At 38.8% G+C, this 53,713-nt stretch overlaps 1 protein-coding gene and 1 non-coding gene across 2 annotated transcripts; both read right to left on the bottom strand.

Moving 5' to 3' along the window:
• Positions 1 to 7,945: 7,945 nt before the first annotated feature.
• Positions 7,946 to 51,378, bottom strand: MRPL48 (mitochondrial ribosomal protein L48). Its single transcript, XM_054576256.1, has 8 exons — positions 51,224 to 51,378; positions 43,191 to 43,240; positions 40,161 to 40,198; positions 30,199 to 30,287; positions 19,280 to 19,449; positions 11,486 to 11,588; positions 9,480 to 9,569; positions 7,946 to 8,248 (listed from the first exon to the last, which is right to left on the bottom strand). Exons 1-8 carry the CDS (start codon positions 51,242 to 51,244, stop codon positions 8,174 to 8,176), a joined length of 636 nt encoding a protein of 211 aa, XP_054432231.1. The 5' UTR covers positions 51,245 to 51,378; the 3' UTR covers positions 7,946 to 8,173.
• On the bottom strand, positions 38,542 to 38,648 carry LOC129072836 (U6 spliceosomal RNA). Its single transcript, XR_008529384.1, has one exon. It is a non-coding gene; the product is annotated as a U6 spliceosomal RNA (small nuclear RNA).
• Positions 51,379 to 53,713: the final 2,335 nt, after the last annotated feature.

The following is a 53,713-nucleotide window of genomic DNA, read 5'->3' as shown; positions in this document are numbered from 1 at the left end:
AAATTGGAGGTATAGTAGGCCCTAACACCACCTTTGTGTTGGTATTTGGGGTGGAGAGAAAGAGAAAAGAAGAGATAGGAGGAATAAAGATATGAGGAATCTTAGTTGAAAGAAAAATAAAATCTAGTTCAGCCTTTAAGCTGAAGGGGCTGACTGAGTATATGAGCACATGTGTAAAGCTGAACCTGTGAGCTCAGTGCTGTGGGTCCTCAGAGTAGTGTGGACTGGAGCTTTCAGCAAGAATCTTAAAGAGAAGGGATTTAATTGAGTTGAACCTTTATTTTTAGAGAGAGGGGAAGGGGAGGATAAAGAGGGAGAGACATCAAGTGGTTGCTCTCGCACACGCCTCAACTGGGGAGTGGCTTGCAACCCAGGCATGTGCCATTATCAGGAATCAAACCAGGGATCTTTCACTTAGAGATGATGCTCTACCAACTGAGCCATGCCAGTCAAGGCTTGAGTTGAACTTTTAAAGACAAAGTAGATATTACCTGTCTATAACATATGTAACAGGAAGGATTACCGTTTGCAGCAAATAAAAAGTACCTAGAATTCAGTTAGAAAAAAAACAGCCCAATTGAAAAGTGAACAAAGTTAAATATACCCCCGAAACAGGAAAATGTAAATATATTCTGCACTGATAGTAAGATAAATGCAGATTTAAAAAACAGGTTAATCAGCTGATCCTCTTGACAAAAATCAAAGTATTTATAATGACCAATATTGGCAGGGATAGAGAGAAACAGACATCCACACTGTTGAAAGGTTCTAAGTAAAGCTTTTGGAGGGCAACTTGGTGGGATCTATAAATATTTTAAATATTTAAACGGCAATTCCTCTAGTAGGAATCCTCTTAAATATAGGGTCCAGCACAAATAACACCCCTTTTTTAATACAAAATCTTTTATTAAAAAATCGTGTGTAATTCTGTAACAATATCACACTCAAACATGCTATATGACATTTTAGGTAAAATGTTCAGGTTAAAACTATAAATTACTACATCCACATTATTACCCTACCAACCACACTCAAGTGTTATTTCTGCAAGACCCTGTATTTTTTTACAGGATGAATATACTATTATGTTCATTGTAGCACTGTTTATAATATTGAATAAATGGTCACAGTGTGATCATCATTCCATCAATAAGGGGAGGTTCTAGCAGAGAGAATGGGTGAAATGAGCTCCAAACCAGCCATGTGGAGGTAGCAAGTTTTGGAGGGTTCCAGCTCTAACGGAGCTAATGCTGGGTGGGGAACAGGGTGTATTTGGGCAAATCTTGCTCTATTGCCACTCAAGCCTCTTTCCTCAAGTAAATGGAGATGAATCCGACTTAATAGGAATACTAAAGGAATTACATTAGGTAATATATAATAAAAAATTGTTAGCATTTATTGAACTATTAGGTAGTATTTATGGAGCATATGACCCAGGCTGTCTGGTTCCAGAGTCTGTTCTCTCATCCCTGTGATATGCTTTCAAATCCCACAATGCCACTTACTAGTTGGGTGATTACTAGTTGGGCAAATTACTTAACATCTCAGGCTCTGTTTTTTCTTTTGTAAAAATGCAGTTATAATGCCTTTCATATTAGCCTCACAACTAATAAAAAAATGTAGACTTTCCTCATAGGGTTGTAGAATGAGTTTGTATTGTTACAGTAGGCCTTTGAATAATTTCTTTCAATGTCATTTTATAATGATGAGAAGTGAGGTAGGAACTTAACTCTATATATCAATTAGCTTATATAGTAAAATTGGTTTCATTATGCATAGTTTTGCTTAAAGCCAGAGAACCTATTGATGATGTTAAGTGAGGAGTTACCGTAAAGAGCTTAGAAACTGTATCTGGCACTTAGTAAGTAGTCACTAAGTGCTGGCTATTATTGTCATTGTTCTTGTGTACTAGTCACTATCCTGAGTTACATCATTTAGTCTCTCACAACACTCCATTATTCACCTTTACAGTGGAGGAAATAGAGGTCAGACTGAGGATTAAGACTCCCAGGTGTGTCTTGTTCTAAAGCCTTTGCTGTCCTCTCTCACAAGCATGTGGTGCCTAGTACGATGCACAATACAGTAAGTAACCATATTTACTATTTAAATAGTATTTTTTTTTTTTAGTGATTTACAAAAAGGAAATTAACTAGTGTAGGTTGCCTACAGTGTTTTAGATTTTATATTTTTGCCTACAGCTCACAGCTATGCAGCTGGAATTTAAGGTGGCCCATGCCTGTTCCTATATAATCTATACCTACCTCTGCAGAGAGGCATGGTGTCAGGCATACTTGGCTGGCTGTTCCCCTTTGGCTATGCGTAGAGCAGACTCATGATTTGACTCTTCTTCACAAGGTCCTTAGCTAGGGACTTGGCCTGTGTTCAGTGCAAAGGTGCACTGTAATGTGTTTTACTAGATGAGTAATAAAATACCGCTCATACTCTCCCTCAGGTAAAGTTGCCAGACTAGGTCCTGGACTGCTGACTTTAGAAATCCAAAGAGAGTTGGAGCAAATCCAGGTTGAAACCTTATCCTTTCCTGCTGTACTGAATGCCAGGGCCCCCTGCTCTGCACCAGCAGGGACTTCTGGCAGGTAGAGGAAATGGGAAGAATTCTTTCTTCTGAAAAGCTTTCATTCTTCAGAGCTTGGGTATTTTGTCTAAATGATGAGCTGATTCCCTAAACGTGAAATGTCAGAGAATGAAAGTTATTCTGGGGGTTTATAAAAACTAAATGAATCATTTCAGATTCTCCAGGGAGATCAGACATTTGAAGATAAAAATGGCATGAAGAGATCAAAGTACATATGAAACAAGCACAAGGCACACTGGCCACCTCCATCTTCAGTGCCTTTCCAGCAGGTCTAGTTTTAGACGTGCCCAGTGCATGCTCAGAGAGGTCTCCTTCCGTAAGTACGCTTTACATCCTAGAAACAGTGAGAACCAGGGATCTCAGCATTGCTACAGTGTCTAAATGGCCAAAATATCCAGATTTAATTTCTTTCCCTCCAACTAAAACATACTCTTTCAGAATCCACAGCTGGCAATTTCCAGCTCTATGGTGGGGAAATAGCCACCCTCAGCCAGAGGAAAGGGACTAACACATGAGGCTGAGGAATCTACTGGCTGTAACTAGTAAAACTCACCATTTGACCCCAGGTCCTTCTTGAAAATTACTGATGTACATAAAAATCTATTTCAGAAAAAGTTTCAGTAATGGGCAGTGAACAAGAAATTCAGTGACCTGGAGCTATCCCTGGCTGTCACTGGTTAACTGCGTGACATTGGACAAGTCTCTTTCCTTCCTAGACCAGTTAGCTCATCTGTAAAATGAAGACCAAAACAGATTATCCCAAAGGTTATGTATTGATAGTGCCAAAACCAGCTATCCTGATTCCTAATCCATTGACTTTCCCTCTCTTCTCTCCTGCCTATTCCCCTTGTCTTTACAGCAGTACTAGGTGTAGTTTATCCTTGACTGAGATATTTAAAACAAAGTATGCTGAAGGAGTGAACTACTGATACATGCAACAACACAGATAAAACTAGGGTAAATTAATGCAGTTATACACAAAAGGGTACATACTGTATGATACTTACATATAGTACAGGCAAAACTAATTTGGAAAGTGAAATCAGTGGTTGCTTCTGGGGAAAACTAAAAGAATGTAAGGGAACTTTCTGGGGTGACAAATATATTTTGACAGAAGTATATAGGTTTCATGGGTGGCTGCATTCTCAAGACTGATCAAATATACACTTAAAACCTGTTTCACTATATATAACTATACCTCAGCGAGGGAGAAAAATCTTTCAAAAAAGTATTGTGAAGAAGTTTAGAAGGGAAGATAATCTAACATTTTCTGAGCACTTGCTAACCTATTATATGCATTATCTCCATCTTAAACTTCTAAAAGTGAATTATCCCCACTTACATATTAGAAAACTGGTTTAATGAGATTAAAATAACTCACCTGAGTCCTCAAAACTAATAAATGTAGAAACTTAGGAATAGCTCAGGTTTGTCAGCCTATTTAAAGTAGTTTGTCTCAGGGAGGGAGACTTCAATCTAGAGCCAGGAGACTTGCATCCCATTTGATTTCACTGCCACTGGATCCTAGGAAATTCCATTTCCCCCAGGGCCTCACTGTAGAAGGTCAAGTGAAGCTCGTAATTGTTTTGTAACTGAGGTTCTAGCAATTGAAATCTCTCCCACCCCTCTCACCAGGACAAAGCATTATGCGCAATTTCCACTTGTCTCAGGGCAGATTAATCATGAGAAACAAAGCTCAGTCACCCTGGTGAGAAATCAACTAGGTCAGTGACACAAGAGCTTCAAGGTGACAGAACCCAGCTGCCTCCTGTTTAAGAGATAAGCTTGACTCATCCCCGGTGATATAATAGAAAGGGATGGACTGGGAATTGAGATCTGAAGCCTGCTCCCAGTTCTGCCAATAAAGTGCCTTGTGAACTTGGGTAAAGCACTGCCCTTCCTGGGCTCCTAAACTGCACTTGCTAAAAGAGAGGGTTAGGTTGTCTGGGTCCCACGGACCTTCAGCTTTAATGTCAGTTTATGAAATCCTGCATTCTGTTTTCACAAATTGATAACAAGGGAAAGCAAACAACTGGAAAAGACTGCGGTATCCCAGGTTCCAAGGGGGTCCCTGTGACATTGCCCACATAATACGGAGATGGTGTGTATGTGAGTGTTCATCTATCCACTTTTTTATCTTCAGAAAAGTACATGCAATACTAAGAATTCTCTGCAGACCACATGATATTGTATATAGAGAACCCTAAAGATTCCATAAAAAAACTACTAGAACTGATAAATGAACTCAGTAAAGTAGCAGGATACAAAATAAATACCCAGAAATCAGTTGCATTTTAATATACCAATAATGAACATCAGAAAGGAAAACTTAAGAAAAACAACTCCATTTACAGTTGCATCAAAAAACAAAACCTATGAATAAACTTAACCAAGGATGTAAAAGACCTATACTTGGAAAATTATAAGATGTCAAAGAAATCAAAGGACATACAAATAATTGGAGGCAAATACTGTGTTCATGTTCATGGATGGGAAGACCAAACATCGTTAAAATGTCCATACTACCCAAAGCAATCTAGATTCAATGCAATTCTATCAAGATACCAATGGCATAGTTCACAGAACTAGAAGAAATATTCCAAAAATTTATATGGAACCACAAAAGATCCTGAGTAGCCACAGCAATCTTGAGAAAGAACCAAGTTGGAGGAATCATGCTACCTGATACCAAACTATATTACAAGGACATAGTAATCAAAACAGCATGGTACTGGCATAAAAACAGACATAGATCAATGGAACAGAATAGAGAGCCCAGAAATAAACCCATGCCTTTGTGGTCAATTAATATTTGACAAAGGAGGTAACCATACAGTGGGGTAAAGATAGTCTATTCAATAAATAATGGTGGTAAAATTGGACAGATATGTGCAAAAAAATGAAACTAGACTAACTTCTTATACCATAAACGAGAATAAACTCAAAATGGATGAAAGCCTAAAATGTAAGACATGAAACTGTAAAAATCCTGTAAGAAAACATAGGCAGTAAAATCTCGGACATTTCTCATAGCAATATTTTTCCTGTTACATCTCCTCAGGCAAAAGAAACAAAGAAAAAAAAATAAACAAATGGACTACATCAAACTAAAAAGGTTTTGCACAGCAAAGGAAACCATCAACAAAATGAAAAGACAACCCATTGAATGGGAGAACATATTTGTCAATGATACATCTGATAAGAGGTTAATATCCAAAATACATAAAGAACTTACACAACTCAACACCAAAAGAAATAATCCAATCTCCCATTTGCCTCTGCCTGGCAGGGAACAAAAAGAACTTGCATGTTGGTGAAAGAAGCAGCTGGGTGGGAACAATGAAATCCAGAGTAAAAACCAAGCTGTTCCAAGGTGTCCTGCACATTGTAAAATGCAGTTTAATTGGAGTGCCATTGTTTTTGTTCAAATGATTTTAATTATTGGAATGCACAATTTTTAAAATGTGCAAATAAAAGCTTTAAAGCCTAAAAAAAAAAAAATGGGCAAAGGACCTGAGGAGACCCTTCTCTAAAGAGGACATACAAATGGCCAATAGACATATGAAAAGATGCTCAAAGTCACTAATCATCAGAGAAATGCAAATAAAAACCACAATGAGATATCATCTCACACCTGTCAGAATGGCTGTCATCAATAAATCAAACAAGTGTTGGCGATGACGTGGAGAAAAGGGAACTCTTGTGCACTCTTGGTGGGAATGCAGACTGATGCAACCACTGTGGAAAGCAGTATGGAGATTCCTCAAAAAATTAAAAATGGAACTGCCTTATGACTCAGTGATTCTATTTCTGGGAATATATCCAGAGAAACCCAAAACACTAATTTGAAAGAAAATATGTACTTCTATGTTCACTGCATTGTTATTTAGAATAGCCAAGATTTGGAAGCAGCCCAAGTGCCCATTAGTAGATGAGTGGATAAAAAAGCTGTGGTACATTTACACAATGGAATACTACTTCGCTGTAAAAAAGAAGGAAATCTTACCTTTTTCTACAGCATAGATGGACCAGGAGAGTATTATGCTAAGTGAAATAAGCCAGTCAGAGAAAGACAAATACCACATGATTTCACTTATATGTGGAATCTAATGAACAAAATAAACTAACAGAACAGAAGAAGATTCATAGGTGCAGAGAACAGACAGCTGTCAGAGGGGAGGGTGGTTGAAGGGCTGGGTGAAATAGTTGAAGGAATTAAGGGACAAAAAAACCCTCATAGACACAGACAACAGTATAGTGATTACCAGAGGGAAGGGGGAGTGGGAGCAGGTAGAAGAGAGTAAAGGAGAGGATAAATGGTGATGAAAGGAGACCACTTTGGTGAACACACAATACAATATACAGATGATGTATTATAGAATTATACACTTGAAACCTATATAATTTTATTAACCAAATATCACCCCAATACATTCAATAAATATTTTTTAAAAATACTAAAATGCTCTGAGCTCTCACAGACTTGTAGGAGTATTTCAGAGAAGCAGTGAGCTACAGAGGAGAAAGTTCTGGCACTATTAGCTGTGTGACCCTAGGAAGTCACTTCATCTTTCTGAAACTCAGTTTTTCCATCTCTTGAATTGGGATAATACCACCTAATTGATTTGGGATAATAAAAAGGATAATCTGTATGTAGTACACAGCATTTACAAAGGCTATATAAATGTGAGATATACTCACACACAAGATACTCACATGCACTCACATACAGATACACATCCACCTCATATAAACCCTAAAAAATTGGTAGAGTTTTAGATCTAATGTAGTACCTAACGTGGGGTCTAGCTCAATAAAGGATAGCTGTTATGTACAAAAGTATGAATGCATTAATGCTCAGAATATAAAAAACATCAGGGGTCATTTAGCATGATCATCATCTAGAGACTTGTAAGGAGCAAATTCTGGGCCCTCATTCAGAATTACTAAATCAGAAAATCTGGAGGAAGAGTCTAGCAATTTGTGTTTTAAAAAGCTCTCCAGGTGATCCTGATGCATGCTTAATTTTGAGTACCAATGACTTAGATAAGGGTTTAACTGTTTTTGTAAAGGGCCACATAATAAATGTTTTAGTTTTACAGTCTCTGTTACAACTACTCAGCTCTGCCATTGTAGTGCGAAAGCAGCCATAAATGATATGTAAATGAATAAACATGGCTCTGTTCCAATAAACGTTTATTACAAAAACAGGCAATGAGGTTTTGGAACTAGATAGAGGTGTTGGTTGCATAACATTGTGAATGTATTAAATACCACCGAATTATTCACTTCAAAATGGTTAGTTTTGTGGTATGTGAATTTTGCCTCAATAATTATTTAAAAAAAAAACACTTATTATCAACAGATTTTTATTAGATGGAGGATACCTAAGGTTGGCTCAAAGGAAAGTGGTGACAATTGGCGAGCACTCTTCAACCAAGGAGAAGGGGAATTTCTGGTTGTGGACATTCATACTTATATCTAAGAGTCAAGGTCTCCTGCTTAACTTTGACCACCCAGAAAGCCATTCCCCTTGGTACTCAATACCACCAGTGCTGGCATGAAAGAGTCTGCAATGAGCTAGTTCAGCTTGGCTAACAGTTCTTCCAGTTCTGGCCGAGCTTTGAACCTTCCTTTGAAGTCTTCTTCAGAGTGCTGGGGAGAAGAAAAATAAGTGGGAATTACTGCAGAGCTATCAGTTATTCAAATAGGCACAACATCAAAAAGGATCCACCAGCTGCTGGGTAGAGAACAAATCAAATTCAACTAACTTTTATTGAGCATCTACTATGTACCAGACTTGTATTAGATACCAAGTATTAAAAGCTGAATTGGACTTCCTCTCTGCCTTAAACAAATGTGTGGTCTGGTGAGAGAAGACAGACTTATAAAGAACTAATGTCAAAATTCTGTTAAGTATCAGCTCTGATTGGTGTGGCTCAGCTGGTTGGGCAGCATCCTTCAAAGTGAAGGATCACCAGTTCAATTTCCAGTCAGGGCACATGCCTGGGTTGTGTGTTCAGTACCCGATCTGGGAGCATACTAGGGGCAACCAATCGATGCTTCTTTATCAACGTTTCCCTCCTCTTTCTCCCTCCCTTCCTCTCTAAAAATAAATAAAAATTTTTGAAAAAAGATCTATAAGTATCATAATAGAGGCACTTTTTTTTGTTTGTTTTTAAAAAGGAGAATGCCAAAATTCTCCATTTACAATAGGAAATAACAGACATAGGGACTGGAATATTTCAAGTCAGCACGACCAGTACACTTCCTCCCTATATACAAATCTATAATAATAAGCAGAGGCTTAACAACTATGGACTCAGAACAAGGGCACTGCATGCAGCAAATGGAGTAAATCTAAAGTAACCTGATGTATCTGTGTCACAATAAGAATCATCTTGGCAACAAAACTCAAATACGTAGTATTTAAGCTCTAGTTCCGAATGTATTCCAAGTTTCCCATGCCAAACTTCCTTCTTACTGTATTCTTTATTAAATATATTCAGTCAGAGTACAGTCAAGCCTCAAAGATCCAAGAAACTTTTCTCTAAAGCACATTTCCCTATTTGTGTTCTGATTAGTTATACTGTATGTGATCTTAAATCATGCTCTTGTTATACTACTGCTTAAGGGAGAGAATTTTGAGGTGTGATGGGCTCACTCCTAACATCAAGATGCTGTGATGGATTTCAACTAGTGGTCCATAAAGCATCATTTCTGAAGAGCCAGAATAATGATCACAGTAATTCCAGCCTGCACACCTTTCCTGATTATTATCTGGGCTAAATTATCCACACTTCTTTGTTGTTTCTAAAGCCAGGCAGTCTAGATATTTTGAACACAGGTGGGCCACCAAGGGGCCCCTTCTCAAACTAGCACCTACCTCCTTCACTGACAATTTGACTCCTTCAGGAAGATTGCTTTGGATTATTTCCAAGAAAATCTCTGCAAATGTAGCACTCAAACCACTTATCTGCAAAAGAAAAGAAAGTGCTCTAAGAGAGCTGTTGAAAATTAGGTGATTGGGAGACATGGCCTGGGCTCAAATGTCAGCTCCAGCAAAGCTAGACTGACCCTTGGGTGAAGGATTATCCAGAGCTGGTTCTGGAGCCCAGTCTCTACAGGATTTCTCTTGCTCTCTGCCAAGGTGTCTGCTTGTCAAGATGGTCACGGCCTATATCTGCTCCTGTAGGCAATGGATGTCATAACTGGACCAAAGAGTTTATCAAATCCAAGATGGCTTTCTGATTCAACTCAAGTTAACTCACATAGCCCATGACCTGATTGCTGCCTGACCTTGTGCTGAGAATCCAGAGATGAATCAGACATGAGGTAGGAGGGTATAAAAGGGCTGCAGAAACCCACTAGAGAAATATCTACCTAAATTAATCACGGAGGTCAAAGAAAGCTTCCAAAAGAGGTAACATCTGGGTGGAGTCTTGAAGAAAAACAGGAGAAAAATGGGAGAATTCAACAGCTGTGGGAGTTTTCAAGGCAGAGGAAGCAATATTCAGCAGAATGTGGAGGCATAGCACAATACTAAGGCTAGTTCCAGGTGTAGCTGGAATGAATGGGGCATGAAGAAAAAGCAGGAGAATCATGAAGGCAGTTACGTGCTAATCTAGAGTTCAGACTTGATCCTATGGGCCTCAGTGGCAAGTTAGACCTGTCATAAGATGTATCTTAAATAAGATGTATTCCTGATAATGTTTAAAGAACCAAAGATTTTAAGTATTTTAATTATTTTTAAAATTAACATAGTTTTAAGGTGTTACTACCTTAACATTCATTACCTTGCTGATATGTTTCTTGAGTGGATCAGAAAGTGGCGTTCATTCGAATATTATTTGGCAATAAAAAGGAATGAAGTACTAATACATGCTACAACATGGATGAACCTTGAAAACATTATGCTAAGTGAAAGAAGTTAGACACAAAAGGCCATATATTGATCGTATAATTCTGTTCAAATGAAATGTCAACAAGAGGTAAAACTATAGAGGCAGAAAGTAGATTAGTGGTTTCTAGGAGTCAGGGGAATGGGGAAAGAGGAGCAACTGCAAATGGATGCAGAGTCTCTTTCAGGTGTGATGAAAATGTTCTAATATTGACTGTGGTGATGGTTGCATAACTCTGAATATACTAAAACCCATTTAAGTGTACATTTCAAGTGGGTAAATTGTATTGCATGGGAATAAAACTCCCAATAAAGCTGTTATAAAAAAAGGGAGGTGATGTTAACTGTGAATTTTTAATAGCTCTGAGCACTCTCACGGTGGTGTGGTTGCACCCATCTGTCTCTGCAGTGCAAAGACAGAGAACCATGACTAGAGCTTTTAAAGGGAAGCCACTTAAGCAGGAAAATGACATGATCACAGTGGTATGAGGGTAAAGCAAAGTTGATGGATCTAAAAGATTTTTGGGAGTGGAAACTTTAGAATTTGGAGAATGTATGGATATCAGAGAGCGAAGAAAGATCAAGCATTAGGGTCAAATGTGGGGAGGAGTCTAGAAAAAAAAAGGAACAGTAGTTTCTCTAAAATTAGTTTTGTAAGTACTGAGTGTAGGGCACCTATGGAAAATACCAGTAGAGAAGTCCAGTAGACAACTCAATATTAGGTTTGAAGCTCAACCAAGAGATCAGGAATGGAGATCTAGATGTTAGCAGTACATAATGTCAGTTACTGAGGCTGGGTGAATGAATGAGATTGCATAGAGGGAAGGTATTACACAAGGAGAGATGGAGGGATCAAGAACTGAAACCTGGAGAACATCATCATTAAAGGGACAGGCAAGAGGAAGAGATGGGCATGGTATAAGAAGGGAAAACAGACAGAGAGAAGAACCAGGAGAGAAAAATACATTTCGAGTTTCTCCCAGAGTACCTACCTGAACCACTCGTTCATGGGTGGTAAGAACTGCATCCAGGAACATTTTGCTGCCTTGGTCCTGCAGCCGTAACACTTCCATGGTTTTGGTGGGCATCGCATAACTGTGGGAAGTAAGAGTCAGCTATGGGGAGGGTTCCCTAAAGCCAGCAACACCACTTCAGTCAGGATAGTCCCTGAGGAGAGCCACTACTGCATATACAGCTCCTGGAATCTAGGGCTGTTACCTGCCGCCAGGGTAAAGTGATCAGATCATCTTAGCTTAAGTTTAACTTAAACTTAAGTTTAAACTCTAAATTTAAACTCCTTAAGTTTAAAGTCTCTAAACTCCCTGAGGGGAGAAATGATGTCTAACACTTTTCTGCACCCCCAATCTTGCCTAATGTAACAATCTGAATAAAACCTGGTGATTAGTAAGTATTTGCTGCTACTAAAGAATAGCCAATTCTAAAAGAATCAGGCTCATCACTAGATATGATTTGGAGGCTAACTTTAGGTATTTCACCTCTTCTAGAAAAATAAGTCCTGAAACCCAATTGCTTTAGAGAAGGATTTCTCAACCTCAGCACTACTGACATCTTAGACCAGCTAATTCTTCGTTGTGGGGTTAAATATAGTTTTATTTAACTATACTTATCCCTACACATCCCTAACCTCTACCCACCAAATTCCAGCAGTAACCCCAAGTGGTGACAATCAAAATGATCTCCAGACATTGTTAAATGTGCCCTGGTTGAGAACCAATGTTGTAGAATCAATGCTCACTAAAATCAGCTTCAGCAGATCTACGTCCTACAATGGAAAGAACACTAGACTTGGGTCAAATCTTGGCTTTGCCACTCATTAGCAATATTTACTACAGCAAGTCGCTGCTCCCTCTGAGAAGAGGATTATAATCTAGGCCTATGTCAATAGACTATTGCGAGGATTAGGTCTGATGGATGAAATAGCACTTATGGCTACACAGAAATATAGTAGTAGTGTTCATCTTATCAGAAAGTTGATCAAACTGAAGATAAATGGAATAATAATAACCACATAATTCCTGAATTTTCATGCCACAAAAAGCTTCACTGATTAATAGCAGGGAGCATGCCCTCTACAGATGAACTGCTACTAAAGGAAGTTTGGTGTAATGGAAAATGGATTAGAGACGTGACAGTCACCCTTGGACTTAAATGTTGGCTCTGCCGCTTACTGCCTATTTGACCTTAGACAAATCATCTTTCTGAGTCTCAGACTCTTCAGCTATAATATGAGGATAATAATATCTAGTCTTAGACTCTTCGGCTATAAAATGAGGATAATAATAATAAAAGGGTTGTTGCAGTGATTACATGAGATTACACAGTAATTTGCCTGGCATACTTTGCCTACAAATGCCAGTTCCCTTGCTCTTATGAACAGTGAGTAAATGCTAGGTATTGCAAACTCTTTCAGGTAGCCTCCTTAAATAGCATTCCCCACTTTTAAGCACAATCTCTGATCCCCTCTTCCAATTCAAATTTGATAGTAGCTTCCCTGTATTTAAAAAAATGACAGATCCATAGCCTTGTTATGGGAAATCAAGTAAAATAACTATGTAAAAGCTTTCAGGAAAGTAAATAGCACTCTAAAATGCTATTTTTCCATTTTGACATTCTGTAGGTAAGATTGATCAATTAAAAGGAGTTGTCCACTCCTGCTACTGAGCATATGTTTTATTCTTTAATACTTACTTTATCAATATTTCATTAATTTGTTCATTCATTCATTCATTCATTCGATAAACATTTACTGAGAGTCTATTCTGTCCTAGGCACTCTGGTGGGCAATATGTAGCCTATGCTTTAAGAGTGTTTTGGAGAAACAGGTAAGTAGATGAACATCTTCACTACAGTAAGACAAAGACAATAATAGTTATGTACAAAATATTATAGGGAGAAGAGCAGTTCAGGGAAGGCTTCATAGGTGAAGTAGTGCTTTATCAAGATATAAAGAATGAATAGATGTGTTTGCCAAAAAAAGTGTAGCAGTTATTACAAAGGCAAGGAGACATGAGAGGTTCTCAAAGAGAACCAACAGAAAAACCAGACATAGTTTGATAAGGAAATACTGGGAACTCTGGTCATTTCAAAATAGAATAGGCCTTTGAATAGTAAGAGTATAGGTAATTTTCCATTAGTATCTATACTTTTCCGTCGTTTCCAAATTTTCTACAATAAACATTACTTGGATGATCACAGTAAAGACAGATGGGAAGAAATGAAATAATTGAATTTCAGAGTCAATCTAACATGACAAAATAATGCCACCTTTTGGGAGTACTGCCTGAGACAGGACAGAAGGGAGCCGGCTGGGGAGCTAGGGAACCTAGAATCTGTGGACTCTACTACGTGTAAGTTATACCTCCATTTTAACAATGTAAGTGAACCTAAAAAAAAAAAGGAAAGGGTAGCCTTACAGAGAGTGATGCTGTGTGATGCTGTTGCTCTCCACAGAGCACAGGGGCTAGATCAGCTTCAGGCTTGGAAGCTGCTCCCAGATGAGTAAGATTTCCATCTCTCCAGGGAACTGCTCAGCAAGGGAGGCAGGCACATTAAGGGACCTGCATGAGAGGCCCCTTCCTCTTCTCTCCTAGGTGAGTTGCAGCAACAGTAAAGCAGACCATTTATAGAACAAAAGCCTGCTCACTGCTCTCCTGCCCAATTCCATCTCAAGGTCAAAGCCCTAACCCCCCACAACTGGAGAAAAAATGGATCACAGTGAAATGAAAATCAGAAGAAAAAAATTACTTCATCTCTGAAAAGCTGGGTAGTGAGAATGTCTAACAATACGATAGTTTGAAAACCTCAATCAATGCAGAGAAATGAGTTGCTGAAAATAAAGATCTCTTTATACTTTGTGCTATTTGGAGCAAAGAGCCAGCAAAAAAACAGCACATCATTCATTCTGCTGTTCTAGGAATCATGTCCATGGCTACTGGATCTCAGTGCAAGTCAACAAATATTTATTCATTGCCAACTATACATCAGGTACTAGGCAAGGTCTTAGAATTAGACTGCTGATGGAGACAGAAACAATCCTTGCCTTAAAGACCTTAGAGTCTAATGAAGAAGAAGAATAAAAGTCAAGTATCTACAAGGATAAGAAATGACTGCTATGAAAAGGAAGTTATGTAACCTTTACTTCTACTAAATATATAACATAGGACCCAATTTAATGAGGTTCTCTGAAGAAGTGACATTCAAAATAAAACCTAAGGAAAAAATAGGAGTTAGTTAGGTGAAGGGGAAAGAGCATTATAAGTGCTAGAGAGCATATGCAAAGGTCCTTGGGTGGGAAATGACAAAAACAAAGCCAGTGTAATTGGAAGGAGAGGGAGAAGAAAGTAGGAGTTACGGCAAGAGAAGAAAGCCCAGGACATGGGGTACCTAGTAAGCCATATGAAGACTTTTCATTTGATCCTAAAGGAATGGGGAGCCATGGAAGGAATTTAAACATGGGTGACATGATCTTATTTCCATTCTAGAGAGAGCACACTGAAAGCTGTGTGGAGATCTATTTAGGAGGAAATGAAAATTTGAAGGAAAAAAAAAAAGTGGGTTCAAATCCAGACCTTGCCATTTATTAGGTGTATGACTATAGGCAAGCTTTAATAATAATAATAATGGCAGCCAGGAGTTGCTGGAAACTGTTTTAAGCACTTTAAATATATTAACTCCCTTAATTTTTACTATAGCCTTTTTAGGTAGGTACTTTAATTAACCCCATTTTACAGATGAAGAAACTAGACACAAGGAGGTTAAATAAACTGCCCAATGTCACACAATAAGAATGCAGCAGAGCACAAGTAAAACCTAGGTGGTCTGGCTCCAGAGTTGAGCTTTGATTCACTATGTGCCAAGTGCTTGTTTGAATTAAGTAACAATATACAAAAGACTATATTTAGCATAGTGGCTGAATGACAGTAGGTGCTGAACAAATGCTACTGCTTTCCTGCCTTTGCTCAAATGCAGCCAAAGCTTTTCACAGTTGGATTTTAAAAAGACCATCTTTTAAAAAGTCCTTCTGAAAATTTAAAACACTATGGCAGAGAATTGATTCACTGTAGGTAAGATAACATTCTGTAAATGACATTTAATGCTTCTTTGCTACCATAATCCCTACAGGCTGAAAAAAAAATCTCTTCATTAATTTTTAATTATTATTTAGGGTGTTGCAATGTTCCAGTCTCTGCTAGGTGCTATCATATACTATTGTTTAATTTTCAGTACTCAAAGAAATAAGAAAAGTATCATCCCATTTATACAGAAGAGGAAACTGAGGTTCAGAATTTCCCAAGGTCTTATTGCCAATAACTGGTAGAACTAGAATTTATATCAGGCAGTTTGATTCCAGAACTCGTACTATGTTACTCGAAGTGTGGTTCATAGACAAGCTGCTGATGAGCAAACTATTATCAGTCCAGGAGAAGATAAGGAGCATGCAACAGTCACTAAACACAATACTGAATTCAGCCAACAATTTTTTTCAATAGCAAGACTTTTTTCATGAAGGAAGCAAAGCATGAACACACATTTTGGCATAAACTTCTTTGTGGAGTGGTACTTTGAGAGGCATTACTCAAAATTATTATACTACTCTACTTTCTTGAACTCACATTGTACTTTATGTTTCACTTACCACCTTCTACCTTACGTTAAAATTATCTCTGTGTGCTTGTGAGCACACACACATACTCCCTGAAATCAGAGATATTCACCTTAGTATCTTCCAGTTAGAAAGTCTAGTACAATGCTTATCACATACCAAGAAGAGGCTCAATCAATAGTTGTTTTTTAATTTTTGCTTTTCTTTTTTAAGAGTTTATTTATTTTTAAAGGAGGGAAGGCATGACTACAAAGGCAGGAGGGAACTTCTTGGGATGATGGAAATGTTCTGTATCTTGATCATGATGGTATTTACTCTCTAATGTGTGTATCAAAACTCAGAAATTGTTCACTAAAAGGGTGAATTTTTACTGAATATAAACTATATCTCAGTTAGCCTGACTTTATATTACTACTGTAAATGGAAAACCAGTATCAGCTGTCATAAATAGAAAGTTAAAAATAAATACAATTAAAATAAAATGTTATAAAATTCTAGCTAGATTCTAGTGCTAGCCAAAGACTCTGAGCCAGAGGTCCCCTCTCTGTTATAAAGATTAGGAAGTGCTCAAGTGGTATTAAAGACATATCAGAACTACGCTAAGAATTTCTCCTTACATATCAGATTGAGAATTAAAAAGGGATGAAATTTCTCATGATGTGATCTAATGTTATATAAGGCAAACCACAGGGCATCTCACACTTTATGAAACACTGATATAAGATATGTAAAGTGCCTAGTCTGGAGCAGCAAGTCAGTAAATATTAATTCTTCTCCCCTACAGTTTCTCAACAAATCCAAAGAGTAAATGAAAAGTAGAACAGGCAAAGGATATCAAAATAAGTAGGGATATATTTCACCTTAATGGATCAGAGGACTTAAAACAGATAAAATGTCAATTCTCCTCAAACTGATCTACAGATTCAACACAATCCCAGCAGAATTCTATCAGGCTCCTTTCTGTATAAATCAACAAACTAATTCTAAATTTTTATGAAAAACCAAAGCACCTAGAATAGCCAAAATAATTCTGAAAAAGAACAAAGTTGTAGTTTCAGTAATCAGGCTACAGTAATCAAGATAGCATAGTACTAGTATAAGAAAGATACATAGATTAATGTAATGGAATAGTGTATAGAAATAAATCTATACATATGCAGGTAATTGACTTTCAGAAGGTGCTAAGACAATTCAGTGGAAGAAGAAAATCTTAACATATGGTGCTCAAGCAATTGGTTAAGTACATTTTAAAAAAAGAACTTGGAGCCCTGACCAGTGTGGCCCAGTTGGTTGGGCGTCATCCTGCAAAGTGAAAGGTCACCAGTTTGATTTCTGATTGGGGCACATTGCAGGTTTGGTCCCCAGTCTGGGCACTTACAAGAGGCACCTGATTAATGTTTCTCTCTCACATCGATGTTTCTCTCCCTCTCTTTCTCCCTCCCTTCCCCTCTTTCTAAGATTAATATGCATGTCCTCAAGTGAGGATAAAAAATAACTCAAAATGGATCATAGATGTATAAGTAAAACTTAAAATTATAGAACTTCTAGAAGAAAGAAGAAAACATCTTTGTGATCTTGGCTTAGGCAAAGATTTCTTAGATACGACACCAAAAGCATGATCAATAAAAGAAAAAAACTGATAAATTAAACTTCATCAAACTTAAACTTTGGCTCTCCAAAAGACTCAGATAAGATGACAAGAGCCCTGGCTTGTGGCTCAGTGGGTTGGGGCACTGTCCTGTAAACTGAAAGACTGAGGGTTGATTCCCAGTCAGGGCACATGCCTGGGTTGTGGCTTCGGTCCTGGTCAGGGCATGTGCGAGAGGGAAGCGATCGTTGTTTCTCTCTCATATCGATGTTTCTCTCCTTTTCCTTCTCCTTCTCTCTCTCTCTCCCACTTACCCTCTCTCTCTAAAATCAATTAGCATGTCCTTGGGTGTGGATAAAGAAAAATTTTTTTTAAAAGATGACAAGATAAGTCATAGGGAGGAAATATTTGCAAAACATATATTGAAAAAGAACTTGTATAGATTGTAAAAACGTTCACTATTCAAGTAATAAAAAAAAACCCACCCAATTTTTAAAATAGACAAGAAATTTGGACATGCCATCAGAGAAGATATACAGAAGGTAAATAAGCACATAAAAGATGCTCAACATTATTCATTTATCAGGAAAGTGAAAATAAAAACAACTATGAGATACCACTATGTATGCATTAGAATACCTTTTAAAAAAACTGACAATACCACCATAGCTGGTGGGGCTCAGTGGATTGAGTGCTGGCCTGCATACCAAAGGGTCACTGGTTCGATCCCCAGTTAGAGCACATGCCTGCGTTGTGGGCCAAGTCCCCAGTAGGGGGCGTGTGAGAGGCAACCATGCATTGATGTTTCTCTCCTCTCCCTCTCTTTCCCTGTCTCTAAAAGTAAATAAATAAAATCTTTTTTTTATTCTGGTCAGCACAATGCCAAGTGCTGACCAGAATAAGGAATATTTGGAACTCTCATATGTTGCTGGTGGGAATACAAAATGGTGCACCCAATTTTGGAAACAGTTTGTTGGTCTCTTATAAAGTTAAACATACATTCACTATACAATTAAAAAATTGTAGTCTTAGGTAATTATCCAGGAGAAAAAAAGACATATGACCCACAAAACCTATATGAGAATGATTATGGCAGCTTTGTTCATAATTATCAATAAACTGGAAACAATGCAAATGTACATCAACTCATGAATGAATGGATAAACCAATTAAAATCCACCACTTAATGGAATACTGCTCAGTAATAAAATACTTACAAAAGCATGGATGAATCTTAAACACATTATGCCAACTGAAAGAGGCCAGATGAACAGCTACATACTGTATGATTCTACTTCCATGATGTTCTGGAGCACTTAAAACACTAGGGGCAGAAGATCAATTGGTGGTTGCTGGGGACTTGCAGGGAAAAGGGGAGGAGGTTGACAACACCTGGGCATCGGGAAACTTTTGGGGGTTAATAGAACTGTTTTATATTTCGATTGTGGCAAACTTTATACCTAAAAAAGGTAAATTTTACTACATGTAAATTATATCTCAAAACCTCATTTAACAACAAAAAGCAGAGTGTGCTACCCATAAGAAGAATATTTCATGCAAAAGCATCCTTCATACCTTTCCTCCACTTTGATGGAGAGATTGTTGCAGAGGTTGTGAACATACTGGGCATAATTCTCTGCCAGTGCCATGTCATACGCAGTCAGGTGAATGTTCAAAACCCCATACTCGTAATCTGTGCCCAAATTAATGGGTCTCACTTCCACCTTTCCCCTCTTCTTCTTATGCTGAACAGAAAACAAAGAGAAAGATAAATCAACTGTTATATAAGAAATTCTAATCATACTATATGATATTTTAAAAAATAAATCTTTCATATAAATTTGTTTACCAATTTTCTGTTAGGTTACCATAGCTACGAAATGAAGTTCTCCTGGAAAAGAATGGGCAGCTTCCCTTGCCAGTCTGGGCAGTGACATCAGCCAATGAAAGGAAATGGAATATTGCTGGCATTGCTTTAAGATGAATACAAGTGACTGTCATCTAAGATTAACTTGTTTTAAGGCTCACCTCCCATATCTGGCCCTTAGTTTCCCAATTTTTAAATTGATGGGCTTATGCTAGGTAACAGATTTCTTAATCTAGAACCCATAGAGGAATTTCAAGGAATCTGTCAACCCGAAAATTGATGTGCAAAATTTTACACATGTGCACATTTTTTGAGAGAAACTTCACTTTCATCAGAATCTTAAAGAAATTAGTTGCAAGGAACCTCGGCATTAATTCTCTTTTAGTCCTCTGACCTTTAAAATTGTGTGATTGTTTATACAGTCTTCCATTTAAGAACTGAGAGGTAGGAAATTTTTTCTACTTTTCCCTTTCATGTAAGGTATTGCTTCATGCATATCAACTTGTGCAAGCTGCTGTTAAAAAGTTAAAATGAGGCCTGGGAAAATAGATCAGGATCAAGAAAATTCCTCAACTAGAAATAATCAAATTTAAATGTCCATGAAGAGTGGGACTTGTTAAATAAATCATGGAACATCCATACAATAGTACATTATGGAGCTGTAAGAAGGAATAAGGACCTTTTTTATGTACTGATATGGAAAGGCCTTTAAAATAAATTAGATGATAAAAGTAAACTGTAGAATAATGTGTTCACAATATTGTCATACATAAAAAAGGGTAGAGCTGTGTGTATGTGTGTATATTACATACGTATTTATTTACAAAAAATAATCTCTAGAAGCATGCACAAAAATACTTAAGTCATTAGCTGCCAGTGAGGATCCTGAATGGCTGGGACATAGAGGTGGAAAGGAGAGTTTTAATTATTTCCCTTCTTTTTTTTTTTTTTTTTTTTTTTTTTTTTTAGTTTTTATAATGTGAATCTTTTATGAATTCAAAATTAGAATCTTAAAATCTATGTTTTTTTTTAAAAGGGGGGCCTCTTTGTTTTTTAATTTTATTTATTTATTTTTAGAGACAGAGGAAGGAAGGGAGAAAAAGAGGGAGAGAAATATCGATTGGTTGCCTCTTGCCTGCCCCCAACGGGGGGCCTGGCCTGCAACCCAGGCATGTGCCCTGACCAGGAATCCAACCTGTTACTTCTCCATTTGCAGGCTGGCACTCAATTCACTGAGCCATACCAGCCAGGGCTTAAAATCTGTTTTAAAATGTAAAAATAGTAAAAATTTTATTGCAGTATAATATTCACACTGAAAAATGCATTAAGTACACAGCTCAATGAATATCTGTTTAATCAGTATCTTGAACAAGAAATAAACCAGTACCAAGACTCAAAAAAAAAAGTCTCCTGCCCTCCAAACTGGTAACTTGTATGATGACTTCTAAAACTATAGGGTTCTTTTGCTTGTTTGTTTTTTTTTTGAAATTCACAAAAATTAAATGAAACACTATGTTCTCTTTTGTGTCTGGCTTCTTTCATTTATTATGTTTGTAAGATTCATTGTGTGTTAGGTAAAACCACAGTTCTTTCCTAGTCTATTGTATGAATATGCTACTATTTATTTATACTTTTTACTGTTGGTGGAAATTTGGGTTGTTACCAGTATGGGGCCATTATGAATAATAGCATTGTTACCAATGTTCATGTATGTATTTCTCAGTGAACATATGTATGTATTCCAATTTAGACTCCCACCAGAGTGAAGGAGAGTTCTAATTGTTCTACTTTCTTGCTAATACTTATGAAACTTAGTATAGTCAGGTTTTTGAGTTTGTTTTAGCTATTCTGGTTGGTATGAAGTGGTACTGAATTAGAGTTTTAAACTTGCATTTCCTTTAAGTTTATTGAGCCTGAGGACTTTGCCATATGTTCATCAGTCATTTGGAAGCTCTCTTTTGTAATCTATTTAACTGTTTTGAGCATTTTTTAGATTGGGTCATTTGCCTTTCTCATCAGTTTGAAGAGGTTCTTTCTATATTCTTCTTTTCTTTAATCCTTGCCCGAGGACGTTTTTTCATTGTTTTGAGAGAGAAAGGAAGGGAGAGAATCATCAATTGGTTGCTTCTTGTACATGCCCAGACTGGGGACAGCATGCGTCCAGACCAGGGATCGAACCAGAAACCTAGGTATGTGCCCTGACTGGGAATTGAATCTGCAATTTGGTGATTGCAGGACACTTCAACCAACTGAGCCACACTAGCCAGGGACTATTTTCTTAATATGATCCTTTGTTAAATATACATACTGTAAATATCTTCTCCCTCTCAGTAGCTTCCCTTTATACTTTTTAATGGTGCATTTTGATGAACAATTCTTTTAGTGTAATTCAATTTACTTATTCTTTTATGGTTATAGTTACTTTTTTAAAAACCTCTCCTGAGGATATATTTATTGATTTTAGAGAGAGAGGAAAGGGGAAGGGGAGACAGAGAGAGAGAGAGAAAGAGATCATTTGGTTGACTCCTCAATGTACCCTGACTAGGAATCTAACCTGCAACCTTTTGGTGTACAGGACAGATCCATAGCTCATTTTTTAAAAAAGATTTTATTTATTTATTTATAGAGGGAGGGGAAAGGAGGGAGAGAAACATCAATGTGTGAGAGATACATCTATTGGTTGCTTCTTGAATGCCTCCAACAGGGGACCTGGCCCACAATCCAGTCATATGCCGGGGTCGATGATTGAACCGGCGACCTTTCGTTTTGCAGGCCGGCACTCAATCCACTGAGCCACGACAGCCAGGGCACTACTATAGTCTATTTTTTAAGTAATTTTTGTGTATGGTTAGAAGTAGGAGTCAAGATCCCCACATGATCACCAGTCCAGTTGATCCAGCACCATTGCAATGTCACCTTTATCATTTAAGTGTCCATAGATACGCGCATCTGTTCCTGTACTTTTTATTCTGTTCCATTGGGCTATTTGACTATCCTTGAGCTAAAGCCACACAGTCCTAATTATCGGAGATTTAGAATAAGTCTAGATATTTGGTAGAAATAGATTTTTTACAAGAAAGGGGGAAAAATCAACCTCTATTTACATGTCTTAAGTCATCCCTATCTAACAGCCAACAGCCTAGTGGCTACCACAGCAGAATGGTTCTTGGCAGAGCACCCGGAATGGTTCTCTTACATCACTTCTCTCCAGATCAGTCTTAAGAGCAGGGACCCAGTGTGGGGAAGCAGGGGGAGGACTAAGAAACAGTCCTTTCACAAGGCCAGTAGTGTTCACGACAGGCCTGATCTTACAAGGGTGTTCCAAAGAAAACACTCTGTGTAAAGTGGTTAATACAATCTGTAGCACATATTTAAGCATTTGATAAATATCAAATTTTAATACTATTTTCATTTTTATATTCCTCACATCTAGCACAGGGCCTGGCAGAGAAAACATGCAAGGAATCACTATTTTAGAATTTTGGAACAGGACAGCATTTAGAGATGATTTGTCCTAGTTCTTCATCTTTGCAGGGTAAGCATATGAAGCCCCGAGAGATTAAGTCCCCCAAAGTCACACAAACCAGACAGCACAGATGCTAGGACCTAAAATCCAGACCTCCTGACCCCCACAATGCAGGGATTTTTCTACTGCAGCCTCTGCATTCCTGAAGTTCTTAACAGTGGTGTCCACGCCAGGGTCCTACAGTTTGCTGTGAATGAGACACCATCCTCTAGAGACCAACCATCCAGGGTCAGGGGCTCGGCTCTCCTTCCTCAGAGCCCACACACCCGTGGCCAAATGCAGCAATACAGATTTTTCACCATGACAGTCAGCACTGCAGTCAGAGCTGTGAAGAATGCTAACGCCAGAATGCAATGGGGAGAGGCTAAAATTTTCCAGCAGAGAGAGGAGGAGCTTCTATGAAGCCTTTCCTTAACCAGAGAAAATGCCAGGGCTTTTCAAAGGTGTTGCTTTAGAGGAACAAAAAAAGAAAGCTGACTCCAGTATCCCTCTTGGTATCTCGCTTACTTTCCCTTGTTGGCCTAGATATGCCTGGAGTGATCCACACCCACCATCAGGAGCCCATTGTGATATTATATTTCAGTTCTGAACCAGGGCACAGAAAAACCAGCAAGAGCTTGACTGCACAGATGATCATCCCCTAGTTCCTATAATTTCATCTGCATAATCTTTCTCACATCCTCGCCTTCTTTTCCATTATGACTGCCTGAATTCAGGCATTTGTGACTGCCGTGGAGAGTTATTAAAGATACCTGTGCAGGGATGTACATGACTAGAACTGGATCCACCATGACTACACAGGAGGGAGAGCCAGGTGTGAAGAGAAGGGAGGGTGGGAGAAGGGTGGCAGGCAAGATGGGACTTACGTCAGCCATCAAACTCTGACACTCCTGTGAGTGACCTGCATTCACTGTGGGGTTGCCATTCTTAGATCCCTGTAGGAATGCATTATGATCCCCAAAATGGATCATGGAATAAATTACTAAGCCATTCTTGTACAAAAATGTCCACATGATTACCCTATTTTACAGGCAAAAAACTGGGATCCTCTGAAGGCATGTTACTTGCCCAGGGTTACTGGGAAACTTTGCTGGGAAAGAACAGATAAAGAAAGGAGTCATATTAGAATCACAGGCTGCTATAGTTGGAAGGGATCTTAGAGATAATTTAGTCTTTCTTTGCTTCCCTCCCTAATTTTACACATGGGAGAAGTTGAGGCCCAGAAAAGGGAAATGACTTGTTTAAGGTTACAATAGTAAGGGAGGAAATGGCAAAGCTAACTACATCTAGCAGCCGAGGCTCTCTCCTCTAGCTTCTGCTAATAGTATCACTACAGGTCATATTTTCCAGAATGGGAAAGTTGGGGAGGAATTGTACCATCCTAATCCTCAAATGAGAAGGCTGATATGCCTAAAACATATTTAGCTTCCAGAAATTCTAGCGATGGAAATTCTAGGATTTACACTTGGGGTCTTGAATGATTTGGTGATGGTACTCTGAACAGCCCATAATGAGCCGTAAGGTACATAGAAATCAAGTGATTATGTTTGTAACTCAATGTGGCACACTCAAGAGACATACACCAGACAGAAGACCTGGCCCTGGCTGGGGTGGCAGAGGCAAAGCCTCATGCTGCATAAAGAGCATTAGACTGAGATGGAAGCCAAAACAAATCTGGGCTCACATCCTCTCTGTTAGGTCAGTGCATAACATTGAGTATTCTCTCTAAGTGTCAGTCTGTTCATCTTTAACACCTAAGGTTCTTGTAAAGCTCAAAATAGTGAATTTATATGAAATGGAAATAGAATAGACGTGAGATGGAACCTGACCATCCTCAGTTAAAATACTGGTTCTGGAAATTACTAGGCATTTAGGCAAGTCATTTAATCTCTCTGAGTTTTATATCCTCAAATGAGGTCTTTAATGACCCTAGGATATCTGAGGATTAAATAAAATATACCATTTGGGGTTTTTTTTTTTTAAAGATTTTTATTTATTTACTTTTAGAGAGAGGAGAAGGGAGAAAGAAAGAAAGGGAGAGAAACACCAATGTGTGAAAGATACACTGATTGATTGCCTCTCATATGCCCCAACTGGGGACCTGGCCCACATGCAACCCAGGCATATGCCCTGACCGGGAATCAAACTGGAGACCTTTCAGTTCACAGGCCAACGCTCAGTCCACTGAGCCACATCAGCCGGGGAAAAAAGATACCATTTGTAACTGAAATGTTTTTTAAAGCCTGACATATATCAATAGTAGTTATAGCATCTAGTATATAGTAGTTAATAAGCGGTATCTTTTTAAAAAGTTGAGTAATGTACACAGATAGGACATTATGATTACTATAAATTAGAGGTAAGCATGCTCCTGGTATCCTATCGGTATGCTTTACAGAATGAATCACTTATGAAACACCTCCTGTGTGCAAAATGCTGATTCAACCATTCTAAGGAGAGACACCAAAGAAGTAGAAAACACAGTCCCAGGCCTCAAAGAGTTTACAGTTCAGAGAGAGAAAGACATGCATGAAAGAACAGATCCTCTCAATTTAATCATAAAGAGCAGTCCACTTCCCATGTCAAGTTCAACACAAAATACCTTGCTGCACCATGCCCTAAGGGGATTATGGCCCTGAGGAGAACCCAAGAACAACCACCTCAGGTGGGTACTGCTGAAAGAGCAGAGAGTGGAGACACACGAGAGTCTATAGTGGTTACTCAATAAATGGTATCTTTAAAAAGGTTGATCCATACCTGCCTGCTTCTCGGGTTTCATGTCCCCTCATCCTCTCAGGTCCATTGGAAACACCAGGATTAACAACAAATCGCTGAAAGTTTCCTAACTCCACCTCCAGGATCAGTGTCTTCCCACCTTTGCCCAGAATGTCCCCTCCCTCCAAAGTGTTTGACTCTTTATCCCACACCCTTAATGTGAGTAAATCTTGCTCAATTTTTAAAACTCAGCTCAAGATCTCCTAGAAAGCCTTCCCTGATTCCTCAGGCTAAGTGAGACACTACTCTTCCGTGCTCCCACAACAGCCCCCTAATACACTTCTGTCACTTACCACATATATGCATTTATTCAACAAATATTCACTGAGCACTAGTGATGAGACAGACCACAGTTAGCATTAGGGATATGACAGTAAATAATACAGCCATAGTCTCTTCTCACTGAAGTTTGCAATCTGAGCACTATCTTTCCTAACCCACTGTACACTTTTTGGGAAAAAAAAGGCTGTGTCCTATTCGCTTGAGAACCATCTGTGTTCAGCACAGTGCCTGGCACATAGGAGATGCTCAATGGCAGTTTTTCTTTTCAATGAGTTATAAGAGGTATACTCGGGGGAATACATGGATGCTAGTTTCAAACAACTCTTCCTAAACGAGTCCTATAATCCATATCTAGCCCTATAGTCACTGGACTGGCAAAACCAATCTTTCTGTCCCAGGAAGCTAGGACTGTCACCATAAAGTGATTCTGAGCTGCTGATTTTTTCAGGAATGATGCCCCAGTCTCCTGACAGAGCTAAGCGTGCTACAACAAAATACACAGGTATCAGAAATGGCAGATGTCAACAGTAAAAACAGCATTACATTTCCAAGAGTAAAGGTATCTTGAGTCCTAGGGGCCATTCTACAAAAAGGAAGTAAATTACCGATGTTACAAAAGATATGCTTTACTCTCTTGTCCCAGGGCCTAGAAGACAAAATATAACAACTACAAATTGCGAGCAATCTATGTTGCCTCTGTTTCATCTTCCTACATCTTCCTCTTGGCAATTCTCTGATTCTTGGGCTGCTATTACCCCAAGATTGGAGGCAGGACAACAACTGAGGGCAAGTAAATAAGTAAAAAGTCTTGGGGGAAATAACCTAGCACTACACAAATATGAAGGACTACATTATTTTTATTTCTGTCAAATAAAAATAATTCCAAACACTCCAAGGTCTTTTAAATTTAACAGAATAACACTGGGCCTTTGAGAGAATAGTGACACATTGATATATAGCACTAGGTGTGCATATGTGCTCTGAAACGTGATCCCTCACTGCCACTGGGACTTATAGATGAGACAAAAAAAGAAACGTATCCTCCCATAAAGAGGAAGGAGCATGTGCAAAGGCACAGAGACATAAGGCAGCATGGGTGTGTGAGGAATGTGTCTGAAGCACAGGGCACACAAAGAGAAATCACTGAACAGGAGGTTGGGTCCATGCTATGAGAGACCCAGAATCCCATGATTTGCTGCCATCCCCCATGTTGCCACCCAAGAGGAAGCTTCATTTTCATCTCCCCTATCATTTACTCCTCAGAGAAGTAACAAGGACAATGGCACAGGATGGAGGGACGGGAACCAACCACATGATTCAAGAAAGGAAGAGGTAAAACCAGTATTGCCAGGGAAAGCTGAGACAAGTAGGCGCTCATTTTCCTCTCCAAGGTTCAGGAGTCTCAAGACTGAGTGTGGGACCTTTGGAAGGAGGAGTGGAGAGAAATGAGACCAACAGAAATGGGACAAAAGCTGGGAACTTTGTGCATGAGAATTAATTCTCATCTCAGGAATTTGGGGCTCAGAACAATAGAAGGCCCAGCCTGAGACCCACAGAGGAAAAAATGAGACTCTGGCTACTTAATGTTTTTTCTAGGTTCTAGGCTTAAGGAGAGAAAGGGAACCACAAGATGCCTTCTAGCTTTTTCGGTCCAGCTCCCCAGTGGGGGAAAGGAGACAGGAATTCGAGACAGAGCCTCTGCAAGTTGGCAGATAAGAGCTCCCCTGTGTTGTCCCATCCAGGAGATGAGGAGCCTGCAGCAGCTTCCACCACTATCAGGCACTAGTGTGCTAGCTACCCCAGGACAATGAATGACATCAGAGAAACGCCAACAACAAAGGGAGTATCGCTCCCTTCAAGCAACCAAGGTCATCTGGAGCCAGCGGTTTGCAGACAGTGGGTTGTGTTTGCAGTTCTGATTTATAAAACCTCAGGGCAGCTTCAGTAACCACATTTCACTTCAGCTCAATCAATATTTACTGTGCTCTATTTGATGCCAGGCCCTGCATTGGACACCAAGGATGCAGAAAAAATGAGACATGGCCTCTACTCTAGGGAGCTCACCATCTAGAAGGGGAGATGGTCATCAAAACAGATGGTTAAAACAGACCTCTAGGTCCTAGGACAGAGGAAGCACAGGAACTGTGGGAGCTCATGGCAGGACAAGTAACCCAGTGCAGGGAATTCAGGAAGGTTTCTCAGAAGGGGACATCTAATTATTCCATCCTTACCCTGCTTCTCACTGAGATTTAAAGGTTGAGGATGTATTAACCAAGTGAAAAGGGGGAGAAAGTCTTCCAAGTAGAAAGAATAGCCTGTGAGAGGCCTTGAAACAGTATGGTGATTCAGATGAAAAGCAAGAGGCCCAATGCAGTTAAAGCATGGTATCTGTGAGATGGGAGAAGAGGCTAGAGAAAAAGATGGGGACAGATGGATGGAACTAAACATCCTTTTATACCAAGCTAGAGAGTGTGTCGGAGCATTGCATATGCAGAAAATTATCCTAAGAAGGAGGATCCCAGCACATTAAAAAAAACAAAAAACTGTACACACCAACAAAACCAATTTCATTTCCCGCTAACTTATGTGGGACTTTTAGAAGAGGGATATCTGAAAATAGAACAACTCCAAAAACTACTTTAAGGTGCCACAACTCAGGAAGGGTATAAACAACTCCTTCTGAATTTTAATGGCACTTTCTATCTTCCTTTTAGCACTTGTCACTTTTCGCTTGGAGCATAATCATCTGTGTCTTATTTCAAATGGTTTACCAGCTTCCTCTGAGCATAAACCAGGTGGTGTTCATTTCATCCTATAAAATTTTATTGCAACCCAGTCTGAATAGGCAAGTCACCCCCAGCAGTGTTTAGCACATAGTAGATATTCAATTAATATTTCATAGCATCATAGAGATACACAATATCAAAGCTGAAAATCTTAAAGATATTCTAATCCAGAGTTTCTCAACCTTTTTGAAGAGCCTGGAAAAAGCAAGGGACTCTTCTCAGAAAAATTCACACATGGAAAACATTTTACATACAATTTCAGGGCCCACCATGCCTAGAGGAGTAAGGTTAACTTATCTAAAGTCACAAAGCTAATGAGTTGCAGAACCAAGCCTAGAATACAAATTTCCTGGTTCCCAACTGCACAGTCTTCCCACTACAACAAACCATTTTAATTGAGCTGTTTCCTTCTGGGAGGCTGCCTGATACAGGCCTCTGACATGCCAATGTTCCTCTAGTGAAATTCTTTGACATAACAATGATGCTCAAGAGAACATGGCAAGTTTAGTGGCTTCTGAAGCCCAAGTGCTTCAGTATGGGTGGTATGGAACTTCTGCCGAGGAGACAGAGGCAGTGGGAGATGTGCATGGTTACACGGGAGCATTGAAATAAGCCCAAGAACCAAAGGTGATGTGGAAGACTCTTCAAGTAGAGCAGCAAAATCTTCTTTACTATTTTCAGGAAGTGACAGAATCATAACTCAAAGCCGCACCTGACATTCTGGCCAGCGTTGTGTTCACCCCACCAGAAAATCCTCATCACATACACAGAAATCTAAGCAATCCTGCAGCTGGAGCCAGAGAAATAGGCTAAATACTCTTACAGTGCTTAGAATTAACTCCCAATTATATGTGATAATGGATTCAAGGAACACATAACATATTTTAAATCTGCAGCTACTATAAAACTCAGCTAGTTGGCTAGAAGTGTCAGTCCACCTCTACTACTTAACATTTACTCAGCTAAACTGAATATATCATTTTCATTGTGAGGTCCATACTGAACTAAATACTAGGAACATATTTTAAAGTATCACAAATAATAAAAACAAATCATTTGTTTTTTTACTGTGATAACCTGGCCTAGGGATAAGATTGGGAACTGGCAGCAACATCTCCACTATAGATAATATCTAAATTAAGTAACTAGAGGACTGAGGGGTGACCTCCTACTCTTTCTAGCTCCAGTACTATGCAAATCTGATCTCTGGGTGTTTGTTAAAGCTGCACATTCTCTAAAGGACCCCAGCCCCCTTTACCTCTTGTTCTTTAACTAGGTGCTTGTATCTTCCAATGCCATGGGTGGGTTTTGTCCTGTAGTGCCGACTGGTACTCAGCAAAATGCCACCTAAAAGAGAAAATGAGACAAAGCTGTTTACAAGCCACTCTAGGGAAAGATCACACGTGAGGAGACATTCTCTATTGCAAGACTGGGACTACTTGGGGGTAGCGGGCTTCTTATTGGTTTAAAGAACCAGAGCTATTTTTTTGTTTTTATCCAGGGCTGACCATCGGTTTACTGACCATTTCTCTCCTTTTGACTACTGGACTATATCCAGTCCCCACTACCTATCTTCCTTTGAGAAAGTCTCCCTGCTAGAGCCACTGGTGGTATAGGGACAAAATACATTCTCACAGGGTTCTCATTTTTTCTTTTTTCTCAACAGGCAGTAATTCTTTTGAAGTTCTCTGTGAATTGTGTAGAGATAGTGATAGGTGGCCAATATAACCAGAGAAGAGAACAATCATAGATTTCCAGAAAGTTTTTAAAACCGTCTAATTTGATCTATTTGTGACAATATGGAACAATCTCTAACACACACTGTTAACTGACTAATAATAAAAACAAAAACCTAAAGTACAAACAGTGTGTATGTGTACTACCACTAAGTATAAAATAAAATCTCCATGTGCATCTTCATTATGTTAGCCCAGAGATGTGCCTCCCAGATTCCCCTTCAAGGAAGGACTTGGTGATATATACATATTCTCCTTTAATCCTCATTATTTTTATTCTCATTAACAAATAAAGAAACTACAGCTCAAAAATTATGGTGAATTGGCCAAAATCATCCAGCAAATAAAAGGCAGAACTGCATTTTAAACCCAGGTCTATCTGACCAGGCAACTTATGCTCAGATGTGTTATGCCTCTGAATTTCTAGCATATAAAATCTAGCTAGATCTGATCTTTCTTAGCTCAGATCTCAGTTCTTACCTCTACCCTTTCACTGGAACCCACCCTACCAGCTCTGCTATGTCTGTCTGTCTCTCTTGCTTGGTGTCCACCTTCTGGAGAAGTACCAGTCCTAGTACGACTCCCTTTCCTTCCAGCTCCTGTGGTCCTGCCATCATCTTCCCAGGGTTATCACTCTGCAGGGGGCTAAACACAACGTGGTGTGGAGAAGTCTAATGGCATGTAGAGGAATGTTTCTTTTTAAAAAACATTTTATTGATTATACTCTTACAGTTGTCCCAATTTTTCCCCCATTGTCCCCCTCCACCAAATACTCCCCATTCCCCCTGGCAATCACCCACCTCAGTTCATGTCTATGGGTCATGCATATAAGATCCTTGGCTTCTCCATTTCCTATACTGTTCTTAATATCCACCTGTCTATTCTGTACCTACCAATTTGTACTTCTTAATCCATGCAACTTTCCCCCATTCTCCTTCTTCCCCCTCCCAACTGATAACCCTCCAAATGATCTCCATATCTATGATTCTGTTTCTGTTCTGCTTGTTTGCTTACTTTGTTTTTAAGAATCACTTGTTGATAATTGTGAATTTATTGCCACTTTAATGGTTTTCTTTTTGTTTATTAAGTCCCTTTAACATTTCATATAATAAGGACTTGGTGATAATGAACTCCTTTAACTTTACCTTTTCTCGGAAGCACTTTATCCAGTCTCCCATTCTAAATGATAGCTTTGCTGGATAGAGTAATTTAAGCTGTAGGTCCTTGCTTTTCATCACTCTGAATACTTCTTGCCAGTCCCTTGTAACCTGCGAAGTATCTTTTGAGAAATCAGCTGACAGTCTATGGGAACTCCTTTGCGGGTAACTCTCTGCTTTTCTCTTGCTGCTTTTAAGATTCTCTCTTTAGCTTTAACTTTTGGTATTTTAATTATCATGTGTGTTGGTGTGGCTCTCGTTGGGTCCAACTTGTTTGGGACTCTTCTGTACTGCCTAGACTTGTATGCTTATTTCCTTTGCCAGATTGGGGAAGTTCTTCATTATTTTTTCAAGTAAGTGTTCAATTCCTTGCTCTTTCTCTCCTCCTTCTGGCACCACTAAGATTCAAATGTTGGTATGTTTGAAGTTATACCAGAGGCTCCTTAGCCTGTCCTTGTTTTTTTGGATTCTTTCTTCTTCTTTTCTGTTCTGATTGAATGTTCTTTTCTTCCTTATGTTCCAAATCATTGATTTGATTCTTGGTTTCATCCACTCCATTGTTGGTTCTCTGTAGATTTTTCTTTATTTCACTTAGTGTAACCTTCATTTCTTCCTGGGTCTTTTTTATGCTGATGAAGTACCCAATAAGTTCCTTGAGTATCCTAGTAACCAGTGTTTTGAACTCCACATGTGATAGATTGCTTTTCTCCATTTTTTTTTTTTTAGTTCTTTTTCTGGAGTTTTGTTCTGGAGTTTTCATTTGGGCCATATTTCTTTGTCTCCTCATTTTGGGAGCCTTCCTGTGTTTGTTTCTATGTATTAAATAGAGCTGCTTTGACTTCCTGTCTTAGGAGCATGGCCTATTTTAGAAAAGTGCACTGGTAAGTGGATGGGGCGGAGCCTTAGGAAATCACCAGGGTGGGGCAACCCATGTGAATCAGGTTGATGGGGTCTCCGATACGGTGTTGCCACTCTGTGGTTCTGTGTAGGAGAGGGCTCAGAAAGGGGACAATGGCATTGCCTGGCCTCTGCAGTTTTGTCCAGGAGGACGCTGTCCCCCAGCACTCGCCCTGATGCCAGACACTGCATTTTCTTCCTGCTACGGGTGTCCTTTCAGCTGCTGCCCCGGTGCTGAATCCCAGAGGGAGTGAGACTGCCCTAAGTCCGTTGTAGGTCCTATAAGAGGAGACTCCTGAGAATCCCACAGTTTCTTCCACCACCCTAACCCTCACTGGTTTTTAGTCAGAAGTTATGGAGACTTATCGTCCTGGCACTGAAACCCTGAGCCGGGTGGTCTGGTGTGAGCCTGGAATCCCTCGCTCCCGAGGTGTCCCTCCTGATTTTTATCTACCACATGTGGGTGTGGGACCGCCCCTTCAGCATCTCTACATCTCCGCACCTCTCCGCGCATCTCCGTGCCTCCACCACTCCTAAATGTCTCGATGAACATGACTTCTTTAATTGTTGGTTGTCAGACTTCCATACAGCTCGATTTTCTGACGATTCTGGGTGATTTTTTTTGTAGTCTAGTTGTAATTTTGCTGTGGTTGTATGAGGAGGAGAGCTGTGTTTACCTATGTCTCTATTTTGACTGGAAGTCTCTAGAGGAATGTTCCTTAAGCTTCTCTTTTCTAAAATGGGCTCCCAAGTAAGTCTGCTCTGTGCCAGGCCAATCAGAGGTTAGCTTCAGAGTCTGTCCTATGATTACAACCACACTATTTCATCAAGACAACGCTGGGATATGCATTAGTCCTATAATATGCATTGTTCCACATTTACTACTACATACCAACAACTGCATAGAAACTGGGACAAAGATGACTAAGATATGCTACTTTCCCCAGAGACACTCAATATGTACTGGGCAAGGATGATGGGAAAGCAGATAATTATCGTATGGTGTACAGAATATTTTAATGGAGATGAGAGCAAGGTAATAAGTGCCTAGAGGAAGAAACAACTAACTCTGCCTTGTGGGGTTGGAATGGGGAAGAGTGCCGGGGAAGAGGTTTAGGAGAATAAAAGCTGCATTCTTGAAAGAGAAAGAGTTTACCACTCAAGAAAGAAGGAGGTACTTTTGGTATTAGTACCCCAAAAGCAGTGAACGTAATAACTGAGGTGTGTTCTTGGCCCCTGTCCCAATTCTGTCTCTCTGAATCTAAAACTTTTGACCCTTTGAGCCTTTGTGTTTCAATTCTTTAACCTGGGACCCCACCCAAGGAGCTGATATCCAAATCCTCTTGATGGGTACACAGTGATCCTCAGACTAGAGCCTTGCAAATTAATCTTAACTAAGAAGATTTTATCATGACCTCAAAATAAGACTTTGAAAAATCACTGAACTCTTCAAACCATGTTCATTCACTTAATAAATATTTATCAATTCCCATCAGGGTAGCCAGTAACAATTATACCCTCATAGCCATGTGAACAGCACACACTAGAGTTGTGCAGTGCAAAACCAACCCAATTATCTATGGCAGGACTATTAGTACAAGGCAATGCCCTAGAAGCTGGGACTATAACAATGGACAAAGACAAAGTCCCTACAATAAAGAGCCTATGATGCACTAGGGAAATGGTAATACCAGTGCAGGGTGGTAAAGGCTATACATGGGAGGGGCATGGAAGCTGGACTTCAGGTGTTGGGAAAGGATTCTTAGAGCAGGTAGCTTTTAAGTAAAACTTGAAGGATGACTAACAGCGATGAAAGAACATGGTGTGGGGAGAGGAAGAGCCAGACAGAATTTCAAGCAGAACATGAGGAGCATGATGGGAAGAAGTGAGTTTACAGAAACAGGCAAAGATTAGAAAGGGCTTAACTACTGAATACTTCTGATGTGCCAGGCGCTATGCTAAGAGCTGGGGATATAAAAGTAGACAAGGCCAACAAAACTTTACTTATGGAGCTGACAGTCAAGTGGGACGAAGGTATCATTCATGGAAGTCACAAAACAAATATAAAATTACAAATTGAGATAAATTATAAAAAGAAAAGTACAGAGGGCTATGGCAATACAATTGGTGGATCTTTTTTAGATTGGAGTATCAGGGAAGGCCTTTCTGAAATCAGTGGCATGTGAACTGTGACCAGAATTCAGAGAGAAGCAGTGGTTATCCCCAGGGAGGTGAAGTGGCTAGAAGTCAGGAGGAGAAGGACATTTACTGTTTATTTTATACTCATTTGTATCTTTTAAAACTTGTTTCATACATGTATTACCTATTCAAAAAATAATAAAATAAATCCAGACCTGCAAGGCAAATAGGAGGTTGTTAAGTGAAAGATAGAGGATGAATGTTCCAGGCAGAGGAAATAGCATGTGTAAAGGCTCCAATGTGGGAAACAGCTTCGGCACATTCGAGGAACCGAAAGCTGTCAGTGTGACTGGCGCAAAGGGAGAGGTGCACAGAGGGGACCGGAGACTAGGACAGCGGGTTGGAACACACCACACTGGGCCTTGTTAAGGGTTTGGATTTCAGGCCTAATAACCATAAGCAGGGAAATTACATGTCTATTATGTTTTTAAAAGATCACTTTGGTTGCTGTGGGGACAGGGAGTGTGGACAGAAGGAATAGGAGATTCAAGTGGTAGCCTTGGTTCAGTTATTGTTGGTGATGTCGAAGTATCCACGCCCCTCTCATTCCATCCTCCAGAGCTTACAAATTAATCTTTCTAAACCACAGATCTAATTAAATTACTCTTTCATTAATTCAACTATTTACTCATTGCACACACACACATTTCTTTAAAGTACTTACTATGTACAAAGCACTATTTCAGTCACTAGAGACACACCAATGAATGAGACAGGAAAGGTCTTTTGCCATATTTCAAAATGTTTGATGGTTTTTCATTGCCCAATGTTAATACTTCTTAGGTGAGCATTGAAGAACCTTGATTCATAATCTAGTTCCAACTACTTCATCTCCTCATTCTCCCACTCCTCCAGGCCTTTAAAACCTTGCTCCTCAGCAACATCTACACATGCCACTCTGCAGGAACTATGCAGTTTTCATGCCCTGTCACCCCGGGCACTCCCCTCTGCTGGCACTGCACCTCTCTGCCTGGTGAAACCCTACAAGCCTCCTGGGCCAGCTCAAATGTCACAGTCTCTGGGAAGCTCTCCTGCTGCCCTAAAGATACAAAGATCACCAAGAGCTCGCGTCGCAGCTCTCCCATGCCGCCATTACAGGGGTGGGCAAAAGTAGGTTTACAGTTGTTCACATGGAAAATAATACAATAATTAATAAATAGTAATAATACAAGAATAAACTGGCGTGCTCACGACTATAAACCTATGTTTGCCTACCCCTGTATGTAGTAAAACCTTTTGTATAAATAAAACTCAGATACCAGTAACTATCTCTAAATACAGAAACTCAATAACCCTGCAGTGGTTTTAAAAAGTAGGACCGAAAGTGATATATCTCAGGTGAAAGTGCCAAAAATACTTGCCTGGCCATGGCCTCTCACCTACTGGAATTCCTTGGCAAGGAGGAATTTTCAAATTCAGGTTGGGGCAATTCCTATAATTAGAGCAGCTGGTTAATTAAGAAGCTGATTCAAACTATTGTTAAATTAACCATTTTCCTCCTTAAATGAAAGATTTTGGTCAAATTACCAGTGGTTAAACTGCTTAATTAGCCAGTTGTTTTAATTACAAAATTTACAATTTTGAAAGCCTCCGATTTCTGATAAGTTCAACTGAACTTTCCCCTGGCTTTGTGTCATTAAGCTGGGTTTCCTGCTGTCACATTAACCTTGCAGCCTCCTAAGAGAAAAGACAACTCTGTCTTTACTGAAGAAGGCACAAAGCCCAGGGTTTCCAAAGGAGGCTTTGAAAATCTTTTAGTTAGCACAATTATAGGATGTAATCACACACTGACTTCTCCCACATCACACCCCTTCCTGTATAAATGCCAGAGCCAACTGTCCTTCAGTGTCCTTGTTTGCTAAACTGAGTACTAAACCTATCAATCCAGGATGGGGGTAAACAAATCCACTTTCACTATTTCTCCTTCAAAATTGGAACAAGTATTTTTAGCACAGCTATGCAGAAGGAAAAGAGAAAAACACTGGTGTAGCCCCAGCCAAGAATTAATTACAGGATATTCTCTTCAACAGACTGCTAGTCCCTGATATACCCTACGCAGCACTTGGCAAATAGTATGTACTCAGAAAATGTGTGCTTGTGTGTGTGCATATATATATATATATGTATATAAATATAGGCAAAAGTAGGTTTCTGTTGTATAAAAAATAATACAATTAATAATAATACAAGAATAAACTGTGTTTTGCGTACTCACAACTGTAAACCTACTTTTGCCCCATCTTGTGTGATGTGTTTGTGTGTGCGTGCATATATGTAGGGGCCTGCTTTGAATGGTATTGGGAACTCTAGTCCTGCGCAAACTGGCACCTGGGAGAGGACCTGTAAGCCTTGGCCAGAACACTGGTAATGTGGTTGATAGGCAAGACCCAATAATAACTCTGAGGGCCTCCGAGGGAAATCAGGCCTAGAAGTAAATTACACTCCTTGAAGCATGCTTTGTTTCTCCCTCAAGCTCTGTTAATCTTATACCAGATGACCAGGTCAAGGCTGGGAAAGAAATTTACAAAATTCCTGGACCCCGACCCAAATCTCACCTGGCATCATGTTTGCTCAACTCAGACCCAAGCACTTCAGTGTGTTCCTGCGATTGTCTTCTTTAAACAACACCTATTATCTGTAAGCTTTAGTTACTGATGTAATTAGATTATCTATACATTCCTGCTACCTCTCACCAGCTTGTAACCCTCTCAATAAAAGCCATTGAGCACAGGAGCTCGGGGCATTCTCCTTTAGAGAGAATTGCCTTCCCCTTTCCTTGACAGGCAAACGGTGTCTGGAATGACCATCTGCAGCGAACTGGGGGACTTCGTGGGCCAGAGCCATATATATATATATATATGATATACATATATATATATATTTCAAATACATATTGAAAAATGGGCAAAGGAAAACATAAGTGCCCAGTATGAAAATGTATGAAAACACGTTCAAGAAACTACTAATTAAAGACATGCAAATTACAAATACAAGGGGCAGCATTTTTTATTATTAGCAAATATTTGAAAAACAATAATGTTGATGATGTATAAAAAGGGACTCTGAAATACCAAAGAAATAGAAAATGGTGCAATCTTCTGGAAAGCAATTTGGTAATACACATCAATAACTTTAAAAATGTGCATTTCCTTTGACCTAACAGTTTCATGTTTCCTAAGTAAATAATCAGACAAGGGCACAAATACGAATGTACAAGGATGTTCATCACAGTATTGTTTACACTGGAAATTCTTGGAGAAAACTTAAATTTTGCCAAGTAGAAAATGAGTAAATTATGTTATTATCCCCCACCTACCTCTTCAAAAGGATCCCTATTGGGTATTTTTCAATAGCATTTAACATGCCTTACTTGATCCCAGCTTTAAATACAAAATAAAACAAACCCCTCAAAATCAGGTAGCTATCAAATACTGAAATATACTACAAAACTATATGTAACCGGTAGTATTAGAACAGGTTGGTATTGGCATCAAATATACAGACAGATCAATGAAATAAAACAAAGCTAAAATAATCTTGTATTTATATGGAAATTTAGTATATGGTAAAGGTGGTATTTTCAAACTTATGGAGCAAAGATGGATGTTTTTTTAAAATATGGAATGCTTCATGATCTTGAGTGTCATCCTTGCTCAGGAGCCATGCTAATCTTTTCTCTGTTCTTCCAGTTTTAATATATGTGCTGCTGAAGCAAGCACAAAAAGATGGATATTTTAATGTTGAAACAACTGACTACTCATTTGGGGGATAAAATTGCATTCTTACCCAATTCTAATTCCAGATGAGCCACATATTTAAAGGAAAAAAATACAAGGAAATAACATGAAGGACTTTTTAAAAATAATCTTGATGTACAGAAGATTGTTTCTAAGCATGAAACAAAATCTAGAAATAAAAAATTAACAAACTTATCTGTATAAAAATTTAAAACTTTTTAACAAAAAACACAAAAACAAAATCAAGGAACAGATGACTAGAAACAATACAAAGCATATATAACAGAAAAATGCTAATTTCCTTTGTATATAAGAACTATATAAAAGTTTCTTACAGATCAAAAATGAAAAAGCAAACAATCTAATAGAAAACTGGGCAAAAAAATATAAACAGGCAGTTCACAAGGAAAGAAATACAAATGGCTAATAAAAATATGAAAAGATGACAAACTCAAGAAATGCAAATTACAAGGAGACATAATTTTTCACTGGCAAAAAAAGATATGTTTTATAAAATCCAGTTCTGGCCAGAAAATAGAAATGTAAATTAACACAGTTTCTTTGAAGGGCAATCTGATGACATTTACCAAAATTTTCAATTCACAATCCACTGACTCAGCAATTTCAATTTCAGGAATTGATCTTACAAATATACGGGAACAAGTTTACAGTGAAGTATATAAAAATGGTTGCTGGAGCATTTTTTGAAATAGCAAAAACTGAATACAACCTAAATGTCCAGCTTTAAGATACAGTCACAAATACACATTATATATATGTTCATATATGCACAAAACTTTATTGAAAAATATCTCAGAAATTTCTATCAGTGGATATCACTAGGGAGTAAGACTGGGAAATAGAAGAAAATTCCACTTTTTATCATACACCTTTTGTACAGTTTATATTTATTTTTACCATTTGCATTCATATGGATATTCTACATTTGAGATGTTTTTAACAGTTGATAATTTCAGTATTAATTAAAAACTTCCTCAGAATACACAGTTGTTCAAAATGAACTTTGGCTCTGGTCAGGTAGCTCAGTTGGTTAAAACGCGGTCCTAAGGTTGTGGGTTCAATCCCCAGTCAGGGCACATACAAGAAGCAACCAATGAAAGCATGGATGGGTAGAACAACAAATGAATGCTTCTCTCTCTCATTTTCTCTCTCTCTCTCATTTTCTCTCTCTCTCTCTCTCAAATAAATAGGTTAAAGAAAAAAACTCTTTTAAGTGAGAAAAACCAGATATGGGAAGGTAGCCAAAGGTCACACAATACATATGTGATAGAGTTGGAATCCAAACTAACAGCAGAGCTCTTGCTGTTAACCACTACTTTATGTTTTTGCCCACTGTTCTATGCCATGTGAGGGCTAGGATTTGGTCCTAGCCACTCTTCTCAAAGATATGTTAAGCTTCCTTTTAGACAAAATTATTACAGAGTGTTAGAGAGTTACTTAAAGCAGGTAGACTACATCAGGATAAATGCTTACCTGCAGAACAGATGGGATTCTCTCCTGAAGTTCTGAATCTAAAAAGAGGGAGAGAGTATGTGGAATACAATCAGATACCCACTATTTATTCACACAGTTATCAAAACTTGTAAAATCCTCATTAAGGATATGTCAATGCTAGATATTTCCTTATTCCTTCCCTTTCACAAATATTATTAAGTACCTATTGTACTATGTGCCAGACAATGTGCTAGGTCTTGAGGATACAAAAATAAGTAAACGTCTCTATCAATGGTCTAGTTGGGAGAGGGGTACTGTAGGTGAACAAATGTGAGCCACAATAGAGTACTGATCCAGAACAAAAACAGGTACAAGATTTGGTGGAACACAAAGGAAAGTGTGATCAGTTCCACCACGGAGTTGAAACTGTCTGAGTTGAGCTTAAAAATGAACTGTTTTCGATTACTTACCCTTACAGGTAAAGCATCCTAGGCAGAGGCATAAAAGTGGTATGTTTGGGGAACCACAAGCAGCTGGATATAAGGGGGACTTAAGCATCAGGGAAGGGAACAGGGTGAAAGAGGTCATCAGGGGCCAGTTTCTGAAGCACGCTGCGCTAAGCAGTTTGGTCTTTGTGTAGGCAGTGGGAAGCTTCTGGCAGAGTTTAAGCACAGGAGTGATATGTTTAAGTTTAAGTTTTGGAAAGTTGCCCAGGTTGGATAGCTCAGTTGATTAGAGCATCGTCCCAATATGCCAAGGTTGCAGGTTTAATCCCTGGTCAGGGCACACACAAGAATCAACCAATGAATGAAAAATAAGTGGAAATAACAAATCGATGTCTCTCTCTCTCTCTTCCTCTCTCAAGTCAATAAATAAAATAACTTTTGTAAAGTTAACCCTGGAAGTAGGTGAGAAATGAATGGGAAGAGGTGAGACTGAGGCAAGAGAACCAATGAGGTGGTCCTTGCAGTAGCCTTGCATTATTAGAACATGTTCAGGGAGGATGGAGAGGAAGGGACAGCAATGAGAGCCAGACTGGACAGAGAAGCCAGAGAACATGGAGTAGGGTAAAATGGTCCTGTTAGGCTGACTTGGTAATCCGAGTATTTTAGTTCAGCATCCTGCAAAGCTTTCACACTATACTGTGGAATAAGTTAGAGACTAGTAGACCTGTGATTAAATGCTGACTCCACCATTTCCGAACTGACCTTAAGCAAGTTGTTATATATCTCTGTAATTTCGCTATCTCATCTTTAAAATGCAGATAATAATAGTATAATCTCATGGGACTGAAAATCTATCTTAAACTCTCTGAGCCAGTTTCCTCTTTTGTAAAATGACAATATTTATATTTGTCCTGTAGTATTTTTTGTTAAGATTAGAAAGAACATATAAAATACCTAGCATGGTGCTATAGTAAGTGCATACTGAATAGCTGACTGATTAATGGAAAAACAGATTAAGATGGAAAGGGAATGATAGGGAAAAGGCTTCAATAAATGTAAAGGATTAAAGAAATCATGCAGGCTCATGAGTGTCATGTGGTCCAGGAAGATAGTCAACTCCTCACCCACTCAGTGGGTATCTGCTGAATAGAGAAATAAACAAACTACCAAATGCTCTTCCTTACCATCAAGAGAAAAAACAATGGAGAGGTATATGCAGAAGAGTGAAAAAAACAACTCGGGTTTGAATCCTAACTCCAACTCATATTAGCTATGTCATCTTAGAGCTATCAATTAACCATTCTGAACCTGTTCTTTATGCATAAAATTGAGATAACATCACCTGTTTCACCAGATCATTATGGAGAGCTATTAATTCATTATTATATGAGATTTTATAGATATATGATCATATATGAGATTTTATACATATAAAATATATAATTATATTATATATTATAATATAATACATACTTATATAATTATATAATATATTAAAATATAACAATATAAAAAATATATATACATATAAAATGTGTCAGATGGTGATACCTGCTATGAAAAATAAAGCAAGGTAAGGAGATAGAGATTGATGGAGGTGTAGTCAGGAAAGTCCTCTATAATGAGATGACATTTGGGCACAAACCTGAATGAAGTGAGAGGGCAAACCATACGGATATCTGAGGGGAGAATATGCAAAGATCCTTAGGTGAGAGGGTGCTTAGATCATCATGAAATAGAAAGGGAGCCAGTGTGGCTAAAATTGAGTAAGTAGTAATATACAGTGAGGAAATAGATTATATAAAGACTTGTAAGCCATAAGAATTGTAGCTCTTATTTTGATGGAACAGTTCTGAGGGAGAAGTGATATGAGCTAACTTGATTTTAAAGGAATCACTCTGATATTAGTGCTAAGGATAGAAGACGACAGTGAAAGCAGGGAGAACAATTAGAAGGAAGAATGATGGTAGTTAAGAAGATAAGAAGCTGGCCCTGGCCAGGTGGCTCAGTTGGTTGGAGTGTCATCCCATGCACAAAAGTTTCCAGTTCAACCCCTGGTCAGGGCACATACCTAGGTTGCAGGTTCGAGCCCTGATCGGGGCACATGTGGGAGGCAACCGTCAATGTTTCTCTCTTGCATTGATATTTCTCTCTCTCTCTCTTTCTCCCCTTTCCTCTCTCTCTAAAATCAGTAAACATATCCTCAGGGAAAGATAAAAAAGAAAATTCTTATACATCAAAAAGAAGTGGTTTTTAAAAAATATTAAGGAACTACTCCCTAGTAGATTAGCAAAACAGAAAGTATGAGACCTGAAACTAGAGGTGAGAAATGGTTTAATTCTGTAATATTTCAAAAGTTGAGCCAACAGGATTGATTAAAGAATTGGATGGAGAGTGAGAGAAATAACAATGTCAAGGATGACTCCAAGGATTTTGGCCCAAGCAACTAGATGAATGGAGTTGCCATTCACTGAGAATGGGGAAAGAGCAAGATGGCAGGGGAGTTCACACCTGAGATGCTCAGGAGACGTGCAAGTGGAAATGATGAAAGAAAAATGCTGTGTGAACTACCTAGCACAATGCAAAATTAACTATATTTAACAACTGTTATTAATATCCTTACCTTAAGAGGAGAAAGGCTTGCTTAACAATATCGTTCTTCAAGCACAGCACCTACAGCAAAACAGCCATGTTAGGACACTCTTAAGAACTGATAAACTTCAAGCACCTCTTCACAAAGAGGCTAGAAACCCATAGCACGCAAACCAAAAGGACCCAAAGGCTCTTGTTTAGCAAAGAACTGTCCCATAGTTAATACGAAACGTGCAGACAAACCAAGGTCAGCTTTTTTTCTTATTCTACCTACTACAGAAAATGCTCTGAAAACAAAAGCCCCCACTTGCATGCTGTCTTCTTTTATAAAAGAAAGAGAGAAAGAAAAGAAAGAAAAAGAAAGAAAGAAAGAAAGAACCTTATTTCCTCTTTCCAATTTGTTCTATTTTTTTCTAATATCAATCAACAACTATTATGCTTCTGCCAAGCACAGGCACCATGAGACAGACTTTCTTAACTTCTTCCCTAATTCTCAAAATACTGCAAAGCAATTTTATAGGTGAGGCAAGTAAGGCCCATTGAGGTGATAGTCCAAGAAATTATAGCCAGTAAGTAGTTAAGAGAACTGTTCTACTTCAAAGGCTATTTGCTCTACTACAACACACTCTCTCTCTCATAGTAATAATAGTGATACTAACATCAACAAAACAATAATAATGAGAGGAGACAGTAGTAATAGAGGCTTCTCTCCCTGAGGTTTCCCCCTCCCCAGTTATTTCAACCTCAGTCTGTCCTACTGGGTGCACACACAAAAGATCACTGGTATAGAGAGTAAGTCTATTTTTATAAAGTAACTAGATAATAAATACTAAATGTCCCTAGGTCCCATAACATAAAGAGAAAATCCTGTCCAATGTGGGTAAATTTCAACTCCTCCAACATGTATGTGTGAAAAGCCTTTTATACAGAAACAAAGTCTGAGAAACTGTCACAAACAATAGGTGCCTAAGGAGACCTGACAACTAAATGTAACATAATATCCTGGATGGGATTCTGGAACAGAAAAAGGTATTAGATGAAAGAAAGAAAGAGAGAAAGAGAGAAAGAGAGAGAGAAAGAGAGAGAGAAAGAGAGAGAGAGAAAGAGAGAGAGAGAAAGAGAGAGAGAGAGAAAGAGAGAGAAAAAGAGAGAGAGAAAGAGAGAGAGGGGGAGGGAGGGAGAAAGATGAATAAAATGTTGACTTTAATTAGTAATAATATATCAATACTAGTTCATTAATTATGAAAAATGCACCACACTAATGTAAGATAATAGGGAAAAGTAGATGTAAGGTACATGGGAATTCTCCATATTATCTTTACAACTTTTCTGTAATTCTAAAACTACTCTAAAATAAAGTTTATTATAAAAAAGACCATTGTATGCCAACTACTGTGCTGAATATTAAAGGGAATATAAAAACAAAAATGTAAAAACATGAGTGAACTGTGAAACCAGTATGCTAAGTGAAAGAAATTAATCACGAGGACCAAATATATGACTACATTTATATGAAATACTGGAAATAGTCAAATCTAAAGGGAAAGAAAGTAAATTAGTGGTTGACTAGTACTGAGGGTTTGAGGAGCTGGGGATGACAGCCCAGGGATCTGAGGTTTCTTTTTGGGGTGATGAATGTTCTAAAATTGATTGTAATCATGGTTGCATAACTCTGAATATATTAAAAGCCAATGAATTGTACACTTTAAATGAGTGAATTGTATGGTACTTGAATTATATCTCAATAAAGCTGTTACAAAATGTAATAAGCACAATCCCTAATTTATAGTTCAAATGGCTGGAGATATGGGTATACATTTCTGTCAAACAGCTAAGCAATAGTATAAGCATTATATGATTAAGTCACAATAAGTGGTACGAACAACAAGCACTTCTGGCAGGAAATCCAGTTGAAGATGCCCAGAAGAAGTTCTTAGCTTTTGGGCTGTTATTGATGTTGCTGAGAATCTGCTCAAAGTCATGAACCTTCTCCCCAGACCAATACATATAGGCATGGATATACAAAAGTTTGCCTTAACCTCTTAACATCGCCCATAGGCCACTATGCTAAACCAAGAGATCCTCAAGGGCAAGGGTCATATTGTATTCCTCTGGGGCACATTGTAGACATTCAATCAAGGTTTGTTTTGGTGAATAAATAAATTATTAGAAAGAAGTGAATGAGTGATAATCAATGCTGCCACCTGTTAAGCACCCACAGCATTTTTTTTAAAGATTTTATCTATTCATTTTTAGAGAGAGGGGAAGAGAGAGAAAAAGAAAGGGAGAGAAACATCGATATGCAAGAGATACACCTATCAGTTGCTTCTTGCAGGCCCCCAGCCAGGTTCAATTCCTGGTCAGGGCACATGTCGGGGTTGCAGGCCAGGTCCCCCGTTGGGGGGTGTGTAAGATATTTCTCTCACACACTGATGTTTCTCTCCCTCTTTTTATCCTTCCCTTTCCCTCTCTCTAAAAATAAATAAAATTAAAAAAAGAAAAAAAGAAAACCAGTGAACAGTATATATTCTTAAGTGGGTCACTTCAAACAGAAGAGGTACTGGGTGGGAAGAAAGATCTAGATGAGACTGATTTTTTCCTCACTTTAATTGTTCAGATTTTTGAGTCTCTACAATAGCAAAGGATTTAATTATCTAAAAGCCAGGCTTAAAGGTTGACAACTTTCTGGAAGACATTCAAACTGTGGTGTGAATACTCCCTTTCAGCTCTGGGAAACGCGCTTCCTCTCCCTGCAATGCTCAGCAGTATTTATCAGGACCAAAGTAATCTATTCTGGGACTTTATCCACAAATACTCCCTCCTTCCAGTCAGCAAATGAAGAGCAGCTCCAGCTCTGGAGCAAATGGAAGAGGAGGGCAGTGACGCTAGTGAATGAATGAATGAGGACACAGCTGCTACAATGGGTTGCAAAAATACTTGTCCCAGGAGCTTGGGAGCCAAGAACCAGGAAAGGACTTCACAGTTACCAAAGAAGCTAAGTCATGGGGCAAAACCTATAGTTCTCGAGTAGCTTCAGACACCAGACCCCAGAGCGGGTGCTGCCAGCACTGGGGTCAGGGGCCCATAAGGCAAGCAACTGAGAGCTGTTTTATGAAAGTTAACAGAATATATTTGTATATTAATAAATATTATTTAAAATGCCTTTTTTTACTATTACTTATGAATACATCCATTGTGCTAAGCACTTTACACAGACTATTTCAATTAATCTTTAAACCAGTCCTTTGATAGAAGCATTATTGACATAATTGCCTCTGTTTTGTAAGAGGAAAATACAGAGGCTTAGGTAAATTGCCCAAAGTTATAGGCTTGATAAGAGGTGCTTAGAATTCTAACCCGTCTGTCTGAATCCAAAGGGCACATTTTCCATTCTGCCACACTACCTCTCAAAAGAGCAATACCAGTTTATATTCATGAAATTCACATGCTAATAATAGCCTCAATAATCCTACTATTTGTTGAGCACCTGTTATTTACCAGACATTATTTCCTTTAATGCTCACAACCATTCTGTGAGGTAAATATTTTTGCTCCCATTTTACTGTGAGGAAACCAAAGCTCAGAAAAGAGAACTAATATGTCCAATGCACAGTGCTAGTAAATATGTTCTAGATGATCTTTTCCTAAGTTCTTTCAAAACTGCTTTTGTTTATAGTTTTTGTTTAGTCATTCTCTTCTGAAGATGTTTAATACATGTACTATCAAAATTTGTCTTTGCACTTTATGGCAGTTAGGAGCACAGGTTATAGATCCCCAGAGATGTGGATTTGAATATCAGCACCTGCGTTTTACTAGCTGTATGATCTTTGGCAAGTCAGTTAAGGAATACATGACCTCAGATACCATATGACTTCATTTATATGCAATGACCAGAACAGACAATACCACAGAGACAGAAAGTAGATTAGTGGCTTCCAGGGGGTAGATAGGGGGATTGGGGAATCAGTGACTTCCTATGGGTACAGGGTTTCTTTTTTGAGTGATGAAAATGTTCTGGAATTAGATAGTGGTGATGGCTGCACAACTTTGAATATATTAAAAACCACTGAAGTTTCCACTTTTAAAGGGTGAATATTATGGTATGTGAATTATATCTCAGTATTTTTTTAAAAAAGAAATATCTGCTCTCACATCATAACTTCTAGATGACACTTCTAGGTCACATCTAGGCTCGATTAAACCCAATTCCCTAACTTCACCCAGGACTAAATTCAGTTTCAAAATACCTGTGGTCATCTCCTGAAATGCCCTATCTCCCCAATTCTCACCCCAATACTTCTCTGCACATTCTTACTTGATCCAGCACCACTGCTTCTCTCCCTCCCAATTTCTTCAGGGCCCTCTGAAACCCCCAGTGTGTTCTCATTACAGGGTGTTTGCACACGCTATCCTTGTCTGAATTCTGTCATTCTTTAAGTCTTTGTCATGTAACAACCTCAAGAATACTTTTCTGACTATGCAGACTTGCTCGGATCCTATTGTTACACATTCATACATCACCCAGAATTCTTTCTTTTGTGGCACTTATCACAATGATTTATAATTAGTGTGTCTTTTTTGCTAGGAATACAAGTTCCATGAACACAGAAAACTGCTACATCCCAGCATCTGCCACACTCTCTATACATATCAAGTGCTCAATAATTATTTACTGATAAAATTAGTAAATGCCTTCAAACCTTACTTCATTATCTGTAAAGAGGTTATAAAAATATTTACCTCACCTGGCTGGTGTGGCTCAGTGGATTGAGCACTGGCCTGCAAACCAAAGGGTCTCTGGTTCAATTCCCAGTCAGGGTACATGCCTGGGTTACCAGCCAGATCCCCAGTGAGGGGCGCATGAGAGGCAAGCATACATTAATGTTTCTCTCCCTCTCTTTCTCCTTCCCTTCCCCTCTCCCTAAAAATAAATAAAATCTTTAAAAAAATATTTACCTCATAGAGAAGTTGATATGATTAAATTAGATAATATATATATAAAGGGCTTAAGAAGTGCAAGGCACATTGTTAATGGTTAGATAGGTCACAATGGTGATGATTCAGCTCCTCATTTATTAAACAATATATACCTTAGTGTGTGTCAGGTGCTGAAGATAAAATCATGAACAAAATAGAAAAATACCCCTGTCCTCCACCAAAAGTCTATTAGTGACCAAGAAATAGCAAACTTTTTGACAATTTTACTGGGATTTTGGACTCCCTGCCCTTCTAGGCACTATAAATTTGTTTCCTATTTCCATCTTCTTATGTCCTCCTAACTCATATCTGTTGGTTTGTCATTTGTTCATATGAACTCTGCTCCATGTTAGCCTTTAATGTTTTCACTTGAACTATGAGATCTGTCCCCAAAGTTGCTCTTTCTGGGCTCTCATCTTGATCAATTAGTATGTTTTCTGGGGTTTGATGAAAATCAGCATTAGTGTCTTAGTCAGATCTACCCTACTCTACTACTTCTGTTGACTCAAAGAAGTGCATGATTCCACCCAGTTTTATTCCAGTAAAGAGGGCTTCTCACTCATCTAAAATTTGAAATGATTATAAGCTAAAAACTTCTTAGGGTTCCAAAGAAAGAGAACTAAAAGTCTGAAGTTTTAGCATCAGCTCTACCATGTACATACCATGTAATGTCAACATTTGTTCATTCACTTATTCATTCAATATTTACCAGTTATCTACTTTAAGCCACTGTAGATTGAGTACATACAGACATGAAGAAAATACAGTTACCTACCCTCATATATTTCTTAGGATAGTAGATGTGCAAATTACTTATTACATTGCAATGAGAGATCAGTATTATGGACTGTATAGGTCACAAAAAAGGAAGAACCAATGCCCTGGCCAAGTGGCTCAGTTGGTTGGAGCATTGCCCCACACACCAAAAGGTCGCTATGTGACCAGTCAGGGCACATATCTAAATTGAGGGTTTAATCCCTGGCTGGTATGCGAATGGGAGACAATGGATCGATGTTTCCCTCTCACTCAATGTTTCTCACTCTCTCTTTCTCCCCCTTCCTTTCCTTAATATCAAGAAACATATCCTCAGGTGAGAATAAACAAACAAACAAACAAACAAACAGGCTGACAACTGGGAAGGTCAAGGAATGCTTTCGTTCTTCATTTCACATCTGAGGAAAACCAAGATTATTATCAAATTAGTGAGATGTGAAATACTCAGAAAAGGAAAGGCAGTGAGGTCTTAGAGGAGTAGCAAATCTAGGCTCTAGTGTCAGTACTGCCACTTAAGAGGCTATTGGCCTATAAGCAAGGTGTTCATTCATTCAGGCACTCAGAACATTTGAGAACCTATTATGTACCATACACTGCCAGAAGCTTCTATTTCCTCATCTTGCACTTGCCAGGATCATCTGAGAATATTATGAAGATCAAATTAAATTATGCAAATGAAGCATTTTATTATAGAATATCAATATTCCTATTTGTATAGTCCTTCACACCTTACAAAGTACTCTTACATTATCTTCTATAATCTTTTAGATTACAAACAACAGTTTCAGTTAGTGGGCATCATCATCTGCATTTTACAGATGAGAAACTGAAGCAGAGAGAGGTCAAATAACCTGCCAATGGTCATACAGGTAGCAAGAGATAGAACCTAGGTCTCATGCAAATCCCATTGGTTTTCCTTATAACTGTATAGTATTAACTAACACTTCCAGACAGGCTGAGACAAGTATGGTCATAAGGCTGCACATGATTAGGTGCCAAAAACATAACACCAGTTAGAAGTTCAGGAAATAAACAGGCACTTTAGCTGGAGTAATCAGAAACATTTTATGGAAAAAATGAGATGAGCTGGGCCTTGAAGGAAGGTGCACTTGTATAAATGGTGACAAGGATAAGCGCACTCCAAGTGAGAAGACCACAAGATCAAGAATCAGGAATTCAGCATTTGGCAAATAAATGAGAGACTATCTGGACAAAGCAGCAGAGGAAATGGAAGGGTAGTCTACAAAGGAGTCTAAAAGGAAAAAATGGCATCACATTTAGAAGGGCCCTATCTGCCCTTATATCTTTAGGTAATAACCTGAAGATATAAACATATTTCCAATGGTTAAAAAAAAAAGTTCCTTGAAAAATGATCCTCCCTTTTAGCATTCCTCAGAATCAAGGCAAATAAAGCAGAAGTGTGGAGTCACTGATCTGACCATCTTTAACAACAGATTTTTGAAACTTGCTGATTTTTTCTCTATTATTCTTTCACCAGATCTGGCCCAATTCTCACAATGTGGCTAAGGTGAACAACAATGAGTTATTTCATTCAGAATGATATGATGTTTAAGCTGCAGAAATTCAGGGGCCGCAACAAGATAACTACTAGTAAACCATGAGCAGCAATGATCATGCTAATCTATGTGTCATGGTGATATAGTCTCTGCAATTAATACATAAAATAAAATTTTAACAATAATTGCTAAAAATAAGTCGTTAATTTACCAATCAGCACATAACACAACTGAAAGAGCACAACTGAAATCTGTTTAGTCTGTTAAGAGGACAAGGGAAGGACAAGGAATGCATTTATGGTGGTTCATACGGTTTTACTGCAGTCACTTTAAATAAGGTTTTATAAGTAAAATGTATTTTATTACCACCCTTTCGTTATCGCCAAGTAGCGTCACATCAGTTCAGAACGTCAAAACGGTATTCTTAGAAAAAAAATTTTTGGAAGTTGATGAGTTAACGCAAAAATCAAGTGACCTGTTCAAGGTCATACTGGGACCTGCCCTGGTGTCGTGACTCCCAGCACGGGGAATCTTCCTTTTCCAGGCCAATGGGCGAGGAGGATAGCTAGTGACAAGTGCATGGCGCGCGGGATTGTGCGACCAAGTGCCACCGGAGTAGAGAGGAAAGAGCACAACCCTTTGATTACAAGGCGCCGCATGTGCTGCCGGGAAGAGCCAAGTTCTCGCCAGTGTCTACATCCGGATGCCTGCAGAGGCGGTGATGGCCCAGGCCACTTCCCAGCTTGGCTCAGCGCACCACCTCCCTTGCGCCCGGCGTGCGTAGAACCCACGTTACCTTTCCCAGAGCTCCGGTCATCGTTTGCTGAGGCGGCCTGTTATTGTGTAAACCGAAGATGGGTGCAAGCAGTTGCACTCCCTGGTCGGCTGACAACACGGGAGTGACGGCCTTGATCGGGTCCAGTAACAATATCCGACCGAGAGTCACTCAACGGCCGCAGCACCTTGGTTCCGGCAGTTTCTTAGACTCTTTGTCCAGAAATCCCCCGCAGACTCCGCCCTCACTACAACGCAAATGTAACCTTAACGGCTTTCTCCGAACAGAATTAATTGCTATATTTTGTTGCTCAGACACTTGTCACATAATTCTGCTGTTTCGTCTACCATACTATATATTGTCACTCTCTCTTTCTCATATTTAACTGGGAGTTTCTCAAGGACTGAGATCCTGTCTGATTAATTCATTCTACTGTCTAACACAGAACATGGAGATCTGACTTCCAACCACTATTTAAAAGCTGATTGGGGTGGGGGCGAGGGGAGCTGATTGATCCTAAGTGAACCTTTCTGATATTCAATTGCCCCATAATAATTGATAATAACTTTTTTTATTGCGTGACCACTATGTGCAATGTATTATGCTCAGCGCACCACTTAACTGTGACTTTGTCTCTTTAAATGGTCTCTTAGCAACTCTGCCCTGATTTACCTACATAGCCCTTTGTAGCTCTTTGGAATTTCATCATAGGAAGGACTGATAAAACAATAGGGTAAAAAAATCTTGGCAGGGTTTCTGACAATAAAGCAAACTCCCTGTCACTGAAGCCCCATTCATATTTCCAATTTTTACACCTTTTCCTTGCTAAAAACAACAACAATAATAATAACAAAAACAGTAAGAGTAGCAGCAATAATAATAAAAACAATAAAAATAACTGCATATATGTTATTTTACTTGATGTTTATTTCATGTAACCAGGTACTCCCTTCATGCACGGAGTCTTTTTATCTCTGTGATTGGAATTCCTTATTGCTTTTTAATTGTCTGTTTATGACTTGGTCTCCCCACTAATTTCCATGAGCCACTTTTTAAAACATGTACATATTTTAGGTGTACAATATGATGATTTGATATTCATAGTGGAATCATTACTACAGTCACTCTAATTAACATATCATTCCCTTACATATTTACCTTTTTGTGTGTGTGATGAGAGCATCTAAAATCTACTGTCTTAGCATATTTCCATTATTTAACACAGTATTTTTAAATTATAGCTATAATGCTCTTCATTAGATCTCTAGACTTACTCATCCTACATAACTGGAACTTTGTACCCTTTGAACAACATCTCCCATTCTCTCCACCACATGCCCGCCCCCCGCCCCAAGCCCTGGTAACTATCATTCTAAACTCTGCTTCTGTGAGTGTGGATTACATTCCACATATAGGAGAGATCATGGAGTACTTGTCTTTCTGTACATGGCTTATTTCATTTAGCATAATGTCCTCAGGTTCATCCATGTTGTCTCAAACGATAGATTTCCCTCCTTTTTAAAGGCTGGTGTAATCTGCCATTAATTATATATACTGTTTATACTGTTTTCCATAATGGCTGTACTAATTTACATTCCCACCCATAGTGTGCAAGTGTTCTCTTTTCTCCACATCCCTGCCAACATTTATAAATGTTACCATTTCTGTTTATCCCCTTACATCCATTTCACAGGAATGATGTGGTGTGGTCACTCCAGTCTACCATAACTTGCACAGCCTGTTATTCATGCCCTTAATACAGTGTCTTATAACTATTTGTTTACATGGACCTTATGAAACTTTATTGAAAGTAGGAGGATATGTACATTTTCTCATGTTGTAGATGGAGAGAAGAAAATAGATGGCTTGGCTAAACTTAAGCAACTTGTACATGATACAATCAAGGTAATGGCAATAGATTTTTCACTCTGGAAGTCCCTTCTCATGGTCAACAGCACCAAAAGCAAACCAGAAGCTCTGATATCCTACCATTGCCAACTCTAAATCTCAAACCAACATTTGGTGAATTGGCACTTACACAGCGCGCATGAATTTGGGTCACAGGCAACTTTACTGAGGCACTGACAATTAAATCAGCCTTTCCTAGAAAAGAATGGAAGCTTAATGCGCTGAAGCACCAACTCCTTTTTCAGTCCTGTAAATTTCTCCTCCATTTCCAGACAGATGTCTCCCAATCTTTGTTTATTTTGTACTTAGTCCTGGTAGTATATTCTTAAAGAAGTATTCTTCCTGCCCTGGCCCAGTAGCTCATTTGGTTAGAGCATCATCCCCATATGCCAAAGTTGCAGGTTCAATCTCCAGCCAAGAATCAATCAATGAATACATAAATAAGTGGAACAAATCTCACTCTTGCTCTCTTTCCCTCTCCCCCACTTCCTCTTTCCAACATCAATAAATAAACTTTTTAAAAAACAAACAAAAGGAGTTCTCTTCCTCTTTCTTTGTATCCCCAGCATTTGGCACAGGTCATAGAATGTAATAAGGCTCCAA

This window comes from Pteronotus mesoamericanus, unplaced genomic scaffold (genome assembly GCF_021234165.1).
Source record: "Pteronotus mesoamericanus isolate MK-2021 breed Mesoamerican mustached bat unplaced genomic scaffold, CSHL_Meso_final contig_33, whole genome shotgun sequence".
Taxonomy (NCBI): Eukaryota; Metazoa; Chordata; class Mammalia; order Chiroptera; family Mormoopidae; genus Pteronotus; species Pteronotus mesoamericanus.
This window is presented reverse-complemented; position numbering and strand designations above follow the sequence as displayed.

What these genes read in the sequence shown, in the direction of transcription:
- MRPL48 (XM_054576256.1), bottom strand. Translation starts at nt 51,244, where the DNA reads ATGACCGGAGCTCTGGGAAAG. An exon ending in CCCATGAACGAGTGGTTCAG is followed by an intron (nt 9,570 to 11,485) that starts GTAGGTACTCTG and finishes TTTCTTTTGCAG; the next exon opens with ATAAGTGGTTTGAGTGCTAC. An exon ending in TCAAATTGTCAGTGAAGGAG is followed by an intron (nt 8,249 to 9,479) that starts GTAGGTGCTAGT and finishes TCTTCTCCCCAG; the next exon opens with CACTCTGAAGAAGACTTCAA.